The following is a 72,089-nucleotide window of genomic DNA, read 5'->3' on the forward strand; positions in this document are numbered from 1 at the left end:
CTAATTTGGTGGATGTGAGGAGAGGGGGCATTCCAGGCCAGAGGTAGGACATGGGCAGGGGTTGACGGCAGGACAGGCGAGAACGAGGCACATTGAGAACGTTAGTCCCAGAGGAGCAGAGTGTGTGGGCTGGGATGTAGAAGTTGAGAAGGGAGGTAAGGTAAGAAGGGGCAAGGTAATGGAAAGCTTTGAAACCAATAGTGAGGAGTTTTTGCTTGTTATGGAAGTTGATAGGCAACCACTGGAGATCTTTGAGGAGAAGGGCTGAGGGGGTGACAAAAAGATAATCCATGAAGCAGAGTGAGGTATACACTGAAGCGGAGAGAGAGAGCGGAGGTTGGGAGATCAGAAAGATCACTCCTGTGGGGAAAGGTGCAATTTCATTGCTTAGTAGCATTCGTCTGAGGGTTCTTAGCCAGATGCCTGTTGTTAGTATGTTTGGTTTTGTTCTCTGTCTCCCCCTTTTAGACTGTGAGCCCACTGTTGGGTAGGGACTGTCTCTTTATGTTGCCAATTTGTACTTCCCAAGCGCTTAGTACAGTGCTCTGCACATAGTAAGCGCTCAATAAATACGATTGATGATGATGATGAACCTCCTGTCAAGAAGAACTCTAGACAAGCCTCAGTCCCGGGATTGGTTTCTGACATACACCAGGGTGGAAGTCACATCAGAACGCCTTGTCAAAAGGGGTGACAAGAGACAGCCTTAAGAATAATTGCAATTTTTGTGAAGCACTTACTGTTTGTAAGTTCTAACCACTGGGGCAGATCCTAGATAATCAGATCAAACATGAGTGCACAGTCTAATATTCACTCTCCATTTTTCAGATGAGGAAACTAAGGCAAAGAGAAGCTGATTGACTTGCCCAGAGTCAACAGGAGGCGAGTGGCAGAGCCAGGATTACAACCAGGTTATCCTGATTCCAAGCCCTGTGGTCTATTCACTAGACACACTGCCTCTCAACTTCCAACCTTATAACTACACAAAGTGGGATTTTTGAACTCAGAACTTTTGAAATATGGCAATTTTGAGATGCACTAATCATCAGATTTATATTATCTTTTGAATGATATTTGATTATTCACTTTCCAGTGGCTTCTTTCCCATGGCTTTCAAGCATGGTCCTGTAGGCCTTATGCTTAAAAATAAAATAAAATAAAAAAGAACACTTGACCCAACGGCTCCCTCCAGTTATTGCCCCATCTCCCTCCTAACATTTCACTCTAACTTGACTGAGTCATCTACAACTGTTGGCTCCACTTCCTCTCCTCCAATTATCTCCTCGATCCCCTCCTATCTGGCTTCAGCCCCCTTTACTCCATAGAAACTACCCTTCTTAAGTCACCAATGATTTCCCTCTTCTGTCAAACCCAATGGCCCCTACTCCAACCTAATCCGCCTCGACCTCTCAGTTGCCCTCAACACTGTGGATCACCCCCTTCTCTTGAAATATTATCCAACCTTGGCTTGAATGACTCCTGTCCTCTCCTGCTTCTCCTCCTATCTCACTGACAACCCTTTGTCAGTCTCTTTTACAGATTCCTCCTCTGCTTCCCTCCTTCTCTAACTGTGGTTGTCCCTCAAGGGTAAGAGGTGGGTCCATTCCTTCCTTTGTACCTTATCAAAACCCTCACCCCCTCCCTTCTTCCCTTCCAACAGTCATTTTCAAGTGTTCACTCTCCATTGGCTTCTTCCCTACTGTTTTCAAACATGCCCGTGTCTCCCCATCCTAAAAAATCCCTCCTTTGACCCCACAGCACCTTCCAGTTATCACCTCATCTCCCTCCAACTAATCGTCTCCAAACTCCTTTAATGAGTTGTCTACACCTGCTGTCTCAAATTCCTCTCCTCCAATTCTCTCCTTGATCCCCTCCAATCCGGCTCTGGCCCCTTTAACTCCACAGAAACCGCCCTCTCAAAGTTCACCAATGATCTCCTTCTTGTCAAATCCAACGGCCTCTACTTCATCCTATCCCTCTTCAACCTCACAACTGCCTTCGACATCGTGGACCACCCCCTTCTCCTGGAAACATTATCCAAACTGAGCTTCGCTGATTCTGTTCTCCCCTGGTTCTCCTCTTATCTCTGGGGCCATTCATTCTCAGTCTCCTTCACGGGCTCCTCCTCTGACTCTCATCCCCTAAATGTGGGGGTTCCTCAAGGTTCAGTTCTGGGTCCCCTTCTATTCTATTCTACACTCACTACCTTGGAGAACTCATTCACTCCCATGGTTTCAACTACCACCTCTATGTGAACAATACCCAAATCTAGATCTCCAGCCCTGATCTCTCTCCCTCTCTCCAGGCTCGCACATCTCCTCCTGTCTTCAAGACATCTTTTCTTGGATGTCCTCCCATCACCTCAAATTTAACATGTCCAAAACAGAGCTCCTTATTTTCCCACGCAAACCCTGTCCTCCCTGTGACTTTCCCATCATTGTAAATGGCACCACCATCCCTCCAGTCTCACAAGCCGGTAACCTTGGTGTTACCCTTGACTCCTCTCTGTCATTGAACACTCACATTCAATCCTTCACGTTCAATCCTGTCAGTCCCACCTTCATGACTTAGCTAAAATCCGCCATCCAAGCTGCTACCACATTAATACAATCTCTCACTCTATTCCGCCTGGAATCCGAATCCTCGTTGATCTCCCAGCCCCCGTCTCTCCACCCTCCAGTCCATAATTCACTCTGTTGCCCTTATCATTTTTCTACCAAAATGTTCAGTACATGTCACCTCGCTCCTCAAAAAACTACAATGGTTGCCCATCCATCTCTGCAACAAAAAAAACACCTCACCATTAACTAACCATGAAGCAGTCCAGCACCTTGCCTCCTCCTACCTCACCTTGCTTCTCTCCTTCCGCAATCCAGCCCACACACTTCTCATAGTACAGTGGCTGGCACATAGTAAGCGCTTAACAAATGCCATTATTATTATTATTATTCTCCAGCACTAACTTTTTCACTGTGCCTCTGTCTTGCCTGTCTCGCCACCGACCCCTAGCTCATGTCCTGCCTCTTTTCTAGAACATCCTCCCTCCTCAAATTTGACAGACAATTCTCTCCCACTCTTCAAAGCCTTATTAAAGGCACATCTCCTCCAAGAGGCTTTCCCAGATTAAGCCCCACTTTTCCTCACCTCCCACTCCTTTCTGCATCGCCCTGACTTGCTCCCTTTGCTCTTCCCCCCTCCCAGCCCCATAGCATGTATGTACATATCTGTCATTTTGCTTATTTGTATTGATGTCTGTCTCTCCCACCCTAGACTATAAGCTCATTGTAGGCAGGGAATGTGACTGTTTATTATTGTATCGTACTCTCCCAAGCTCTTAGTACAGTGCTCTGCACACAGTAAGTGTTAAATAAGTAGGATTGAATGAGTGAATGAATGACAAAATGAATTAGCTCTCATGCTTTAACTAAGACCTCTATGTGGATGATTCCCAAATCTACCTCTCCAGCCCTGACCTTTCTCCTTCCCTGCAGTCTCACATTTCCTCATGCCTTCAGGATATCTCGACTTATTATTATTATTATTATTATGGCATTTGTTAAGCACTTACTATGTGCAGAGTATGGTTCTAAGTGCTGGAGGGGTGATCAAGGTGATCAAGTTGTCCCATTTGGGCTCACAGTCTTAATCCCCATTTTACAGATGAGGTAACTGAGGCTCAGAGAAGTTAAGTGACTTCCCCAAGGTCACACAGCAGACATGTGGCAGAGTCGGGATTCAAACCCATGACCTCTGACTCCAAAGCCCGTGCTCTTTCCACTGAGCCACGCTGTCCCACTAACACCTCAAACTTAACATGGCCAAAACAGAGCATGTCATCTTCCCACCCAAACCCTCTCCTTCTCATCTTCTCCATCACTGCAGACAACATCAATATCCTCCCTGTTTCACAATCCCATATCATTGGGATTATTCTCTCTCCTTCGGCCCACATATTAAATCTGTCACTAAGTTCAAGTTAACAACAAGGTTCCCTCTCAGTGTCACACCTGGAGAGTTTCCAGTACTCTACCAGTCATGACTATAGGAGGGAGAGTCAAGCAGATGCCTACCTATTCCATTCCTAGCTTGGGCAGTGGCTAATTAGGGGAAGGCCATCTGCTACAAGTCAAAACTTCCCTGTGCAGGGAAGCAGAGGCACAGGAGAGAGTCAAGGGAAGAGACTTGCTTACTGTGCAGAGGCAATGGTAAACCACTTCTGTATTTTTACTAAGAAAACTCTATGGATACACTACCAGAACGGTTGCAGATGGAAATGGGCATTCTGGGAGAGATGTGTCTATGGCGTCGCTATGTGTCGGACACAACTCGACAGTGTAAGAAAACAGCAACAACAAATCCTGTTGGTTCTACATCATGACGTCTTTAAAATCTGCCTTTTCCTCTACATCCCGTTACTACACCAATCCAAGCCCGTAGCATAGCCCACCTTAACTACTGCATCAGCTTCCTCACTGACCTCCCTGCCACCTGTTTCTCTCCAGTCCAATCGATGAATCAATAAATCATATTTATCAAGCCCTTCCTGCAGAACACTGTGCTAAGAGCTCGGGAGAGTAAAATATAACAGGTTTAGTAAACATATTCCCTGTCCACAAGGAGAGAAGCAGCATGGCCTAGTGGAGTTAATGAGTGAGTGTAGAGAAGCAGCGTGGCTCAGTAGGAAAGAGGCCGGGCTTTGGAGTCAGAGGTCATGGGTTCAAATCCCGGCTCCGCCAACTGTCAACTGTGTGACGCTGGGCAAGTCACTTTACTTCTCTGGGCCTCAGGTACCTCATCTGTAAAATGGGGATTAAGACTGTGAGCCCCACGAGGGACAACCTGATCACCTTGTAACCTGAACAGTGCTTTGCATGTAGTAAGCGCTTAATAAATGCCATCATTATGGAGAATAGGAGGGAACCAAAAACTGAGCCTCAAGGAGATTCCCACAGTTCAGAGGGTGGGAGGCAGAGGAGAAGTCTGCAGAGGAGACTGAGAAGGAGCAGGTAGAGAGATAAGTGGAAAACCAGGGGAGGATAGTGTTATTGAAGACAAATTTAGGCAATATTTTTTATAACGGCATTTGCGAAGCGCTTACTATGTTCCAGGCACCAAACTAAGTGCTGGAGTAGATACAAGCTAATCTGGTTGGACTCAGTCCACTTCCCACATGGGGCTTACACAGTCTTAATTCTCATTTTACAGATGAGGAAACTGAGGTACAGAGAAGGTAAGAGACGTGCCCAAGGTTACACAGCAGACAAGTGGTGGAGCTGGGATTAGAACCTTCTGACACCCAGGCCCATGGTGTCTATCCACTAGACCACCCTCTCTGACCTTCTTGTCCCCCTCCTCTTCACCTTTCTCTCCTTTTCTACCTCCTTTCTGCCTCCTTTCCACCTTTATTCATCATCAGTGGTATTTAATGAGGGCTTACTATGTGCAGAGCACTGTATTAAGTAGTTGGAAGAGTACAATACAACAGAGTCGGTAGACATGTTCCCCACCCACAAAGAGCTTACAGACCAGAGGAGGAGACAGTCATTGATATAAATACATAATTTATAATATATAATTTTAAAGATATGTACATAAGTGCTTTATTCCTCCCTCTGCCCCATCTCCCTTGCTCCAAGTGAAGAGTCCACGCCCTTAACCCAAAGCATACATTGAGCAGAGCATTGTACTAAGCGTTTAGGAAAATACAGTAGGCGATAATAGCCCCTACCCTCAAGGTGTTTGCAACTAAATTCACTCATTCAGTTGTATTTATTGAGCGCTTACTGTGTGCAGTAAGTTGGTGCTTGGGAAGTACAAGTTGGCAACATATAGAGATGGTCCCTACTCAGCAACGGGCTCACTGTCTAGAAGGGTGAGACAGACAACAAAACAAAACATGTAGACAGGTGTCAAGTCGTCAGAACAAATAGAATTAAAGCTAAATGTACATCATGAACGAAATCAATCAATCAATCGTATTTATTGAGTGCTTACTGTGTGCAGAACACTGTACTAAGCGCTTGGGAAGTACAAGTTGGCAACATATAGAGACAGTCCCTACCCAACAGTGGGCTCACAGTCTAGAAATAGAATAGTAAATATGTACCGGTAAAACCAAATGATGTTGATAGGCATGCATACATTCTTTGCAAATAATGGGAGCAGGAGGGAAAACAGAGATCAAACTAGGAGGAGCAGAATTATGGAAAGATGAATAAATGAATGTGAGTAGAGTCCAAGGTCCAGTATATATTTATATGGGCTACCAGTGACTTGTTGGAACAACATAATCTTAGGGTGGTGGGGTGGAAATCAATCAGGGAACGCTTCCAAGAGGGGTTGGAAATCCGAGAGGGTTCGGGAGATGGGGAGAACTGTAGTCTGACAGATTTGAAGAGAAGATTGTTGTGGGAAGAGAATGTATCTGTTTACTGTTATACTGCAGTCTCCCAAGTGCTTCGTACAGTGTTTTGCACGCAGTAAGTGCTCAATAAATATGACTGACTGACTTCCAGGAGGGGTAGGCCAGCGATACGCATTTGGACTGTATCCTCCATGGGCTGAGATAGCAGTGGCTCTCTGTCCTCCTGCTCCTGACCCCGTGGTGGCCCCAGCTCTAGCTGACAGTGAATTGCTGAATTGTACTTCCCAAGCGCTTAGTACAGTGCTCTGTACATGGTAAGCGCTCAATAAATGCAATTGTATTTGTTCAGAAACGCTCTGGGCATGTTACTCCCCTCCTCAAAAATCTCCAGTGGCTACCAATCAATCTGCGCATCGGGCAGAAACTCCTCACCCTGGGCTTCAAGGCTGTCCATCCCCTCACCCCCTCCTACCTCACCTCCCTTCTCTCCTTCTACAGCCCAGTCCGCACCCTCCGCTCCTCCACCGCTAATCTCCTCACCGTACCTCGCTCTCGCCTGTCCCACCATCGACCCCCGGCCCACGTCATCCCCCGGGCCTGGAATGCCCTCCCTCTGCCCCTCCGCCAAGCTAGCTCTCTTCCTCCCTTCAAGGCCCTGCTGAGAGCTCACCTCCTCCAGGAGGCCTTCCCAGACTGAGCCCCTTCCTTCCTCTCCCCCTCGTCCCCCTCTCCATCCCCCCATCTTACCTCCTTCCCTTCCCCACAACACCTGTATATATGTATATATGGTTGTACATATTTATTACTCTATTTATTTATTTATTTATTTTACTTGTACATTTCTATCCTATTTATTTTATTTTGTTGGTATGTTTGGTTCTGTTCTCTGTCTCCCCCTTTTAGACTGTGAGCCCACTGTTGGGTAGGGACTGTCTCAATATGTTGCCAATTTGTACTTCCCAAGCGCTTAGTACAGTGCTCTGCACATAGTAAGCGCTCAATAAATACGATTGATGATGATGATGATGATGTATGCAGAGCACTGTACTAAGCGCTTGGGAAGTACAAATCAGCAACATATAGAGATGGTCCCTACACAACAATGGGCTCAGTCTAGAAGGACTGTCCAGTGGGCGGTCTGCAGTCATTCATTCATTCATTCAATCGTATTTATTGAGTGCTTACTGTGTGCAGAGCACTGTACTAAGAACTTGGGAAGTCCAAGTTGGCAAAATATAGAGACGGTCCCTACCCAACAGTGGGCTCACAGTCTAGAAGGGGGAGACAGATGACAAAACATTACATATTAACAAAATAAAATAAATAGAATAGTAAATAGAGAAGCAGCGTGAATCAGTGGAAAGAGCACGAGCTTTGGAGTCCGAGGTCATGGGTTCAAATCCCGACTCTGCCACTTGTCAGCTGGGTGACCTTGGACAAGTCACTTCACTTCTCTGGGCCTCAGTGACCTCATCTGTAAAATGGGGACTAAGACTGTGAGCCCCACATGGGACAACCTGATCACCCTGCAACCTCCCCAGCACCTAGAACAGTGCCTTGCACATAGCAAGCACCCAATAAATGCCATTATTATTATTATTATTGTTATTATTATCTGTGCATCAGTTCCCTCATCTGTAAAATGGGGATGAAGACTGTGAGCTCCCCGTGGGACAACCTGATCACCCTGCAACCTCCCCAGCGCTTAGAACAGTGCTCTGCACATAGTAAGCGCTGAATAAATGTCATTATTATTATTATTAGTATAAATATGTACAAGAAGTGGGCGGGTAGGGCGCGCCAGTCTCCGCTGAGCAGGCAACGGTCTCACTGATACAGGACAAGCTGGCAACCCCTGGAAACATGCCTTGACCTAGAAGTGATTGGCACCACTACATTTACAAATCAAAGTTTAACGTGCTTTGTTTGAAAGATTAGCCAACCTAATCAATGATAAGCTAGTACTTTGGAGCCTAGGAATAGGTGTCCAGTTATTGGCTGGATTGCCCCTCCTCACATCTATGATGCAGTATAAAAACTCTCAATTGGAATTCCGGATTAAGTTGGTGATTCAAACGCATTTCTACCATGGCTCTCTTTGTAACCTCCACTCTCGCTCTGCTGGTTTGGTTCTCCTCTCTCCTCTTGATTTCAATATGGAAGACATTCTACAGAACTTGGAAACTTCCTCCGGGGCCTTTTCCTATTCCCATCTTTGGGAATCTTCTACAATTGGACGTGAGGAACATCCCTAAATCATTTGCCAAGGTAAGAAATCTCTTTTGATGTCTTTCTGGGAAAACAATAAGAGTAATAATGATTGTGGTATTTGTTTAGCACTTACTATGTGCCAGGCACTGTACTAAGCACTGAGGTGGATACAAGCAAATCAGGTTAGGCACAGTCCTTGTCCCACATGGGACTCACAGTCTCAATCCCCATTTTACAGATGAGGTAACTGAAGCGCAGAGATGTGAAGTCACACAAAAGACAAGTGGTGGAGTCAGGATTAGAACCCATGACCTTCTGACTTCCAGCCCTGTACTCTATTCACTTCCCAATGCTGCTTCCCCAATAGAGCTAGTTACAGTGTAATTCAAAGATGGCCAATTATGTAGGATGTTATTTCCACCTAAAGGCAACAATTCCAAATCTTGGTTATCCAAAAACTGGTTAGACAAATCTGGGCTTCTTGAGTTAGTTTCAACACCCCGATGAGTCTAAAACTTGAAAACCAAATTCGATTAGGTTCCATCCCAATAATCAATCAGTCCCACATGGGGCTCACAGTCTACATAGGAGGGAGAACAGGAAATGAATCCCCATTTTACAGTTGAGGAAACTGAGGCATGGAGAAGTGAAGTGACTTGCCCAAGGTCACACTGCTGACAAGTGGCAGAGCCAGAATTAGAATCCAGGTCCTTTTCACTTCCATGCCAATGCTCCATCTGCTAGGCCATGCTGCTTGTATCTACCTTAGTGCTTAGAACAGTGCTTGACACATAATAAGTGCTTAACAAATACCATAATGATTACAATTGAGTTTTCAACATTTGAAATTGGTTGCATTTGCCAGTAGGTTTTCCACTGACGTCAGCAGCAATTCTGGCAGTGTTTATCACTATTAATAATAGTAATGATAATAATGGTATTTGTTAAGTGCTTACTATGTGCCGAGCACTGTTCTAAGCGCTGGGGTAGATACAAGGTAATCAGGTTGTCCCACGTGGGACTCACAGTCTTAATCCCCTTATTGCAGATGAGGTAACTGAGGCACAGAGAAATTAAGTTGTTACGGTCATGGGTTCAAATGCCGACTCCTCCAATTGTCAGCAGAGTGACTTTGGGCAAGACATTAACTTCTCTGTGCTTCAGTTACCTCATCTGTAAAATGGGGATTAAGACTGTGAGGCCCCTGTGGGACAACCTGATTGCCTTGTAATCTCCCCAGCGCTTAGAACAGTGCTTTGCACATAGTAAGCGCTTAATAAATGCCATCATTATTATTATTATAAATGACTTGCCCAAGGTCATACAGCAGACAAGTGGCAGAGCCGGGAGTAGAACACACATCCTCTAACTCCCAAGCCCATGCTCTTTCCACTGAGCCCTGCTGCTTCTCTTAGAGCTGTTTCAACACACTATAACCACTTCTCAGTCATTTCACTGTCAGAGAATATGTTCCGTTTTTCCATCCAGTCCTATGCAAATTGCATAATGAAAACACTCATATATGATCAAAAGAGGTAAAAGGCAAATTGCTCTGCCCTCAAGGAGCTTACAACTGAATGGAGGAGACAAGGAGAAATAATTCACAATTAGTTGGCTGAACAGGGGTACAATTGTAGGGGAGGAAAGGAATATATGACCTCTTCTACCTCACTTAGCTTTTCTCCTTTTACAATCCAGCCCACATCCTTCGCTCCTCTAGTGCTAACCTTCTCACTAGGCCTTGATCTCTCCTGTCTCGCTGCCGACCGCTGGCCCACTTCCTGCCTCTGTCCTGGAATATCCGCCCTCCTCATTCAGAGCCTTATTGAAGACCCGTCTTCTCCAAGACGTCTTCCCAGACTAAGCCCCACTTTTCCTCATCTCCCACTCCCTTCTGCATCGCCCTGACTTGCTCCCTTTGCTCTCCGCCCTCCCTTCACAGCCCCGCAGCATTTATGTGTTTATCTGCAATTTTATCTTTTTATATTAATTTCTGCCTCCCCCCCTCTAGACCGTGAGCTCATTTTGGGCAGGGAATGTCACTGTTTATTATTGCAATGTACTTTCCCAAGCACTTAGTACATTGTTCTGCATACAGTAAGGGCTTAATAAATACAATTGAATGAATGAATGAAATGAACAAAAGAGAATCAACCAATCAGTCGATAGTATTGGAGTACTTTACGTGTGAACCGTACTGTACTAAGCACTCAGGAGAGTACAATGCAACGGAGAACTTCCTGCCCTGCTCCACCAGGCCCAATGAAGACAGTTCCATCTTTGGCCCTTTTCCACCTTTGAGGGACCGAGGCAGCCTAGCTACAGTGTCCATCTGGCCCCCCAAAATCTAGGGGCGGCTCACCTGAGCCACTTAGCCTCCTGCCTGGGGCTCCTCTGAGGTTTCTTTTGCCTGCTGTGTGACCTTAGGGCAAGCTACTCAATAACTCTGTGTATCAGTTTCCTCATCTGCATAGTGGGGATAAAATTCCTGTTCTCCCTCCTTCTTAGACTGTGAACTCCTTGTGGGATAGAGGCTGGGCCTAGTCTGATTTTCTTGAATCTACCCCAGCATTTGGGATAGTGCTTGGCACAAAGTAAGCACTTTGTGATATGATTATCATTATTATTATCAGAGGATGGGATGGGGCCAGGGTAACTTATCAGGTCAATCTTGGAACAGTCCTAATTCTGCTAGACTATATACTTATTGTGGACAGGGAATGTCTGCCAACTCTCTTATATTTTACTCTCCAAAGCACTTTTTACAAAGCTGTGTACACAGCAAGTACTCAATAAATACCATTGATTGATTGATTGAATGTCTAGATTCTCCCCCTCTTGCTTGCTTGCTTGCTTGCTGTGGGCAGGGAATATGTCTGTTTATTCTTTTATTGTACTCTCCAAGTGCTTAGTACAGTGCTCTGCATTTAGTAAGTGGTCAATAAATACAATTGATTGATTAATACTTCACTCTAGTGCCTGGATCACTTTTCTAAGAAACTGTTCTGCATTCTTTCCCTCACTCCGAAAAACCTCTGATGGTCACCCATTCTTCTATGCATCAAGCAGAAACTCCTCCATGCTGGCTTTAAGTCATACAATCATCTCTCCTATTTATTCATCCCCTCTTTTCTCCTAGTATATCCCAGTCAGTATGCTTCACACCTCTCAAACCAACCTACTCCCTCTGCCTTTCTCTTAATTATAATCATGGCATTTGTTTAGCACATGCCATGTGTCAGGCACTGTACTAAGCACTGAGGTGGATACAAACAAATTGGGTTAGACACAGTCCCTGTACGACGCGGGGCTCATAGTTTCAATCCCCATTTGACAGATGAGGGAACTGAGGCATAGAGAAGTGAAGTAATTTGCCCAAGGTCACACAGCAGACAAGTGGCGGAGCTGGGATTAGAACTCATGACCTTCCCAGGCCCGTGCTCTATCCATTACGCCATGCTGCTTACTCTTGTCTCTCCCACCACCAACCTCTTGCTCTCAGTTTTCCTTCTGCCTGGTACCCCCACCCACTTCATACCTGGCAGCCCACTGCTCTCCTCCTCTTCAAGACACAAATCACATCTCCTCCAGGGGGTCTTCCCTGATTAATCTCTCATCTCCCCACCCTGTCTCATATACCTCAATTTTGGTATTCCTGCACCACTTATTTCTCACACTCTCTCTTAGGACATTTGTACAGATACATATAGTCTATTACCTGTAATTTATTTTAGTGTCTGTCTCCTCCACTGGATTGTAAATTCCTGGAGGACAGAGACCATATCTATCTACTAATTTCATTGTTCTCTCCCAATACTCTTCTGGAAGAAAAATCTCATGAAACATTATTGATTGATTGCCCCAAACTACAGTAATAAATAATAATAATAATAATAATGGTATTTATTAAGCGCTTTCTATGTGCAAAGCACTGTTCGAAGCTCTGGGGAGGTTACAAGGTGATCAGGTTGTCCCACAGGGGGCTCACAGTCTTAATCCCCATTTTACAGTTGAGGTGACTGAGGTGCAGAGAAGTTAAGTGACCAGCCAAAATGCACACAGATGACAATTGGAGGAGCCAGGATTTGAACCCATGACCACTGATTCCAAAGCCCGTGCTCTTTCCACTGAGCCATGCTGCTTCCCATAATAATGGCATTTAAGCATTTACTATGTGCAAAGCACTGTTCTAAGCGCTGGGGAGGATACAAGGTGATCAGGTTGTCCCTTGTGGGGCTCTCAGTAGTAATCCCTATTTTACAGATGAGGTCACTGAGGCACAGAGAAGTCAAGTGACTTGCCCGTAGTCACATAGCTGACAAGTGGCAGAGCCGGGATTAGAACCCATGACCTCTGACTCCCAAACCCGGGCTCTTTCCACTATGCCACGCTGGATATGTAAAAGTACAAACATATTGAACGCTTGTGGATTACCTGACCAAACTGTTGGCACTTTTAAATTTAAACTGGTCGCCAATCCTGCCCAAGAGACAAAGATCTAACACCTGCATACAGCTGATTCCTGCAGCTTAAAGTTGCACCACACCGCCTCATTATTAATCAATTAATTAATAGCATATATTGAGCATTTTGCCCATATCTACCGGAAGCAGTGTGGCTTGTTGGAAAGAGTCCAGTCTGGGAGTCAGAGGCCCTGGGTTCTACTCCCGGCTCCACCATTAAACAGCTGTGTGACGTTGGGCAAATCACTTCACTTCTCTGTGCTTGCAAAATGAGGATTCAATTCCTGTGCTCCCCCTAGATTGTGAGCTCACTGTGCCACCTGATTGTCTAGTATCTACCTTGGCATGTGGTAAAACGCTTCACAAATACCTCAATTATTATTAATTATCCAGAGAACCCGATACCCATTATGAGATTCAGACATTATGAGACTTCTGGATTCTAATCATTTTTGCTCAAACTATTCATGTTTTCATTCAGTGGTATTTTTTGAGTACCTACTGAGTTTGAAGTCCTCTAATAAGATGGCATTTTTTGAGCATCTACTGAATACAAAACACCATACTAAGAGCTTGGAAGAGTTTGACAGTAGACCTATGGTCTCTGCCTTCAAGGAGTTTTCAGTCTAATGGAGGAGACAGATGAAAGGTTTTCCAGTAGCAGGAGGAAGAGGAAGTACCAGGAATTAGTACAAAGGTATCAGTAGGGGTGGTAGAAGATATGGGTGTTAAAAGCTTCCTTTGGTCCCTCAGATCACAAAGTCCAGCCAAACCAGACTGTAAGCTCACTGTAGGCAGGGAACGTGTCTGTTTATTGCTGTATTGTACACTCCCAAGAGCCTTAGCATAATGCTCCGCACACAGTAAGAGTTCAATAAATACAATTGAGTTGCATTGAAACTACTCATCACCAGATTTAACAATGACCGGGAGGTTGTCTTCATATTTTTTTTCCTCAGATGGCCAAGAAATACGGCCCCGTGTTTACGCTCTACCTCGGCTCTAAGCGAGCTGTAGTATTGTATGGCTACGAGGCAGTGAAGGAAGTTCTACTGGATCATAAAGAGGAGTTTGCCGGAAGAGCAGAGATACCAGTGTTTGAGGTTCACAAAAATTTTGGTAAGTCTCAGTTAGTGATATAAGTTGCACTGGGTAGAGGAAAATCAACTAAAAAGGCCAGTGAGGAAATGGCCAAGGAGACCCTAATGGAGCTGGGAGGGAGGTCTCCCCCTTTGTTCTCTGAACTGAAGCTTCCAACTCACCTGTGTTAGCGAAAGTAGTTAAAGGAGGTGGCTTCACTTTCTGGTTTCTGAAAGACTAATTCTAGCTATTTTACAAATTCCAAGATACGTTCCTGAAATATGTTCATAGATTGTGAGCCCCTTGAGGAACAGGGTCCGTGTTTAATTCTCACTTGAATACTTTTTCTCAGTGCTTAGTTCAGTGCTCTGCACACAGTAAGTGCTCAATAACTATGATTGAATGAATGAATTAATTAATTAATGAGCAGACAAGCTACTACCTTACTCCTCCTGCCTGAATGTAACAAAAAGTAGTGAAAGCACAGGCTATTGAAATGCAGTGTGGCTCTGTGAGAAGCAGCGTGGCTCAGTGGAAAGAGCACGGGCTTGGAAGTCAGAGCTCGTGGGTTCTAATCCTGACTCTGCCATTTGTCAGCTGTGTGACTGGGTAAATCACTTAACTTTACTGTGCCTCAGTTACCTCATCTGTAAAATGGGGGATGAAGACTGTCAGCCCCACGTGGGACAACCTGATCACCTTATATCCTCCCCAGTGCTTAGAACAGTGCCTTGCACATAGTAAGCGCTTGACAAATGCCATCATCATTATTATTATTATTGTATCCTCCCAGCGCTTAGAACAGTGCTTAACACATAGTAAGTGCTTAACAAATGATATTATTATTATTATTATTATTATTATCATCATTATTATTATTATGTATTTGTCAGACATCCTTGGGGGATAATCACAGATCTTTTTGAATTCTAACCCTAATCCTATGTAATCCTGTTCTTTTTGGTTCTGGGCAAAGGATACCCATGAGAAGCATTGTGCCTTATTGGGAAGAGCACGGGATTGGGAATCAGAGGAACTGGGTTCTAATCCTAGCTCCACCATATACCTGCTGTGTGACCTTGGGGAAGTCACTTAACTTCTCTGTGCGTCAGTTTCCTCAACTCTAAAATGGGGAATAAACACCTGATTGCCCTCCTACTTGGACTGTGAGCATCATGTGGGACAGGGACTGTATCCAACTCCACTAACTTGAATTTACCCCAGCACTGAGAACAGTGCTTGACTCATAATAAGTGTTTAACAAATATAATAATAACAACGATACTACCACTGCTACTACTACTAATTTTCCACTTTCACCACCCAGTTTGGTGTTATCAATATCATTCTAAATATCAAAACAAGCACACAGAAGCAGCGCAGCTTAGTGGCAAGAGCCTGGGCTTGGGAGTCACAGGTCATGGGTTCGAATGCCGCTTCACTGCTTGTCTGCTGTGTGACTTAGGGCAAGTCACTTCACTTCTCTGTGCCTCAGTTACCTCATCCGGAAAATGGGGATTAAAAGTATGAGCCCCACGTTAGACAAGCTGATTACCTTGTATCTACCCCAGCACTTAGAACAGTGCTTGGCACATAGTAAGCACTTAACAAATACCATCATACATCAGAGAATGGCCCTTCCAACTACACATTTAATGAGCATAACCAATATTTGTGTTCAGTACTAATGAAACCTTTCTTAACTTCATCTTCAGTAGGAGTAATAATGCTGGTATTAATTACAGAAACACTCTGGGCATGTCACTCCCCTCCTCAAAAACCTCCAATGGTTGCCTGTCAACCTACGAATCAAGCAAAAACTCCTCACCTCGACTTCAAGGCTGTCCATCCCCTCGCCCCCTCCTACCTCACCTCCCTTCTCTCCGTCTCCATCCCAGCCCACACCCTCCACTCCTCTGCCACCGCTAACCTCCTCACTGGGCCTCGTTCTCGCCTGTCCTGCCATCGACCCCTGGCCCACATCCTTCCCCTGGCCTGGAATACCCTACATCCGCCAAACTAGCTCACATCTGCCAAACTAGCTCTCTTCCTCCCTTCAAAGATTTACTGAGAGCTCACCTCTTCCATGAGGCCTTCCCAGACTGAGCCCCCATTTTCCTCTCCTCCTCCCCATCGCCTCCCTCCCTCTGCCCTACCTCCTTCCCCTCCCCACAGACTTGTATATATTTGTACAGATTTGTTACTCTATTTATTTTACTTGTACATACTTACTACTCTATTTTATTAATGATGTGCATATAGCTATAATTCTACTTATTCTGACAGTTTTGACACCTGTCTATATGTTTTGTTTTGTTGTCTGTCTCCCCCTTCTAGATTGTGAGCCCATTGTTGGGTAGGGACTGTCTCTATTCGTTGCTGACTTGTACTTCCCAAGTGCTTAGTACAGTGCTCTGCACACAGTAAGCACTCAATAAATATGATTGAATGAATGAATGAATTACTTAAGAGCTTACTCGGGGCAGAGAAATGTTCTAAGCACTGGGGAAAAAAAGCACGGGTGGAAGCTAGATCTGGTCCCGGGCCTTCAAGGGGCTCCCAGTCTAAAAATAAGAGAGGGAAAAATGGGGCTGGGTAACAAACGCAGCATGGCCTACTGAAGAGAGCACGGGTCTCGGGGTCAGAGGACCTAGGTTCTAATTCCGGTTCTGCCACTGATCTGCTGTGTGATTGTGGACATGTCTTGTAAACTTTTGGTGCCTCCGTTTCCTTGTCTGTAAAATAAGCATTAAAACTGTGAGCTCCACGTGGAACGTGGACTATGTCCAACCTGATTACTTTAATAATAATAATTGTGGTATTTGTTGGACACATGTCTAAGACTGAGCTCCTTATCTTCCCTCCCAAACCCCGTCCTCTCCCTGACTTCCCCGTCACTGTGGACGGCACTACCATCCTTCCCGTCTCACAAGCCCGCAACCTCGGTGTCATCCTCAACTCTGCTCTCTCATTCACCCCTCACATCCAATCCATCTCCAAAACCTGTCGGTCTCACCTTCACAACATCGCCAAGATCTGCCCTTTCCTCTCCATCCAAATCTAGTTGGTGGAGTCTCTCATCATATGCATCATATGAGAAGCAGCATGGCTTAATGGAAAGAACATGGGCTTGGGAGTCAGAGGTTATGGGTTCTAATCCTGGCTCCACCGCTTGTCAGCTGTGTGAGCTTGGGTTTAGCTTCTCTGGGCCCCAGTTACCTCATCTGTAAAATGAGGATGAAGACTGTGGGCCCCACGTGGGACATCCTGATTACCTTGTACCTACCCCAACACATAGAACAGTGCTTGGCACAAAGGAAGTGCTTAACAAATACCAACATTATTATTATTATTATATCCCAATTGGATTATCGCATCGGCCTCCTTCTGATCTCCCAACCTCCTGTCTCTCCCTGCTTCATTCTATACTTCACTCTGCTGCCTGGATTATCTTTCTACAGAAACGCTCTGGGCATGCTACCTCCCTTCTCAAAAATCTCCAGTGGTTGCCTATCAATCTTGGCATGAACCAAAACTCCTCACTATTTGACTTCAGAGCTCTCCATGCCCTTGCCCACTTCTACCTCACCTCCCTTCTCTCCTTCTCCAGCCCAGCCCACACACTCTGCTCCTTCGGTGCTGCTAACTTTCCCATCTCTGTTGACGGCACTACCATCCTTCCCGTCTCACAAGCCCGCAACCTTGGTGTCATCCTCGACTCCGCTCTCTCATTCACCCCTCACATCCAAGCCGTCACCAAAACCTGCCGGTCTCAGCTCCGCAACATTGCCAAGATCCGCCCTTTCCTCTCCATCCAAACTGCTACCCTGCTCATTCAAGCTCTCATCCTATCCCGTCTGGACTACTGCATCAGCCTTCTCTCTGATCTCCCATCCTCGTGTCTCTCTCCACTTCAATCCATACTTCATGCTGCTGCCCGGATTATCTTTGTCCAGAAACGCTCTGGGCATATTACTCCCCTCCTCAAAAATCTCCAGTGGCTACCAATCAATCTGCGCATCAGGCAGAAACTCCTCACCCTGGGCTTCAAGGCTCTCCATCACCTCGCCCCCTCCTACCTCACCTCCCTTCTCTCCTTCTACTGCCCAGCCCGCACCCTCCGCTCCTCCACCGCTAATCTCCTTACTGTACATCGTTCTCGCCTCTCCCGCCGTCGACCCCCGGCCCACGTCATCCCCCGGGCCTGGAATGCCCTCCCTCTGCCCCTCCACCAAGCTAGCTCTCTTCCTCCCTTCAAGGCCCTACTGAGAGCTCACCTCCTCCAGGAGGCCTTCCCAGACTGAGCCCCTTCCCTCCTCTCCCCCTCGTCCCCCTCTCCATCCCCCCATCTTACCTCCTTCCCTTCCCCACAGCACCTGTATATATGTATATATGGTTGTACATATTTATTACTCTATTTATTTATCTATTTTACTTGTACATTTCTATCCTATTTATTTTATTTTGTTGGTATGTTTGGTTCTGTTCTCTGTCTCCCCCTTTTAGACTGTGAGCCCACTGTTGGGTAGGGACTGTCTCTATGTGTTGCCAATTTGTACTTCCCAAGTGCTTAGTACAGTGCTCTGCACATAGTAAGCGCTCAATAAATACGATTGATTGATTGATTGATTGCTAACCTTCTCACTGTGCCTCATTCTCACCTGTCCCACCATCGACCCCCGGCCCACGTCCTCCTCCTGGCCTGGAGTGCCCTCCCTCCTCACATCTGTCAAAGTAGTTCTCTTCCCCACTTCAAAGCCCTACTGAGAGCTCACCTCCTCCAAGAGATCTTCCCAGACTGAGCCCCCCTTTTCCTCTGCTCCTCCTCCCCTCCCCATCACCCCTACTCCCTCTCTCTGTTCTACCCCCTTCCCTGCCCCACAACACTTGGGTATATTTGTCCATATTTAGTAATCTATTTTCATAATGATGTGCATATATCTATAATTCTATTTATCTGTTTTGATGGTATTGATGCCTGTCTACTTGTTTTATTTTGTTGTCTGTCTCCCCCTTCTAGACTGTGAGCCTGTTGTTGGGTAGGGGTTGTCTCTATCTGTTGCCGAATTGTACTTTCCAAGTGGTTAGTACAGTGCTCTGCACACAGTAAGCGCTCAATAAATATGATTGAATGAATGAATGAATGAACTTACTATGTGTCAGGCACTGTACTAAGGGCTGGGGCAGACACAAGCAAATCGGGTTGGACGCAGTCCCTGTCCCAAGTGGAGGTCACAGTCTCAATCCCCACTTGACAGATGAGGTGACCGAGGCCCAGAGAAGTGAAGTGACTCACCCAAGGTCACCCAGCAGACTTCCGACTGCCAGGCCCAGGCTCTCTCCACTATGCTATGTTGCTTCTATCTACCCCAGAACTTAGCACAGTGTCTGTCACTCTATCCACTAAGCCACAAAGCAACATGGCTTAGTGGAAAGAGAGCCTTGCTTGGGAGTCAGAGGTTGTGGGTTCTAATCCTGCCTCTGCCACTTGTCAGCTGTGTAACTTTGGACAAGTCACTTAATTTCTCTGGGCCTCAGTTACCACATCTGTAAAGTGGAGATGAAGCCTGTGAGCCCCACATGGGACAACCTGATTACCTTGTATCTACCCCGGCGCTTAGAACACTGCTTGGCATACAGTACAAATGCCACTATTATTATTAGTAGTAGTATTTTCAAATGCCACAATTATGATTAATATTATTTGGGGTGCCCCTGGGAGAAGGTTCAACACCTCACTGAATGTCCCTCCATTGTCTGTAACTGTATCTGGTACCTGCAGTGCCCAGGAGACTGCTCTAATTCCAAAGGGGGCTCAGCAAAAGTGAATTGAAAACAGTCAGGGTGTTGCCGCTGTTGGCCACTGACATCCGAGCATCTCTGTTCCAAAATCTCCAGCATCCTCCCGGCCTACCACTGTGACTTCATTCATTCATTCAGTTGAATTTATGGAGTGCTTACTGTGTGCAGAGCACCGTACAAAGCGCTTGGGAAGTACGAATAGGCAACATAGGCAATGGTCCCTACCCTACAATGGGCTCACAGTCTAGAAGGGGGAGACAGACAATAAAACAAAACAAGTAGACAGGTGTCAATGCCATCAAAATAGAATTATAGCTATATACACAAGGACTTGGAACCCCTGTTCTATTTCAGCTCCTCAGTGAAGGCCAACCCCCATGACAGTTTGTTTATGGTATTTGTTATAAACGCTTACTATGTGCCAGGCACTATACTAAGTGCTAGGGTAGATAAAAGACAATTGAGTTGAACACAGTTCATGTCCCTTAGCAGGCTACTAGTCTTAATCCTCATCTTACAGATGAGGTAATTGAGTCACAGAGAAGTTAAATGACTTGCCTAAGGTCACCGAGCAGGTAAGTGGCGGAAATGGGATTGGAACCCAGGTCCTCTGACTCCAGGTCTGTGCTCTTTAATAATAATAATAATAATGATGATGGCATTTGTTAAGCGCTTACTATGTGCAAAGCACTGTTCTAAGCACTGGGGAGGTTACAAGGTGATCAGGTTGTCCCACAGGGGGCTTACAGTCTTAATCCCAATTTTACAGATGAGGTAACTGAGGCACAGAGTAGTTAAGTGACTTGCCCAAAGTCACACAGCTGATAAGTGGTCGAGGCGGGATTTGAACCCATGACCTCTGACTCCAAAGCCCAGGCTCTTTCCACTGAGCCACGCTGCTTCTCTCTTTGCACCCAGTAAGTGATCAATAAATACAATTGAATGAATCAGGATGTGCTGCCATATCCATATCAGCAAGCACTTAGTACAGTGCTCTGCACACGGTAAGCGCTCAATAAATACCATTGAATGAATGAACGAATGAGATCCTGGGATAGATTGAATTGGAGCGGTCAAGATGGGGAGCATGTAGATTCTGGCATTTTTCCACCATCAATTCAAACTCCCCTTGAACTTCGATGCAGAAAGAGAGAAGGATTATGTCACTCAATTGAAAATCAGTGTGGCGTAGTGGATAAAGCACGGGCTTGGGAGTCAAAAGGTCATGGGTTCTAATCCCGGCTCTGCCGCCTTGCCTGTTTTCTGACCTTGGGCAAGTCACTTCACTTCTCTGGGCCTCAGTTACCTCATTTGTAAAATGGGGATTGAAACTGTGAGCCTCATATGGACTGTGAGCCCGTTGTTGGGTAGGGACCATCTCTATATGTTGCCAACTTGTACTTTCCAAGTGCTTTGTACAGTGCTCTGCACACAGTAAGCGCTCAATAAATACGATTCAATGAATGAATGAATGTGGAACAGGAACTGTGTCTAACCCGATTTGCTTGTATCCACTCCAGAGCTTAGTACAGTGCCTGGCACATAGTTAAGCGCTTAACAAATACCATAATAATAATAATGATAATAATAACTCAACAAAAGGTACTTGACCCTCCAAATTTCCTGCCTTTCACAATTAACTACCTGAGGTCGTTTCTTCTGTTGCCACTTCCTTTTCAAGGAATTATTTTCAACAATGGAAACTTGTGGAAGCAAACACGTCGATTTTCCCTCACGACCCTGCGGGACTGGGGGATGGGGAAGAAAGGCAATGAAGAGCGAATCCTAGAAGAAGCTAAGCATCTAGTAAAAGAACTGAGAAACACTAATGGTGGGTATCTATTTAACTCTGATCATTGAAATATTAAGCATCAAAATTATAGCCAGACCGTTATGAGGTTCTCTATATATTATGTTGCCAACTTGTACTTCCCAAGTGCTTAGTACAGTGCTCTGCACACAGTAAGCGCTCAATAAATACGATTGATTGATTGATGATGGCCGAGTTCTTGTCCACCAATACTTATTGAATGCTTACTGTGTACTATGTGCTTGGGAGAGTGGCTCAGTAGAAAGAGCCTGGGCTTGGTTGTCAGAGGACGTGGGTTCTAATCCCAGCTCCGCCACTTGTCTGCTGTGTGACCTCTGGGCAATTTACTTCACTCTCTGTGCCTCAGTTACCTCATCTGAAAAATGGGGATTAAGACTGTGAGCCCCAAGTGGGACAACCTGATTGCCTTGTATCTACCCCAGAGCTTTTGAACAGTGCTTGGCACATAGTAAGTGCTTAACAAATAGCATAATTATTAATAGTTATTATAGAGTGAGTAGACGTGATCTCTGCTCTCAGTCAGCCAGTTATATTTTTTGAGCGCTTACTGTACAAAGAGCACTGTACTAAACACTTGGGAGAGTATGATGCAATAATAACAATAATAATAATAACAACAATGATGGTATTTATGAAGTGCTTACTATGTGACAAGCACTGTTCTAAGCTCTGGGGTAGATACAAGGTAATTAGGTTTAAACCCCAGGTTTTAAGCCCCATTTTACAGATGAGGTAACTGAGGCCCAGAGAAGTGAAGTGACTGGCCCAAAGTCACACAGCTGATAAGTGGCAGAGCTAGGATTAGAACCCATGACCTCTGACTCCCAAACCTGTGGTCTCTCATATACCCTGCCCATAATCAAGCATATTTACTGAGTGCTTACTGTGTTCAGAGCACTGTTCAGGACAGTGCTCTGCAGTAAGCACTTAGGAGAGTACAATATAACAATATAACAGACATTCCTTCAAAGTGCTTACAGTCTATTGTGTGGGCAGGGACCTGTACTAAGCACTTGGGAGAGTACAATAAAATACATGGACATAATCCCTGCCCTCAAAGAATTTATGACCTAAGGGGGCAAGATGAAAGATCAGACCAGAGGCAGGATGAGTCATTCATTCATTCATTCAATCGTATTTATTGAACGCTTACTGTATGCAGAGCACTGTACTAAGCACTTGGAAAGTACAATTCAGCAATAAATAGAGACAATCCCTGCCCACACCAGGCTTAGAGTCTAGAGGAGAGGAGACAGACATCAAAACAAGTAAACAGGCATCAATAGGCGATACATAATGCAGAATCAGCATGGCTCAGTGGAAAGAGCACGGGCTTTGGAGTCAGAGGTAATGGGTTCAAATCCTGGCTCCACCAATTGTCAGCTGTGACTTTGGGCAAGTCACTTCACTTCTCTGGGCCTCAGTTACCTCATCTGGAAAATGGGGATTAAGACTGTGAACCCCCCGTGGGACAAACTGATCATCTTGTAACCTCCCCAGAGCTTAGAACAGTGCTTTGCACATAGTAAGCGCTCAACAAATGCCATAATCATTATTATTATTATTATTATTAAATGCTTTGGTGGTGTAAAATTCTGAATCTAATGCCAACAGAGAAGCATTAGCCATTTTGGTTTCTTCTTTCTCTGAAGGAACACTTCTAAGAGAAAACTTCCAGAATGGCAGTGTGGCTAGAAACCCAAATTTAGCTGCAGATCTCCTATCTCAGGGCCAGTAATTAGCACCACTCTTGTCTCTTGGTATATTCTTATGCAATAGCCCTGCCCGTGGACCCCACCTTCATCCTGAGCTCTGGCCCCAGCAACGTAATCTCCAGGATTCTCTTCCAGAAACGCTATGACTATAAGGATAAGGAATTTCTGAGAATACTGCACATGTTCAATGAAAACTTCTACCTATTAAGCTCGCCCTGGATTCAGGTGAGACCAGGATTTCCCTCCTCCTTGGGGGAAAAGGGTTGGCAGGTCTAAGGGGCAAAAAGAGCCCTAACTGTTAGTTCAGTAATTTTAAAATGCAGAGAAGCAGCTTGGCTCAATGGAAAGAGCCCGGGTTTGGGAGTCAGAGGTCATGGGTTCAAATCCCAGCTCCACCAATTGTCAGCTGTGTGACTTTGGGCAAGTCACTTAACTTCTCTATGCCTCAGTTACCTCATCTGTAAAATGGGGATGAAGACTGGGAGCCCCATGTGGGACAATCTGATCACCTTGTACCCTTCCCAGCATTTAGAACAGTGCTTTGCACATAGTAAGCGCTTAACAAATGCTATTATTATTATTATTATTAAGTGTGAGGGACGGAGAGGGTGGAGTGTGTGCATAGGCAATTGGGTCATGGTTTCCATTAAATTTCCAAGCGGATAATCCAAGTTTGGTGTTCTTCGCCTTTCTTAAGATTTACCAGGTTTACCCAACTTACCTTCATTACTTACCTGGGACTCACCATAAGTTAATAAGTAACATAGCAGAAGTGAAAAAGTTTGTGTCTGAGCAAGTGAAGGAGCACCAGGAGTCCCTGGATCCCAACCACCCTCGAGACTTAACTGACTGCCTACTCATCGAAGACAAAAAGGTAAGGTAGAGAAGCCACATGGAGCGCTTAGTACAGTGCTCTGCACACAGTAAGCACTCAATAAATACAATTGAATGAATGAATGAATCTGGTGCCTCATAATGCCAAGTGTCCCGGTAATAATAATAATACTAATATTAATAATAATAATTGTGGCATTTATCAAGCACTTACTTTGTGCCAGGCACTGCATTATCGCCCAGGTGGTTACAAGCAAAGTGGGTAGGACACAATCACCATCCCACATAGGGCTCACAGTCTTAATCCCCATTTTACAGATGATGCAACTGAGGCCCAGAGAAGTGAAGTGACTTGCCCAAGGCCACATAGCAGACAAGTGGTGGAGTCGGGATTAGAACCCATGACCTTCTGATTCCCAGGCTCATGCTGTAACCACTGGGCTATTTTGCTTCTCTCAGGCCTGACAGTACAGGCCCAAACAGTCAGTCCCAGCCTCTAGAGAGACTAAGTGTGAAACACAATGTCCTGCCTACAGTAGGTGCTCATTAGATGCTATTAACTGTTTTCCTCTGCTTCAAACCTGAATGAACCCTTCTTGCAACCTAGTCACTCGATCATTCGTTTTTATTGAGAGCTTACCGTGGAAGTCCCGAGAGACGTGGAGGTCGCTGCCCAAAAGAGGCAGCCGGGAGGCAGAGAACTGGAGGAAGAGCCCCTTTCTCCATGTCTCCCCTTGTCCTCCCTCCATGGTGGCCACTAGCCCACAGTGACCCCTTCTGAGCTACTTCCTGGAGGTTGCCGCTCTGGCAGCTGTGGACTGTGGTTTGGGAGTCAGTCCCGCCATGGGGCAGCCTGACAGAGAAAACCCAACCTCCACTCCCAGGGCATTACAGGCCTCACTGCCACTCTCCAGGACCAAGGCACACATTGCCACACTCCAGGAGACAGAGATCTGTCTTTCCATTCCTGGCTCCTCCTTTTCTTCTTTCCCCTTTTTTCCCTTTCCTGGCTTTCTTTTCCTCCACTCTCTTTTCCTCCTCCCTCTGTTCCTTTTTCCTTTTTTTTCAGTTTCCCTTCATTCTTTCTTCCTTTCTCTTAGACTTTCTCTCCCAATCCCATATTTCCTTATTTCTCTTTCTCTCTCATTCTCTCCTTCACTCTACTTCTCCTTTTGTCTTTACACTTTGTCTTCCTCTCTCATTCTCTTAACTCCCCTTCTCCCCTCCTTAACTTCCATCTTCAACCGCTCACTCTCCACTGGTTCCTTCCCCTCTGCCTTTAAACATGCCCATGTCTCTCCCATCCTATAAAACCCTCTCTTGACCCCACCTCACCTTCTAGTTATCGTCCCATATCCCTCCTACCATTCCTTTCCAAACTCCTTGAACGAGTTGTCTACACGCGCTGCCTAGAATTCCTCAACAACAACTCTCTCCTCGACCCCCTCCAGTCTGGCTTCCGTCCCCTTCATTCCACGGAAACTGCCCTCTCAAAGGTCACCAATGACCTCCTGCTTGCCAAATCCAACGGCTCATATTCTGTCCTAATCCTCCTCGACCTCTCAGCTGCCTTTGACACTGTGGACCACCCCCTTCTCCTCAACACGCTATCTGACCTTGGCTTCACAGACTCCGTCCTCTCCTGGTTCTCCTCTTATCTCTCCGGTCGTTCTTTCTCAGTCTCTTTTGCAGGCTCCTCCTCCCCCTCCCATCCTCTTACTGTGGGGGTTCCCCAAGGTTCAGTGCTTGGTCCCCTTCTGTTCTCAATCTACACTCACTCCCTTGGTGACCTCATTCGCTCCCACGGCTTCAACTATCATCTCTACGCTGATGACACCCAGATCTACATCTCTGCCCCTGCTCTCTCCCCCTCTCTCCAGGCTCGCATCTCCTCCTGCCTTCAGGACATCTCCATCTGGATATCCGCCCGCCACCTAAAGCTCAACATGTCGAAGACTGAGCTCCTTGTCTTCCCTCCCAAACCTTGTCCTCTCCCTGACTTTCCCATCTCTGTTGACGGCACTACCATCCTTCCCGTCTCACAAGCCCGCAACCTTGGTGTCATCCTCGACTCCGCTCTCTCGTTCACCCCTCACATCCAAGCCGTCACCAAAACCTGCCGATCTCAGCTCCGCAACATTGCCAAGATCCGCCCTTTCCTCTCCATCCAAACTGCTACCCTGCTCATTCAAGCTCTCATCCTATCCCGTCTGGACTACTGCACCAGCCTTCTCTCTGATCTCCCATCCTCGAGTCTCTCTCCACTTCAATCCATACTTCATGCTGCTGCCCGGATTATCTTTGTCCAGAAATGCTCTGGGCATATCACTCCCCTCCTCAAAAATCTCCAGTGGCTACCAATCAATCTGCGCATCAGGCAGAAACTCCTCACCCTGGGCTTCAAGGCTCTCCATCACCTCGCCCCCTCCTACCTCACCTCCCTTCTCTCCTTCTACTGCCCAGCCCGCAACCTCCGCTCCTCCACCGCTAATCTCCTCACTGTACCTTGTTCTCGCCTGTCCCGCCGTCGACCCCCGGCCCACGTCATCCCCCGGGCCTGGAATGCCCTCCCTCTGCCCCTCCGCCAAGCTAGCTCTCTTCCTCCCTTCAAGGCCCTACTGAGAGCTCACCTCCTCCAGGAGGCCTTCCCAGACTGAGCCCCTTCCTTCCTCTCCCCCTCGTCCCCCTCTCCATCCCCCCATCTTACCTCCTTCCCTTCCCCACAGCACCTGTATATATGTATATATGGTTGTACATATTTATTACTCTATTTATTTATTTATTTATTTATTTATTTATTTATTTTACTTGTACATTTCTATCCTACTTATTTTATTTTGTTGGTATGTTTGGTTCTGTTCTCTGTCTCCCCCTTTTAGACTGTGAGCCCACTGTTGGGTAGGGACTGTCTCTATGTGTTGCCAATTTGTACTTCCCAAGCACTTAGTACAGTGCTCTGCACATAGTAAGCACTCAATAAATATGATTGATTGATTGATTGATTGATTAACTCTCCCTCTCCCTCTATACTTCTTTATTTGGCTTTCTTTCTCTATCTCATTCTCTCCTTTACTCTCTCTTCCTCTCCTGCTTTTACGCTTCCTTTCTTCCTCTCTCATTCTCTCTTAACTCTCCCTCTCTACTTCCTTTCTTCTCTTTTTTTCTCTCTCATTCTCTCTTTTACTCTTCCTCTTTGCTTCCTTTATTCTTTCTCATTCTCTCCATTATTCTCTTTCCCTTTCCTTTTCTATTTCCTTTCTTCTCTTTCTTTCTCATTCTCTCCTTCACTCTCTCCTTTTATACTTCCTTTCTTCTCTCTCTCTCTCCCTTTCTCTCATTCTCCCTTTACTTCTTTCTCCTTATTTCTCCCACCACCCTTGTCACTTCCCTTTACCCTGTGGGACCACCCCTGCCCCACCCAGGGTGACAGGATTCTGGTCACATGAGTTTTGGACTACTTTTGAGCGGGTGCTGTAGAGCCCAAGTAGAACCAAGCGGTTCAGTGGCTTCCAGGAAGACAATTGGGAAAGACCGGGAGAGGAGAACAGATGCTGGAATGTCTAGCTGCAGTAAAATATTAAGTTGGGTATATGTAGGTCAGAGCGAAGCAGTGGGTTGAACAATTACCTGGAGATTGCAGTTTCAGCTTGGTCAATCAGAGCAGAGTCCAGAAAGTGAATTTAGAAAGTAACATTTCGGGGTCCTGAATTCTCAAGATCGGCAAGCCACACTGCCTGAAGACTTCAAATAACCATCCAACACCCTGATCCACTTTGGCTGAGCATACACAGAAGTATTTTGACCACCAGACAAATGAGTCGGACTGTATCACTTCTCCTCTCCCAGCCAAATTGATGCTCAGGGACAACCAGGAGAACCTCTGTATTATATCTGGGTCAATACATTACTTGTCAACTCAGGTCACTAATCAGAGATTTATCTCAACACCATCCAGAACCCACAGAACGGATTTGGCATGGAAAACACCACGGTCACTGTAACTGACTTACTTTTCGCGGGCACCGAAACAACCAGCACCACCATGAGATATGGACTTCTCATGCTCCTGAAATACCCAGAGATAGAAGGTACTGTGAATATTAGACAATAATCAAAAACACACCCAGGATGTATTAATATAGCAGAGGGTTGAAGATATCAATCAATCATTCATATTTATTTAGCCTTTACTGTGTGCAGAGCACTGTACTAAGCATTTTGGAGAGTGTAATATCACCATACTGGAAGACCTATTCACTGCCCACAGTGAGCTTATAGTCTGGGGGGGGACAGACAATTATATAAATTACAGCTATGTACATTTTGGGTCTGAGGATGGGAAGAATAAACCGTACAAATCCAAGCACAGGGGCGATGTAGAAGGGAGAAGGAGTAGGGGAAATGTAGGCTGAATCTGGGGAGGCCTCTTGGAGGAGAAATTATACTAATAAGGCTTTGAAGGTGGGGAGAGGGATGTGTCTGTTGGATAGGAAGGGGTGGGAGTTCCAGGCCAGAGGCCAGATGTGGGCCGGTCGTGGGTTCTAATCCCGGCTCCGCCACTTGTCAGCTGTGTGACTTGGGGCAAGTCACTTAACTTCTCTGTGCCTCACTTACCTCATCTGTATAACGGCGATTAAGACTGTGAGCCCTACGTCGGACAACCTGATAACCTTGTATCTACCCCAGTGCTTAGAACAGTGCTTGGCCCATAGTAAGTGCTTAACAAAAACCATTGTAATTATTATTATAATTATAAATGAGATTGAGGTACAATGACTAGAGGAGCAAAGTGAGTGTGCTGGATTGTAGTAGGAAAGTAGCGAGAAAAGATAGGAGGAGGCAAAGTGATTGACTGTTTCATGAAGTTTTTCCTGGATATAGCAGTTGCAGGGCAATGAGTGGAGGTTCTTGAGAAGTGGGGAAACATGGACTAAATGGGTTTTTTTTTTTAGAAGAATGCTCTGGGCAGCCCTCTACTATGAAATAATATCATATTATTATTATATTCATTCATTCATTCAATCATATTTATTGAGTGCTTACTGTGCACAGAGCACTGTACTAAGCGCTTGGGAAGTACAAGTTGGCAACATATAGAGACGGTCCCTACCCAACAACAGGCTCACAGTCTAGAAGGGGGAGACAGACAACAAAACAAAACATGTGGACAGGTGATTTGTTAAGCACTTCCTATGTGCCAGGCACTGTACTAAGCACTGGGGTGGATACAAGCTAATCGTATTGGACCCAGTCACTGTCCACGTGGGGCTCACCATCTCAATCCCCATTTTACAGGTGAGGCAACGGAGGCTTAGAGAAGTGGAGTATCTTGCTCAAAGTCACACAGCAGACAACTGGTGGAGGTGGGATTAGAATTCATGACCTTCTGATGCCCAGGCCCATGCTCTGTAGTGAGTAGAGATTAGGAGGCAGGGAGGTCAACAAGGAGGCTGATGCAGTAGTCAAGGCAGGATATGGATCAGCGTGGTAGCAGTTTGGATGGACAGGAAAGGGCAGATTTTAGCATTGTTGTGACAGGATTTGAGTGTGGATTGAATATGTGAGTTGAATGAGATGGATGAGTAAAGGATAATGCTAAGGGTATGGCCTTGTGAGACAAGAGGATGGCAAAGGAGGATAGCGATATTGTCTACAGTGATGGGAAAGTCACGTGGAGGACAGGTTTTGGGAGGGAAGTTAAGGAGTTCTGTTGTGGACATATTTCATTCATTCAATCATATTTATTGAGCGCTTATGTTTTGAGGTGTCAGTGAGACATCCAAGTACAGATGTACTGAAGGCAGGAGGAAATAGAAAACTAAAGAGAAGGAGAAACATCAGGGCTGGAGATGTAGATTTGGGTATCATCTGCCTGCTCTGCTCATAGTAAACATTCAATAATAATAATAATAATGGCATTTATTAAGTGCTTACTATGTGCAAAGCACTGTTCTAAGCATTGGGGAGGTTACAAGGTGACCAGGTTGTCCCATGGGGGGCTCACAGTCTTAATCCCCATTTTCCAGATGAGGTAACTGAGGCCCAGAGAAGCTAAGTGACTTGCCCAAAGTCACACAGCTGACAATTGGTGGAGCCAGGATTTGAAGCCCTGACCTCTGACTCCAAAGCCCATGCTCTTTCCACTGAGCCCCACTGCTTCTCCACTGATTGATAGAGATGGTAATTGAAGCCATGGGACTGAATTAGGGAGGGGGTGTGGATGGAGAATTCGTGGGGGACCCAGAACTGAGGATTGAGGGACCACCCCAAAACCGGGCCCTCCCTCGACTGCCAGAGGATGGAAGAGGAACCTGCGAAAGGCCCTGAGAAGGAGCTGCCAGAGAGGTAGGGGGAGAACCAGGAGAGGACAGTGTCAGTTAAGCAGAGGTTGGATAATGTTTCCAGGAGAAGGGGGTGGTCCACAATGTTGAAAGCAGCTGAGAGCTGAGGTTGTTACCCCATTCCCTCCTGGAACCCTAATTCTAATATTTTAATTAGCAATAATAATAATAATGATAGTAGTAATAATTGTGGTATTCATTAAGTGCTTATTATGGGCCAAGCGCCGTGTTAAGCACCGGGGTAGATACAAGATAGTCAGGCTTCTCACGGGGCTCACAGTCTAAGGAGGAGGGAGAAGAGGTAGCGAACCCCCATTTTACAGATGAGGGAACTGAGGGCCAGAAAAGTTAAGTGACTTGTCCAAGATCACCCAGCAGGGGCATGCAGAGTCTGGATTCCAACCCAGGTCCTTCTAACTCCAAGGATGGAGTAGAGGCCAGTGGATTTGGAAAGAAGGAGATCATTGGTGACGTGAGAGGTTAGTTTCTCTGGAGTAATGGGGGCAGAAGTCAGATTGGAAGGGGTCAAGAAGATAATTGGAGGAGAGAAACTTGAGACAACGGATGTAGATAACTCACTCAAGACATTTGGAGAGGTATGGAGGTAAGAGGGAGTTAGGACAATAACTGGAGGGAACCGCGGGGTCACGGGAGGGTTTGTTGTGTTTTTTAAGATAGGGGAGACACAAGCACATTTGAAAGTAGTGAGGGAAAAGCCATTGGAGAGTGAAGAGTTGAAGATGGCGGTCAGGGAGGGAAGAAGAGAAAAGAAAAGTGGGTGGATTTTGAGATCTCCTTTACTACTTCATTCGTAGCTAAGGGTAATAATAATTGTGACATTTCCTAAGTGCATACTATGTATTGAGTACTGTACTAAGCACAGGGGTAGGTTTAAGACAATTGGTTTGGACACAGTCCCTGTCCCACATAGGGCTCGCAGCCTAAGGGGGAGGAAGACTAGGCATTGATTCCCCATTTTATAGATGAGGAAACCGTGGCACAGGGAAGCTAAGAGACCTGTCCAAGTTCACCCAGCAGGCAACTGGCAGAGGCAGATTTAGTGCTCAAGGCCTCTAATCTCAAGGGCCACAAGCAGACCACTTTGCAAATAACAGCCATGCGGTCCCAAACCGGAAAGTCAGGACACAGCAATTGATTCATTTCCCTTCTAAATTAAAGCGACTTCATATTTTGCCAGAGAGAATTCACCAGGAAATAGACAACGTGATTGGCTCCCACCGAATGCCTTCCATGAAGGACAGAAATGAGATGCCGTACACAGAGGCAGTCATCCACGAGATACAGAGATTCACTAATCTGATCCCCCTTAACATTCCCCACACGACTGACCGGGATACCAAGCTGAGAGACTTCATCATACCCAAGGTGGGTTTTGTTTCTGGAAGGAACCCTACGGTCTTAAGAGACACCCCATTCCCTCCTGGGACCTCAATTCTATTGATTAGCAGTAATAATAATAATAACAATAGTAATAATTATGGTACTCATTAATTACTTACTCTGGGCCAAGCACTGTGCTAAGCACTGGGGCAGATACAAGATAGTCAGGCTTCTCACAGGGCTCACAGTCTAAGGAGGAGGGGGAACAGGTAGCAAATCCCCATTTTACAGATGCGGGAACTGAGGCCCAGAAAGGTTAAGTGACTTGTCCAAGATCACACAGCAGGGGCATGGCAGAATGTGGATTTGAACCCAGGTCCTTCTGACTCCCAAGCCCGTGCTCGTTCCACTAGGCCATGCTGCTTCTAATTCTGGTTATTATTATTGCTATTAATATTAATAATAATGAGAGGGTTTTTTTCTTAAGCATTATGTGCCAAGCACCGTAGTAAGCACTGGGGTAAATGGAAGATCATCAGGTCCCAAACAGGGCTTACAATCAAAAGATGAGAGAGAACAGGTATTGAATCCAAATTTTACAGATGAGGAAATTGAGACACAGGGAAGGTAAGTGACTTGCCCAATAAAAATAATAATAACAATAATGGCATTTATTAAGTGCTTACTACATGCAAAGCACTGTTCTAAGCACTGGGGAGGTTACAAGGTGATCAGGTTGTCCCACGAGGGGCTCACAGTCTTCATCCCCATTTTACAGATGAGATAACTGAGGCACAGAGAAGTTAAGTGACTTGCCCAAAGTCACATAGCTGACAATTGGCAGGGCTGGGATTTGAACCCATGACCTCTGACTCCAAAGCCCGTGCTCTTTCCACTGAGCCACGCTGCTTCTCATATCACATTACAGGCAAGTAGCAGTAGACTGTGAGCCCACTATTGGGTAGGGACCGTCTCTATATGTTGCCAACTTGTACTTCCCAAGCGCTTAGTGCAGTGCTCTGCACACAGTAAGCGCTCAATAAATACGATTAAATGAATGAATGAAGTAGCAGAGCCTGGATTAGCGTGGTTTAGTGGCAAGAGCCCGGGCTTGGGAGTCAGAGGCCGTGGGTTCTAATCCCGACTCTGCCACTTGTCTGCTGTGTGACCCTGGGCAAGTCACTTCACTTCTCTGAGCTTCAGTTCCCTCATCTGTAAAATAAGGATTAAGACTGTGAGCCCCACGTGGGACAACCTGATCACCTTGTATCTACCTCAGCGCTCAGAACAGTGCTTGGCATATAGTAAGCGCTTAACAAATATGATCATTATTATTATTATTATTATTAGAACCAGACTCCCTGTCTCCCAAGCCCATGCCCTACACTAACATCTACTGTCAGATGGAAAATGGCTCTCAGAGATCTCTTACTCTATTCACTGAAAATTAGGAAGGGGAATTTGCAGAAGCAGCGTGGCTCAATGGAAAGAGTATGGGCTTTGGAGTCAGAGGTCATGAGTTCAAATTCTGGCTCTGTCAGCTGTGTGACTTTCGGCAAGTCACTTAACTTCTCTGTGCCTCAGTTCCCTCATCTGTAAAATGGGGATTAAGACTGTGAGCCCCACGTAGGACAACCTAATAACCTTGTATCCCCCCAGCGCTTAGAACAGTGCTTTACACATAGTAAGTGCTTAACAAATACCATTATTATTATCTTCTACCACCCAGGAGCTCAGGCGTATTGTTCTATGCAACCCCCTCTGAGGGCAGGGCATGGACCATGCCTTTCACCACTATTATACTTCCCAGTCATTCAGTAATAAGAATAATTGTGGAACGTAAGCACTCACTATATACCAAGCACTGTACTAAGCGCTGGGGCAGATACAAGATTACCACCAGGTTGGACACAGTCCATGTCCCAAAAAGGGTTCAGTCTAAAACTGGAAGGGGAGCTGAGAGTGAATCCCCACTTTGCAGATGAGGAAAGTGAGGCACAGGGAAGTTAAATAATAATAATAATGGCATTTATTAAGCGCTTACTATGTTCAAAGCACTGTTCTAAGCACTGGGGAGGTTACAAGGTGATCAGGTTGTCCCACAGGGTGTTCACAGTCAATCTTCATTTTACAGATGAGGTAACTGAAGTGCAGAGAAGTTAAGTGACTTGCCCAAAGTCTCACAGCTGACAATTGGCGGAGTCGGGATTTGAACCCATGACCACTGACTCCAAAGCCCGGGCTCTTTCCACTGAGCCATGCTGCTTCTCTGACTTGCCCAGAGTCACCCAACAGGCAAATGGAGGGTTATAACCAACGTCCTGTGAGTCCCAGGCCCTTGCTCTTTCCCCTTCGCCACGCTGTTTCCCCTACTTCCCAGAATTTAGACTCTTTGATTAATGGATATACTCCTCTTTATCCACTCTAGGGCACTACTGTGTACCCGACACTGGATTCTCTCTTGTACGACAGCAAAGAATTTCCCAGCCCTGAACAATTTGACCCAGAACACTTTTTGGATAAAAATGGAAAATTTAAGAAGAGTGATTATTTCAAACCTTTTTCTGCAGGTGAGAAAACTACAGTTATATTCATTACTACATTTTCCTCAGAGAAACACATTACCTTGTTTACATTGCTATTAAATTTTCCTCAGCGCTGTAATTTACCATTACACAGAAATATTTCAGTAAACTTTAGTGGCTTAGTGGAAAGCTAGGAGGCTGATGCAGTAATCAAGGAAAGAGAGGATATGTGATGGGATTTAACACGGTAGCATTTTGGATGGTGAGGACAGGGCGGCTTTTAGCAATGTTGTGGAGGTTGAACCAACAGGATCTAGTGATAGATTGAACACAGATTGAAAAACAAAAAAGAAAAATAAGCAATTCTACAATAACAGTGATAAAATGCCATCCCCTCTTCAGATAATCTGGTGATGATAATAATAATAATTGAGAAGCAGCGTGGCTCAGTGGAAAAGAGCCCGGGCTTTGGAGTCAGAGGTCATGGGTTCAAATCCCAGCTCTGCCAGCTGTGTGACTTTGGGCAAGTCACTTTACTTCTCTGGGCCTCAGTTCCCTCATCTGTAAAATGGGGATGAAGACTGTGAGCCCCCCCGTGGGACAACCTGATCACCTTGTAACCTCCCCAGCGCTTAGAACAGTGCTTTGCACATAGTAAGTGCTTAATATATGCCATTATCATTATTAATAATTGTAGTATTTGTTAAGCACTTACTATGTGCCAGGCACCATACTAAGCGGTGGGACAGACTAGATACACAGCATCACTTTTGGGATCACATCTTCATCCATCCACCAATCAATAGTATTTATTGGCAGTTTACTGTGTGCAGAGCACTATACTAAGTGCTTGGGAGAGTACAACACAATAGTGTTGGTAGACACATCCCCTACCCACGAGGAGTTCAGAAGCGAAGACAGACATTTATATAAATAAATAAATTATGGGTCTTCACATAAGTGCTGTGGGGCTGAGGGTGGCAGGAATACCAAGTGCTAAAAGGGTAGAGATTCACGTGCAAGAGGTGATGCAGAATGGATAGGGAGTTGGGGAAAAGAGGGTTGAATCAGGGAACGTCCCATAAAGAATATATTGACATTTGAAACATGACTCTCATGATGACATTTCCCCCAAATATTCTCTTCCCCATCTAAACACTCCTCCTACTTAGCTATCCTCCCCAATACTGGCATATTATATCATTCAGCAGACAAGTGGCGGAGCCAGAATTGGAACCCAGGTCCTTTAACTCCCAGGCCAGAGCTCTATCCAATAGGCAGCTGCTCTCTCAAATCCCCTCTAGATTGTAAGCTCGTTGTGGGCAAGGAATGTGTCTGTTTATTGTTATGTTGTACTCTCCCAAGCGCTCAGTACAGTGCTCTGCACACAGTAAAGCATTCAATAAATATGATTAATTGGATGAATGAATGGATGAGTCATTTTAACATGCCTGGAATTTTGGGTCAATGTTAATGGGGAAGAAGCGTGGCTCAATGGAAAGAACATGGGCTTTGGATGAAGACTGTGAGCCCCTCGTGGGACAACCTGATCACCTTGTAACCTCCCCGGAGCTTAGAACAGTGCTTTGCACATAGTAAGTGCTTAATAAATGCCATTATTATTGTGATTATTATTATTGATGTTTAATAAATCTGTTTTTTCCTTTCAGGGAAACGGATATGTGTTGGAGAGGGTCTGGCTCGAATGGAATTATTTTTATTCATAACCAGCATCTTACAGAATTTTTCTTTGAAATCTCTTGTTGATCCGGAAAAGATAGACTTAAGTCCCACAGCAATTGGCTTTGGCAATGTACCACGTTCTTACCAAATCTGCTTTCTTCCTCAGTAAGGAATGTGCAGTAAGCATATTTTTTACACAAATAAGCTGGATGGTATTCTCACAGAAAACAATATTTCTTCTCCCTTTGGAACGCTAAGTTACCTGAGGGCAGAATCAATTCTTTTTCATGTACATTTATATGTGTGTATATAATAATAATAATGGCATTTATTGAGCACTTACTATAGTAATAATAATAATAATGGCATTTATTAAGCGCTTACTATGTGCAAAGCACTGTTCTAAGCGCTGGGGAGGTTACAAGGTAATCAGGTTGTCCCACGGGTGGGTTCGCAGTCTTCATCCCCATTTTACAGATGAGGGAACTGAGGCACAGAGAAGTGAAGTGACTTGACCAAAGCCACACGGCTGATAATTGGCAGAGCCAGGTTTTGAATCCCTGACCTCTGACTCCAAAGCCTGGGCTCTTTCTACTGTGTCACGCTGCTTCCCCATGTATATGTGTCTTATGCCATTGAGTCATTTCTGACCCATAGAGACACCACGGACACATCTCTCCCAGAACAATCAATCAATCAATCAATCAATCAATCGTATTTATTGAGCGCTTACTGTGTGCAGAGCACTGGACCAAGCGCTTGGGAAGTACAAGTTGGCAACATATAGAGACAGTCCCTACCCAACAGTGGGCTCACAGTCTAGAAGGGGGAGGAGAACACCCTACTCTCCATCTGCAATCATTCTGATAGTGTATCTGTAGAGTTTTCTTGATAAAAATCTGGAAGTGATTTACCATCACCACCTTTGGCACAGTAAACTTGAGTCTCCACCCTTGAGTCTCTCCCCTGACACTGCTGCCCAACACGGGTGAGTTTTGATTTGTAGTAGATTGCCTTCCACTCACTAGTCACTGGCCAAGCTAGGAATGGAATGGGTAGGCATCTACTTGACATTCCCTCCCATATCCAAGACTGGTAGAGTACTGGAAACTCACCAGGGATGACCCTGAGAGGGTGTGTGTGTGTATAATAATCTAAAATGGTATGATGAAATATATGGATCAATCCATCAGTGGTATTTATTAAGTGCATAGCATGTGTAGAGCACTGTACTAAACACTTGAGAGAGTACAATATAGCAGAATTGGTAGACACATTCCCTGCCCATCAGGAGCTTTGAGTCTAGAGGAGGAGACAGACATTAGTATAAATAATTAAATCGCAGATATGTAAGTATAGGGGCCTGAGGATGAGGTGAATACCAAGTGCTTAAGGGGTGCAGACCCAATGATATAGGAAATGCAGAAGGGAGAGGGATTAGGGAAAGTGAGGAGATGTGATTTTAATAAGAGTTTGAAGGTGGGGAGAACGGTGTTTTATTGGATATGAAGTGGGATAGAGTTCCAGGCCAAAGGGAGGACATGAATAATGGTTAGTGTAAGAAGAGTGAAGTATGTGGGCAGGGCTGTAGCAGATAAAGGAGGGTGAGAACTGACTGAGTGCTTTAAAGCTGATGGTAAGGAGTTTCTGTTTGATGCGGAAGTGGGTGGGCAATGACTGGAGGTTCTTGAGGAGCAGGACGACGTAGACTGAATTTATTTATTTTTTTTAGAAAAATGATCCGGGCAGCAGAGCAAAATAAGAACTGGAGTGTGGAGAGTAAAGAGGCAAGGGAGGTCAGCAAGAAGGCTGATGCAGTCAGGGTGGGATAGGATAAGTGCTATTTGGGACAGGGACTGGGTCCAACCTGATTGCCTTGCATCCACCCCACACTTGGAACAGTGCTTGGCACATAGTAAGCACTTAATAAATACTATCATTATTATTACCTTGAGAGGAATTACGCACCTCTTTCATCTCTGGGGGGGTCAGGGTCCTCTGAGTGGTCAGTGGTGGATCTTGTCACCACAGTAGAATCACTAATGATGCTTACATAGCTCCAATCATCCTTAGCACATATGTATCAAGTGATTGATAATAATAATAACAATAATGGCATTTATTAAGCGCTTACTATGTGCAAAGCACTGTTCTAAGTGCTGGGGAGGTTACAAGATGATCAGGTTGTCCCAAGGGGGCTCACAGTCTTAATCCCCATTTTACAAATGAGGTAACTGAGGCCCAGAGAAGTTAAAAGGGACTTACCCAAAGTTACACAGCTGACATGGGGCGAAGCCAGGATTAGACCCCATGACCTCTGACTCCGAAATCTGTGCTTTTTCCATTGAGCCATGCTGTGCTCCACTCAATAATCACTTCCTTATCGCTCAATGATATTCTCCCAAATGCTCAGTACAGTGTTCTGCACCCAGGAAGCACTCAAAACTACTGTGATTAATTACTTATTCATGCGTTGCCCTGACTTGCTCCCTTTGCTCACCCCGCCCTTCCCAGCCCCACAGCACTTGTGTATATATCTGTCATTTTATGTATCTGTACTGATGTCTGTCTCCTCTCCTGTAGACTGTGAGCTCATTGTGGGCAGGAATTGTCACTGTTTATTGTGTATAGAGAAGCAGCGTGGCTCAGTGGAAACAGCAAAGGCTTGGGAGTCCGAGGTCATGGGTTCTAATCCCTGCTCCACCACTGATCAGCTGTGTGACTTTGGGCAAGTCACAACTTCTCTGTGCCTCAGTCACCCCACCTGAAAAGGGGATTTAAGACTGTGAGCCCCATGTGGGACAACCTGATTACCTTGTATCTCCCCCAGAGCTTAGAACAATGCTTGGCACAAAGTAAGCACTTAACCAATACCAAAATTATTGTTATTATTACTGTACTTTCCCAAGTTCCTAGTACAGTGCTCTGCACACAGAAGCACTTAATAAGTACGATTGAATGAATGAATGACTTTCTCTCTCCAAACCTTCACCACTACCAGTTAAATCGGTTTCTTCTTCCAGTTCCCACTATTCATGTATAAATTTTGTGTCTATCCGTCTCCCCATTAGATTGTAAGCACTTTAAAGCAAGGATCCTGTCTTTACCTCTATGTACTCCCTTGAGTGTGTAAAACAGTGCTCTGCATACACTTAGTGCTCAATCATTACTACTGTTGATTGAAATGATGATCTGTTCTCCACTAAGGGCAGAGCCAAGAAAGAGTTTTGATGAACTTTTGATGAACTTTTGATGAGTTTTATTACAGGCCTACCAATAAAATACTTATTTTCAATTGTCGAGTCAAGATAACACACTTTTATTTGATCGGGTTTTTTTTACATACTTGTTAAGTGAGAAGCAGCTTGGCCTCGTGGATAGAACATAGGTCTGGGATTCAGAAGGACCTGGGTTCTAATCCTGGCTCTTCCACTTGCCTGCTGTGTGACCTTGGGCAAGTCAGTTAACAACTCTGTACCTCAGTTACCTCATCTGTAAAATGGGGATCGAGACTGCGAGTCCCATGTGGGACAGGGACTGTGTCCAACCTGATAAGCTTATCTCTACCCCAGAGCTTACAGCAGTGCCTGGCACTTAGTACGAGCTTCAAATACCATATAAAAGAAAGCAGGAGAGCTGCGTGGCTCAGTGAAAGAGCAAGGGCTTGGGAGTTAGTGGTCATGGGTTCTAATCCCAGCTCCGCCACTTATCAGTTGTGTGACTTTGGGCAAGCCACTTCACTTCTCTGTGCCTCAGTTACCTCATCTGGAAAATGGGGATTAAGACTACCTGATTACCTTGTATCTCCTCCAGCGCTTAGAACAGTGCTCGGCACATAGTAAGCACTTAACAAATACCAAAATTATTATTATTATTAAAAGGGTTTTCTAACCCCAGTTCTGCCACTTGTCTGCTGGGAGACCTTGGGTAAGTCACTTATTAAGAGCTTAACAAATACCATGAAAAAGTGCTTACTGTGTGTCAAAGCTCTGGGGCGGATGCAAGATAATCAGGTTGGACGCAGTCCCTGTCCACCATGGACTGCACAGTCTAAGAGGGAGGAGGATTTAATCTCCATTTTACAGATGAGGTAACTGAGGCACAGAGAAGCCAAGTGACTTTCCCATGGTCACACAGCAGGCAAGTGGCCCGACTGAGATTCGAACCCAGGTCTTCTGATGCCTAGACTTGTGCTGCTTATACTACTACTAATAAATAATAATGGCATTTCTTAAGCACTTACTATGTGCAAAGCACTGTTCTAAGTGCTGGAGAGATACAAAGTGATCAGGTTGTCCCACGTGGGGCTCACAGTCTTAATCCCCATTTTACAGATGAGGGAACTGAGGCCCAGAGAAGTTAAGTGACATGCCCATAGTCATACAGCTGACAATTGGCGGAGCCGTGATTTGAACCCATGACCTCTGATTCCAAAGCCCGTGCTCTTTCCACTGAGCTATGCTGCTTATACTCCAGATGACACACTGAATAAGAAAAACACGGCTAGCAATCGCTTCAAGACACTGATATCCGTGGATCAGTCTTCAAGGAGAAAGGTTGGCTCTGAAGATCTAGACTGTGCCCAAGGTCAGGGTGTATATGCCCCGCTGAGGAATCTGGGGTTCTAAATATCCAATTGCTGAGGAACAAGTCCCAGGACGATGGGCTGTCTGTCAAGTTTGAGAGGGTTTCCTAGGAAAACCTTCAAGGCATCTGGAATCAATCAATCGATTGATTGATTAGAAACTTCAAGGTATCTAGAAACAAGTCTTTGCACACATTAGCCTCATCATTTTTCTAAATAAGAGATGAAAGTTAAATTCCTACTGTTTGGCCCTCTGAGGGCAAGCATAACTACTAGTGGAACTATTTATTGAAACTAAGGAGTGTTATTTTCTTTGCCGTTTCACTATTAGAAGGAAAATAAGGAAACACCTAAATCATTCACTTAGATGACATCCCCATATTCTGCGTGAATTGAAATGCACCACTCTAGGTATTTGAAATTCCACGTTGAGCTAATGAAGCCTCCGAATTTATGGAAAATCTCTTGTAGGGTAATTTTGACAGGGCTGATTTATTTCTTCTGTCATTTGTTAGAGGTGCCAGTTACAGGCATGAAGGCATTAATTTTGTCCCAACATTTAGCGTAAAGAATCTCTAAGACTACACGGAGGCCTATTTTATTCATAAGTTAATTTTTACCCATTTTGCATTTGTATTTTTGTCATTTAAGGTTTTTTGACCTGCTTGGAAGAAACTGGTCGCTTCATTTAATTAGGGGTTTTAAACAGCATGTCCCATTGAACGATACCGTGCCAGCATTTAATACAGTGCTCCGCACGTAGAACAGTGCTTGCACATAGTAAACGCTTAACAAATACCATCATTATTAATAAGCACTCACTAAATACCATCGATGATGATGACGATGATGATGATGAATATGTCAGATTGATCACAGGATGGGAAAAGATATCTGGAAGCTGAGGTGTAGGGTGTGGGGGTCGGGAGAGGAAATAGGACATTTCCCAGCTTCCTGGGAATGAAGAGAATGCACAGGGTTAACAAACAAAAGCAAATATCGTTTCAAAAGTCCCTCACAAGTACTGGAATAATCTTCCAAGCGTGGAAGTTCGGTTGGCTTTCCAGTGGGATTTTCTTTTCATTAATCCTTTTGGGAAAACCATTTGGGATTTTGAACGCTGCGTGACTGAATCCTGCTGGTCCTCGGCAGAGAAAGTGAGGGTGAATTGGGAGTGACAATATTTTGTTTGGCTCTGGGTTCCTGCTGTCTCCATTCATTGACTATTTATTTATTTTATTACTCTATTTTATTTGTACATATTTACTCTATTTTATTTTGTTAATATGTTTTGTTTTGTTCTCTGTCTACCCCTTCTAGACTGTGAGCCCACTGTTGGGTAGGGACCATTTCTATATGTTGCCAACTTGTACTTTCCAAGCATAGGGACCGTCTCTATATGTTGCCAACTTGTACTTCCCAAGTGCTTAGTACAGTGCTCTGCACACAGTAAGCGCTCAATAAATACGATTGATTGAATGCCTGAATGAATGAATGACTACAGGGTGGCAAGCTGTGGGTAACCCCACAGGGAGGATCTATTCCCCTCCACATAGAGCAGAATTATTTCTGTTATTATTATAATGGCATTTATTAAGTGCTTTCTATGTGCAAAGCACTGTTCTAAACGCTATGGAGATTACAAGGTGATCAGGTTGTCCCACGGGGGGCTCACAGTCTTAATCCCCAGTTTACAGATGAGGTCACTGAGGCCCAGAGAAGTGAAGTGACTTGCCCAAAGTCACACAGCTGACAAGCGGCGGAGCCGGAGTTCGAACCCATGACCTCTGACTCCAAAGCCCGTGCTCTTTCCACAGAGCCATGCCGCTTCTCATGCTGAGGAGCAGAAGCTCCTCATTATCGGCTTTGAGGCAGTCGATTCGCTTTCTCGCCCGCTTATCTCACTTCGCTCCACTCGCACTCCAACCCAGTCCGCACACTCTGCTCCTTCAACACCAACCTACTCACTCTACCTAGAGCTTATCTCTCTTGCTGCCAACCTCTTGTTTACATCCTCCCTCCTGCCTCTCTCTCTCCCTCCTGCCTTCATGTCTAATTCCACCACTTGCCTACCACAAGCAGTTCTTCCTATTACCATTTACTACAACCACCTCTTCTTCCTACTCCAGAAAAGCAGCGTGGCTCTGTGGAAAGAGCCCGGGCTTTGGAGTCAGAGGTCATGGGTTCAAATCCCGGCTCTGCCACTTGTCAGCTGGGTGACTTTGGGCAAGTCACTTCACTTCTCTGGGCCTCAGTTACCTCATCTGTAAAATGGGGATTAAGACTGTGAGCCCCACATGGGACAACCTGATCACCTTGTAACCTCCCCAGTGCTTAGAACAGTGCTTTGCATATAGTAAGCGCTTAATAAATGCCATCATTATCATTACTATCTACTACAGCCAGTACTTCTTACTCCTACCGCTTACTACAATCGACACATCTTACAACCCACTAGAACCCAGCATACCAACATACTCACTGTGTCTCCATCTCATTTATCTCACTGCCGACACCTCGCCCACAACCTGAAACTCCATCCCCTTTCATAGCAAACAGATCACCACACTCCGAACCTTCAAAGCCTCATTAAGATCACATCTCCTCCAAGAAGTCTTCCCTGACTGAGCCCTCATTTCCTCTAATACCTTACAACCTGCATTTGTGCCCTTTATCCACCCAACACTCAGCCCTTCAGCATTTATGCGCATATCCGTAATTAATTTTAATGTCTGTCTCTCCCTCTAGACTGTAAGCTCCTTGTAGGTGGCGAATGTGTCTACCAGCTATATTGCATTATAATAATAATAATAATAATAATAATAATAATAATAATGGCTTTTGTTAAGCACTTACAATGTGCAGAGCACTGTTCCAAGTGCTTAGTATGGTGCTCTGCACAAAATAAGTGCTCAGTCAATACCATTGGTTGGCTGATCTTGGATAAGTCACTCAACTTCTCAGTTCCTCAGTTTCCTCATCTGCAAAATGATATGAGTATTCCCTTCTCATTACACGAGCCCTTAGATAATAATAATATTGATGGCATTTGTTAAGCGCTTACTATGTGCCAGGCACTGTTCTAAGCACTGCGGGTGGGGGGGATACAAGGTAATCAGGTTGCCCCACATGGAGCTCACAGTCTTAATCCCCATTTTCCAGATGAGGTAACTGAGGCACAGAGAAGTTAAGTGACTTGCCTAAAGTCACACAGCCGACAAGTGGCGGAGCCGGGATTAGAACCCATGATCTCTGAGTCCCAAGCCCAGGCTCTTTCTACTGAGCAACGCTGCTTCTCTAATGGGACAAGGACCATGCCCTACCTGATTATCTTACATCTACTCCAGTGATTAGTATAGTGCTTGGCAGTTTTTATTATTATTATCATCCTGCAGACCACTACTCTCTCCATCTTCAAAATCCTTCTGAAGTCACATCTCCTTCAATTGGGCTTCCCCGATCAATCTCTCATCTCCTCCTCTTATTTCCCCACTTACTACCTCTTCAGCACTTCCCTGTCGCCTCTTCCTCTGCTTCTCCCCACCCACCCACAGGGTAGGTACTTAGCTACTCTCCCAAACCCTTCCCCACTCAACCCTTATGTACATATCTTTAAAGTCTGTTTCTCCCCATCCCCCAATCCCCACAGTGTTTATTTCAGTGTGTGTCTCCCCTGCCAGATCAAAAGTTCCCTTTAGGGCAGGAATCTTGTCCCATTTTTTTTTTTTTGTATTTGTTAAGCACTTACTCTGTGCCAGGCACTGTACTAAGCACTGGGGTGGGTACAAGCAAGCACGTCCCTGTCCCACATGGGGCTCACAGTCTCAATCCCTATTTTACACAGAGAAGGCACAGAGAAGTGAAGTGACTTTCCTGAGGTCACACAGCAGGCAAGTGACGGAGCTGGGATCAGAACCCATGACCTTCTGACTCCCCCAGGACCGTGCTCTATCCACTATGCCATACTGCCTCTCTTGACCTCTACTGCACTCTCCCAAGCTAGTCAGCCAGTCAATCATATTTTTAGACTGTGAGCCCACTGTTGGGTAGGGACTGTCTCTAAATGTTGCCAACTTGTACTTCCCAAGCGCTTAGTACAGTGCTCTGCACACAGTAAGCGCTCAATAAATACGACTGATTGATTGATTGATTGATTAAGTGCTTACTGTATTCAAAGCACTTGGGAGAGCACCATATAACAGACACATTTCCCGCCTAGCACAGTGCTCCGCACAGAGTAGGCACTTAATCAATTCTGTTGTCTGATTGATCAATCGATTAACAGAGACCTGTTTGGAAGGATCAATAATAATAATAATAATAATAATGGCATTTATTAAGTGCTTACTATGTGCAAAGCACTGTTCTAAGCGCTGGGGAGGCTACAAGGTGATCAGGTTGTCCCACGTGGGGCTCACAGTCTTAATCCCCATTTTCCAGATGAGGTAACTGAGGCACAGAGAAGTGAAGTGACTTGCCCAAAGTCACACAGCTGACAATTGGCGGAGCTGGGATTTGAACCCATGACCTCTGACTCCAAAGCCTGTGCTCTTTCCACTGAGCCACACTACTTCTCATGGTATAGTGGATAGAGCATGGGCCTGGAATCAATCAATCAATCAATCGTATTTATTGAGCGCTTACTGTGTGCAGAGCACTGTACTAAGCACTTAGGAAGTACACCTTGGGAACATATAGAGACAGTCCCTACCCAATAGTGGGCTCACAGTCTAGAAAGTCATGGGTTCTAATGCCGGCTCCACTCTTTGTCTGCTGTGTGACCTTGGGCAAGTTACTTCACTTCTCTGTGCCTCAGTTACCTCATCTGTAAAATGGGGTTTGAGATTGTGAGCCCAATGTGGGACAGGGTCTGTGTCCACCCCATTTGCTTGTATCTGCCCAGCACTTAGAACAGTGTCTGGCACAAAGTAAGAGCTTAACGAATACCATTATTATTATTTTTATTAAGACTATAGGTCAGAAGCAACAGCTTTAAAGGAAAATAATCATTATTATTATTTTTAATGGTATTTGTTTACTCTGTTTCCAGCACTGTCCTAAGCGCTGGGGTGGATACAAGTTAATCAGGACAGATACAGTCCCCATCCCAAATGGGGTCCACAGTCGAAGTAAGAGGGAGAACACATATTGAATCCCCATTTGGCAGAGGAGGCAACTGAGGCAGGGAGCATGTGCCAGGCACTGCACTAAGCACTGGGATCGATACAAGCAAATCAGGTTGGACTGAGTCTATCCATTAGACCACGCTGCCCTGGGGGCCGGAGCAGGTGAGAATGGCACATCGGATAGGTCACGGGTTCTAATTCTGGCTCTACCACTTCTCTGCAGTGTGACCTTGAGCAAGTAATAATAATGATAGCATTTATTAAGCGCTTACTATGTGCAAAGCACTGTTTTAAGCGCGGGGGCGGTTAACAAGGTGATCAGGTTGTCCCACGGGGGGCTCACAGTCTTCATCCTCATTTTACAGATGAGGTAACTGAGGCACAGAGAAGTGAAGTGACTTGCCCAAAGTCACCCAGCTGATAAGTGGTGGAGCTGGGATTTGAACCCATGACCTCTGACTCCAAAGCCCGGGCTCTTTCCACTGAGCCACGCTGCTTCTCCAAGTCACTTCACTTCTTTGCACCTCAGTCACCTCATCTATAAAATGGGGCTTGAGACTGTGAGCCCCACAGGGGACAGGGGCAGTGTCCAACCAGATTTGCTTTTATCTACCTCAGCACTTAGTACAGTGCCTGGCACATAGTAAGCACTTAACAAATACCATAATTACTATTATTATCGCTGTGGCATCATCACAAGGAGTTCCAGGGCAGCTATGGAGACCTCGGCAGCTTCAGTTTCCGCTCTCGGCAGGATCAGCGGTGGAAACGTGGAGACGGTCTGGACCGGAGCATCCTCAAGGTCCGCGGTGGTTGGACCCAACAGACAATTCTGCTCTGGGCCCAGAAACTTGACAAATACTTCTTTTTTCCACCCCCTGCAACAAACCCTGATCTTGGCAGCCACTTCAGAAAGACTTCAGCTCTTTCAACAGCACCAAAAGTTCAAACAATGATCAAAGGGATGGGACCTATTTCATAATTAACCCATAGGACACCATGTGATGTTCCCAATATAAGGGCGGCTTCGGCCCGCTCTCTTTAGGTGCCGAGATTGACATCTCTCTGGGGAAGCGGAACAGAGGAGTGGATAGAGTGCGGCCTGGGAGCCAGAGATCATGAGTTCTAATCCAGGCTCTGACCCTTGTCCACTGTGTGACTTCTCTGGGACTCGGTGACCTCATCTGTAAAATGGGGATTGAGACTGTGAGCCCCATGTGGGACAGGGACTGTGTCTAACCTGATTTGATTGCATCCACCCCAGCATTTAGTATATAGCCTGGCACGTAGCCCGGCACTTTGCCTGGCTCAGCAAATACCACAATTATTATTATTATTATATCTTTGGATGTTGAATTTGATGACCGTTTATCACTGCCGGCACTTATCTCAGACTTTGGTTTTTAATGAGTACCATAATTGATGATGATGGACTGAGCCCCTTTCTTCCTCTCCCCCTCTCCATCCCCCCATCTTACCTCCTTCCCTTCCCCACAGCACCTGTATATATGGATATATGTTTGCACATATTTATTACTCTATTTATTTATTTATTTATTTTACTTGTACATATCTATTCTATTTATTTTATTTTGTTAGTATGTTTGGTTTTGTTCTCTGTCTCCCCCTTTTAGACTGTGAGCCCACTGTTGGGTAGGGACTGTCTCTATATGTTGCCAACTTGTACTTCCCAAGCGCTTAGTACAGTGCTCTGCACACAGTAAGTGCTCAATAAATACAATTGATTGATTGATTGATTGATGATGATGATGGCATTTATTAAGCACATACTACGTGCAAAGCACTGTTCTAAGTGCTGAGGAGATTACAAGGTGATCAGGTTGTCCCACAGGGGGCTCATAGTCTTAATCCCCATTTTACAGATGAGGTAACTGAAGCACAAGGAAGTTAATTGGCTTGCCCAAGGTCACACAGCTGACAAGTGGCAGAGCCGGGATTTGAACCCATGACCTCTGACTCCAAAGCCCATGCTCTTTCCACTGAGCCACGCTGCTTCTCTAATACATAATTATTAATACATACCGTAACTATTACTGTAGATGAGAAGCCAAAGAGCCAAAAGAACTCATTTGAAAAAAAAAAAGGCCTGATTTTAGCCAACATGTTTATCAACCAAAACTCAGAACAAATGAAATACTGAATTATTTAGTGGAACAGGTTCTGGGCCCCCAGTGGATCTTGTCTGGGGAAGCAGCATGGCCTGGTAAGAAGAGCTTAGGCCTGGGAACCAGAGGCTTCTAATCCCAGCTCCACCATTTACCTGCTGGGTGACCTTGGCCAAGTCACTTAACTTCTCTGTGCCTCAGTTGCCACATCTGCAAAATGGGGCAAACACAAAACGTGTGCTCCCTCCTGCTTAAAATGTGAGTCCTGTGTGGAACCTGATTATCTTGTACATTGAACAATATTTGCATTTGCTTGTATTTCCCCCAGGCGTTTAGCACAGTGTCTGCCATATAAGTGCTTAACAAATTCCACAATTATTATTATAGCTTAGTACACGGATAGCACTTAACAAATACCACAATTATTAAAACTTTCCCTTCCTTCTGTGCAAACCAGGGAAGGGGAAATATCCCATCCCTTTGAGGCAACCTCTTCTTCCCTTCTCCATTCAAACAGGGAAGGTAATTTATGAATGATTTCACTGGCTTTTTTCCTTCATTTGGAAAGGCCGCTTTAATAATCATAATGATAATGACATTTATTAAGCGCTTACTATGTGCAAAGCACTGTTCTAAGTTCTGGGGAGGTTACAAGGTTATCAAGTTGTCCCATGGGGGACTCACAGTCTTAATCCCCCATTTTACAGATGAGGTAACTGAGGCTCAGAGAAGAGAAGTGACTTGCCCAAAATCACACAGCTGACAACCGGAGGAGTCGGGATTTGAACCCATGGCCTCTGACTCCAAAGCCTGGGCTCTTTCCACTGAGCCACGCTGTTTCTCGAGTAGAGGAGGGTTTACTGGAAAACCTTCCTACCTTCAGGGGGAGTTTTCACTGCACATAATAATTACGGTATTTCTCAAGTGCTTACTATGTGCCAGGCACTTATACTAAGCGCTCATCCTAGAAGGGCATTAGTTCAAAAAAGTTAGCTAAGCCCCTAGAGCTAGCCCTGCATCTAGACATGGTTACTCTGCACCCAAAATTAAACAAGCAGATGAAATTATTTGCTTTCCTAGCTAATTGTTTCTTGGGGCAAATTCAATTTATTAGTCTTAATCCACAAAGCTCTGGCTTTGAATTTCAATCATTCAGTCAATCAAATCCTCCCAGCCCACAGCACTTATGTACATAAACATGATTTATTTATTTATACCAATGTCTGTCTCCCCCTCTAGACTGTAGGCTTGCTGTGGGCAGGGAATGTATCCATTATATTATTATACTGTACTCTCCCGAGCCCTTAGTACAGTGCTCTGCACACAGTAATCGCTCAGTAATTACGATTGATTGATTGACTGGTTGATGAGCCCCTACTATGTGCAGAGCCCTGTACTCTCCCGAGCCCTTAGTACAGTGCTCTGTACTCAGTAAATGCTCAGTAATTACAATTAATTGACTGACTGATTGATGACACTAGCCAACCTTGGCTTCACATACTCTGTCCTATCCTGGTTCTCCTCTTATCTCTCTGGCGGTTCATTCTCAGTCTCTTTCACAGGCTCCTCCTCCCCCTCCCATCCCCTTACTGTGGGGGTTCCCCAAGGTTCAGTTCTTGGTCCCCTTCTGTTCTCTATCTACACACACTCCCTTGGTGAACTCATTTGCTCCCAGAGCTTCAACTATCATCTCTATGCTGATGACACCCAAATCTACATCTCTGCCCCTGCTATCTCTCCCTCCCTCCAGGCTCGCATCTCCTCCTGCCTTCAGGACATCTCCATCTGGATGTATCCCCGCTATCTAAAACTCAACATGTCCAAGACTGAACTCCTTATCTTCCCTCCCAAACCCTGCCCTCTCCCTGACTTTCCCATCGCTGTTGACAGCACTACCATCCTTCCCGTCTCACAAGCCCGCAACCTTGGTGTCATTCTCGACTCTGCTCTCTCATTCACCCCTCACATCCAATCCATCACCAAAACCTGCCAGTCTCACCTCCGCAACATTGCCAAGATCTGCCCTTTCCTCTCCATCCAAACCGCTACCCTGCTCGTTCAAGCTCTCATCCTATCCCGACTGGATTACTGCATCAGCCTCCTCTCCCATCTTCCATCCTCCTGTATCTCCCCATTTCAATCCATACTTCACGCCACTGCCCGGATCGTCTTTGTGCAGAAGCACTCTGGGCATGTTACTCCCCTCCTCAAAAATCTCCAGTGGCTACCGATCAACCTACGCATCAGGCAGAAACTCCTCACCCTCGGCTATAAGGCTGTCCATCACCTCGCCCCCTCCTACCTCACCTCCCTTCTCTCCTTCTCCAGCCCAGCCCGCACCCTCTGCTCCTCTGCCACTATTCTCCTCACTGTGCCTCGTTCTCGCCTGTCCCGCTGTCGACCCCCAGCCCACGTCCTCCCCCTGGCCTGGAATGCCCTCCCTCCGCACATCCACCAAGCTAGCTCTCTTCCTCCCTTCAAAGCCCTACTGAGAGTTCACCTCCTCCAGGAGGCCTTCCCAGACTGATCCCCCTCCTTCCTCTCTTCCCCTCCTCATCCCCCCCACCTTACCTCCTTCCCCTCCCCACTGCACCCGTATATATGTACATATGTTTGTATGTATTTCTTACTCTATTTTATTTGTACATATTTATTCTATTTATTTTATTTTGTTAATATGTCATTTTGCTGTCTGTCTCCCCCTTCTAGACTGTGAGCCCGCTGTTGGGTAGGGACCGTCTCTATATGTTGCCAACTTGTACTTCCCAAGCGCTTAGTACAGTGCTCTGCACACAGTGAGCGCTCAATAAATACGAATGAATGAATGAATGAATGAATGATGATGAGCCCCTACTATGTGTAGAGCCCTGTACTAAGTGCATGGGAGAGTACAATACAACAGTTTGTAGGTGAGTTCCCTATCTGCAAGGAATTTACAGTCTAGAAGAAAGAGAGAGATTAAAATAAATTACAGATATGGGTATAAGAGCTGTTGGGCTAGAGGAAGAAAGAGAAATTAAAATAAATCACAGATATGGGTGTAAGAGCTGTGGGACAAAGAGTGGGGTGAATAAAGGGTACAAAAGCAAGCCGCAATGGTGACGCGGAAGGGAGAGGAAGTAGGGGAAATGCATTCAGTAGCATTTATTGAGTACTTACTGTGAGCAATGCACTGTGCTAAGCGTTTGGGAAATGAGAAGTTAGTCGGGGAAGGGCTTTTGAGGACATGTGATTTGGAACTATTGACCCTGGTGAGGCCTGTGAAAGTAGGAAGAACATACTTGTACTGAGCAAAAGTTATAGAGCCAAGCAAGTAGCATAACAGGCTGTGTAAACATGAAGTTAATAATTTCTGCAGACACAAGGTTAGTCACTAGTTTTTATCACATATTCGCTGACTGCAGATCCCAGTGGAAAGTTGTACTTATTTTAGGCTTATGGTTTGCAAGGTATTGTACTAAGCCCCTGGGAGAGGGATAAGAGTTATCAGGCAAAGATCATTGCCTTCAAGGAGTTTGTAGTCCAGGGAAGGTGTCTATCTGCTCTGTTGCATTGTATTCTCTAAAGCGCTTAGTACAATGCTCTGCGCATGGTAAGCGCTCAGTAAATAAGATTGATTGATTCATAGAAAGGGAGACTTGAGAAGCAGCATGGTAATAATAATGATGGCATTTGTTAAGTGTTTACTATGTGCAAAACACTGTTCTAAGTGCTGGGGGGGGGGGGGATACAAGGTGATCGGGTTGTCCCACAGGGGGCTCACAGTCTTCATCCCCATTTTACAGATGAGGGAACTGAGGCACAGAGAATTCAAGTGATTTGCCCAAAGTCACACAGCTGAAAATTGGCAGAGCTGGGATTTGAACCCTTGACTTCTGACTCCAAAGCCTGTGCTCTTTTCCACTGAGCCACACTGCTTCTCTAATCCCAGCTCCACCACTTGTCAGCTTTGTGACTTCAGGCAAGTCACTTGACTTCTCTTTGCCTCAGTTACCTCATCTGTATAATGGGGATTATGACTGTGAGCCCCCCATGGGATAACCTGATTACCTAGCATCTTCCCCAGTGCTTAGAATGGTGCTTAGCACATAGTAAGCACTTAACAAATGCCATCATTATTCCAGCACTTAGAATGGCGCTTGGCACAAAGTAAGTGCTTAACAAATGCCATCATTATTCATTCATTCATTCATTCATTCATTCATTCATTCAATCATATTTATTGAGCACTTACTGTGTGCAGAGCACTGTACTAATCGCTTGGGAAGTACAAGTTGGCAACATATAGAGACAGTCCCTACCCAACAACGGGCTCACAGTCTAGAAGGGGGAGACAGACAACAAAGCTAAACAAAATGAATAGAATAGTAAATATGTGCAAGTAAAATAAATAGAGTAATAAATCTCTACAAACATATATACAGGTGCTGTGGGGAGGGGAAGGAGGTAGGGTGGGGGGGATGGGGAGGGGGAGAGGAAGGAGGAGGCTCAGTCTGGGAAGGCCTCATCCTCATTATTATTATTATTATTATTAGAAAAGCAGCATGTATAGTGGCTAGAGCACGGGCTTGGGAGTCAGCAGGTCAGGAGTTCTAATCTTGGCTTGTCTGCTGTGTGATTTTGGGGAAGTCACTTCACTTCTCTGGGTCTCAGTTACCTCATCTGTAAAATGGGGATTAAGACTGTGAGCCCCACATGGTACAGGGACTGTGTCCAACCCGATTTGCTTGTATCCACCCCAGTGCTTAGTACAGCCACTTGTCAGCTGTGTGACTTTGGGCAAGTCACTTAACTTCTCTGTGCCTCAGTTACCTCATCTGTAAAATGGGGATGAAGACTGTGAGCCCCAAGTGGAACAACCTGATCACCTTGTAACCTCCCCAGCGCTTACAACAGTGTTGTGCACATAGTAAGCGCTTAATAAATGCCATTATTATTATTATTATTATTTTTATTGAAATGTGTTGTTTCAACTTTCACAGCAATGCTAAAATCCATGCCTTCCTCTCCAACCAAACTGCTACTATGCTGATCCAAGCACTTATCCTATCCCGCCTTGATTACTTCATCAGCCCCCTTGCTGATCTCCTGCCTCCCATCTCTCCCCACGTCAGTTCATATTTCACTCTGCTGCACAGATCATTTTTCTACCCAACTGTTCAGTCCATGTTTCCGCATCCTCAAGAACCCTCAGGGGTATATCCACCTCCGTATTAAATAGAAACTCCTTACCATCAGGTTTAAAGCACTCAATCAGCTTGCCTCCTCCTACCTTTCCTCGCTGATTTCCTACTACAGAACCAGGTTGTACTTTTCATTCCTCTAAGTGCCAGCTTGCTTCTCTGTGCCTCCGCCTTGTCTAGCTCACCTCCTACCCCTCTCCCACATTCTTCCTTTGACCTGGAACTCCCTCCCCTTCCATATATGCCAGACCACCACTCTCTCCACCTTCAAAGCCTTATTAAAATCAAATTTCCTCCAAGAGGCCTTCCCTCACTAAACCCTTTCCCCCCTCCTACTCTCTCTCCTTTCTGCATCACCTGTACACATAGATCTTCCCCCTTGAAGCACTTGATAGTCACCTTATTCTCAGCCCTTTAGCACTTAGGTATTTATTCGTAATTTATTTATTTATTTAAATGTCTGTCTGTCCCTCTAGACTGTGAGCTCGTTGTGGGCAGCGAAAAATGTCTATCAGCTCTTTTGCACTGTAATAATAATAATAATAATAATTAAGCGCTTACTATGTGTATAGCACTGTTCTAAGCACTGGGGGGATACAAGGTGATCAGGTTGTCCCACGGGGGGCTCACAGTCAATCCCCATTTTACAGATGAGGTAACTGAGGCACAGAGAAGTTAAGTGACTTGCTCAAGGTCACACAGCTGTACGCTCCTAAGCACTAGAGAAGCAGCATGGCTTCGTGAAAGAGCCCGGCCTTGGGAGCCATAGGATGACGGTTCTAATTCCAGCTCTGCCGCTTGACTGCTATGTGACCTTGGGCAGGCCACTTAACTTCTCTAGGCCTCAGTTACCTCATCTGTAAAATGGAGATTAAGACTGTGAGCCCCACCTGGGACAAGCTGATTGCCTTGTATCTACCCCAGCGCTTAGAACAGTGCTTGACACATAGTAAGCACTTAAAACAAACACCATAATCATGATTATCATTATATAATTAATAAATACAATTCATTCATTCAATCATATTTATTGAGCATTAACTGTGTGCAGGGCACTGTACTAAGCGCTTGTGAAGTACAAGTCGGCAACATATAGAGACGGTCCCTACCCAACAACGGGCTCATAGTCTAGAAGGGGAAGGCCGACAACAAAACAAAACATGTGGACAGGTGTCAAGTCGTCAGAACAAATAGAATTAAAGCTAGATGCACATTGTGGATTGATTGAGAACAGTGAGTAAAATTTTATTCAGCCTGGGTTGGCGGCCCCTGCTCTGTAAATTCCCTGCTATAGGGCCCATTCCATCACATGTCCCTCTCCATTCTCCTCTCCCGGAACTCACTGGTAGCAGATGAGGTCGTCATGGCGTTGGAGGAGTTTCATTTAAACCACCATTTATGCCACAAGGGCTGTGGATTCTGCTTCTCCTCCATCTTGGTTTGTGAAATACAAATCTCGTATACCGGTTCTGACCTCGCTGATGTGATGGTCTCGTATTGGTGATCTTCGTCCACCGGGGTTAAGGTTTTCTCATCAAATTGGAACCTACAGTGACTCTTGAAAGAACAAAAGGGCTCAATTTGGCCATGTCCTAACAAAGGTCGCAGCTATGTGTTTCTGCTCTTCCCATTGCAGACAGGGAACACATTCACCAACTCTGTTGTATTATAGTCTCCCAAATGCTTAATACAGTGCTCTGTCCACAGTAAGTGCTCAATAAATAATAATAATAATGATGGTATTTGTTAAGTGCTTACTATGTGCCAAGCACTGTTCTAAGCACTGGAGTAAATACAGGGTAATCAGGTTGTCCCACATGGGGCTCACAGTTTTAATCCCCATTATACAGATGAGGGAATTGAGGCACAGAGAAGTTAAGTGACTTGCCCAAGGTCACACAGCCAATAAGTGACGGAGCCGGGATTAGAACTCACCATCTCTGACTCCTAAGCCCGGGCTCTTTCCACTGAGCCATGCTGCTTCTTCAGCAATCAATAAATACCATTGATTGATTGATTCTCTTCCCGACTATTCCTCCCCTTGCCATCCTACTAGCAAAGTGCAACAACAGCTCAAACACGTGCGTGGTATAGCCATGAACCTAATCATAAGGATAATAATGATAGTAATTGTCATATTTTTAAATGCTTTCCACAAGCCAAGCACTGGGCTAGAAACACCATCAGATTGAACACACTCTGTGTCTCACATAGTGTTCAATCGTTCAATCTAAGGAGATGGGAAAACAGATATTTTCCATTTTACAGGTGAGGAAACTGAGGCTCAGAGAAGGCAGGTGACTTGGCCAAGGGCACACAGCAGGCAAGTGGCAGATCTGGGTTTAGAACCCAGGTCTCCTAACTCCTAGTCTTGTTCCCCTATTTATTTATTTTACTTCTACCTATCTATTCTATTTATTTTATTTTGTTAGTATGTTTGGTTTTGTTCTCTGTCTCCCCCTTCTAGACTGTGAGCCCACTGTTGGGGAGGAACTGTCTCTATATGTTGTCAGCTTGTACTTCCCAAGCGCTTAGTGCAGTGCTCTGCACACAGTAAGCGCTCAATAAATACGATTGATTGATTGATTGATTCCCCTGGTTCTAGTCCTCCTCTTTTTCCCCTTCATCGGTCCTTAGGCCTGAGCCCCACAGTAGCAGTGAGATCCTAAGAGGGAAGATCGTGGAAACTCACATCCGACAGAAATGCCAATGAAACCTGAATTCAAATGATTGGCAGATCCAGCCATTTTTCCGGCCCACACCTGCTTGGCTCTTTGAGAATGGAAACCAGCTTCCAGCCAGGTAGCTGACAGAAAGAACCTGGCTTTGGCCAAAGATGAGTGGATGATAGATTACACCCTCCAGCTCGTTATGGGTGGGGAATGTGACTAATAATATTAATAATGATTGTGGTAGTTGTTAAGCACTTACTTTGCTCCAGGCACTGTAGTAAGCACTGGGATGGATGCAGGCAAATTGGGTTGGACACAGCCCCTGTCCCACATGGGGCTCCCAGTCTCAGTCCCCTTTTCACAGGTGAGGTAATTGAGGCCCAGAGAAGTGAAGTGATTTTCCCAAGGTCACATAGCAGACAAGTGCTAGAGCCAAGATTAGAATCCATGACCTTCTGACTCTCAGGCCCTTGCTCTATCCAGCACACCGTGCTACCAACTTGGTTATATTGTACTCTCCCAAGTGCTTAAATACAGTGCTTAATAAATACAATTAATAATAATAATGGCATTTATTAAGCGCTTACTATGTGCAAAGCACCGTTCTAAGCGCTGGGGAGGTTACAAGGTGATGAGGTTGTCCCACGGGGGGCCCACAGTCTTAATCCCCATTTTACAGATGAGGGAACTGAGGCCCAGAGAAGTTAAGTGACTTGCCCAAAGTCACACAGCTGACAATTGGCAGAGCCGGGATTTGAACCCATGACCTCTGACTCCAAAGCCCGTGCTCTTTTTCACTAGCCATGCTGCTTCTCTGATTGTTTAGTCCTGCTGTGTGAAAGTCCCTTGTGAGTCTTCTCTTTCTGGCCTTTCTGGGCTTTCTAACCAGGGCTCTGACCCACCTCATACAAGGTGATGGAGTCTCTCCCTGAAAACAGTGGATCAATTTCAGTCCAAGCCCACAGGGTTTGGTACCCAAGACCTGTGGGAATTGATCTTTAAATTCAGTTTTTTTCCCCTCCCTGCGAATTATTTCAGTGGCTGCTCTCCCAGTAGAGTGTTAACTTCTTTAGGGCAGGGGTCAAGTCTATTGTGCTCTTCCTAGTGCTCAGGGCTCTGCATAGAGTAAGTGCTCAGTAAATAGGATTGATTGATTACAGTGCTGATGGCTCACCCAGCATCATTCACACTCTCTCTTCCCTGCCAGTCACAGCACTCGTATGTCAAGGAAGAACAGTGTGGCCTAGTGGAAAAAGCCTGAGAGTCAGAGGATCTGAGCCCTAATCTTGGCTCCACCACTGGCCGGCTGGCTGATCTCGAGCAAGTCAATTAACTTCTCTGGCCTCAGTTTCCTCATCTACAAAATACCTGTCCTCTCCCTTAGACTGAGAACCCCGTGTGGGATAGGGACGCTCACTCTCCACTGGTTCCTTCCCATCTGCCTTCAAACCTGCCCATGTCTCTCCCATCCTAAAAAAAACCCTCTCTTGACCCCACCTCACCTTCTAGTTATCGTCCCATATCCCTCCTACCATTCCTTTCCAAACTCCTTGAACGAGTTGTCTACACGCGCTGCCTAGAATTCCTCAACAACAACTCTCTCCTCGACCCCCTCCAGTCTGGCTTCCGTCCCCTTCATTCCACGGAAACTGCACTCTCAAAGGTCACCAATGACCTCCTGCTTGCCAAATCCAACGGCTCATACTCTGTCCTAATCGTCCTCGACCTCTCAGCTGCCTTTGACACTGTGGACCACCCCCTTCTCCTCAACACGCTATCTGACCTTGGCTTCACAGACTCCGTCCTCTCCTGGTTCTCCTCTTATCTCTCCGGTCGTTCTTTCTCAGTCTCTTTTGCAGGCTCCTCCTCCCCCTCCCATCCTCTTACTGTGGGGATGCCCCAAGGTTCAGTGCTTGGTCCCCTTCTGTTCTCAATCTACACTCACTCCCTTGGTGACCTCATTCGCTCCCACGGCTTCAACTATCATCTCTACGCTGATCACACCCAGATCTCCATCTCTGCCCCTGCTCTCTCCCCCTCCCTCCAGGCTCGCATCTCCTCCTGCCTTCAGGACATCTCCATCTGGATGTCTGCCCGCCACCTAAAGCTCAACATGTCCAAGACTGAGCTCCTTGTCTTCCCTCCCAAACCTTGTCCTCTCCCTGACTTTCCCATCTCTGTTGACGGCACTACCATCCTTCCCGTCTCACAAGCCCGCAACCTTGGTGTCATCCTCGACTCCGCTCTCTCGTTCACCCCTCACATCCAAGCCGTCACCAAAACCTGCCGGTCTCAGCTCCGCAACATTGCCAAGATCCGCCCTTTCCTCTCCATCCAAACTGCTACCCTGCTCATTCAAGCTCTCATCCTAGCCCGTCTGGACTACTGCACCAGCCTTCTCTCTGATCTCCCATCCTCGTGTATCTCTCCACTTCAATCCATACTTCATGCTGCTGCCCGGATTATCTTTGTCCAGAAACGCTCTGGGCATATTACTCCCCTCCTCAAAAATCTCCAGTGGCTACCAATCAATCTGCACATCAGGCAGAAACTCCTCACCCTGGGCTTCAAGGCTGTCCATCACCTCGCCCCCTCCTACCTCACCTCCCTTCTCTCCTTCTACTGCCCAGCCCGCAACCTCCGCTCCTCCACCGCTAATCTCCTCACTGTACCTCGTTCTCACCTGTCCCGCCGTCGACCCCCAGCCCACGTCATCCTCCGGGCCTGGAATGCCCTCCCTCTGCCCCTCCGCCAAGCTAGCTCTCTTCCACCCTTCAAGGCCCTGCTGAGAGCTCACCTCCTCCAGGAGGCCTTCCCAGACTGAGCCCCTTCCCTCCTCTCCCCCTCGTCCCCCTCTCCATCCCCTCATCTTACCTCCTTCCCTTCCCCACAGCACCTGTATATATGTATATATGGTTGTACATATTTCTTACTCTATTTATTTATTTATTTATTTATCTTACTTGTACATTTCTATCCTATTTATTTTATTTTGTTGGTATGTTTGGTTCTGTTCTCTGTCTCCCCCTTTTAGACTGTAAGCCCACTGTTGGGTAGGGACTGTCTCTATGTGTTGCCAATTTGTACTTCCCAAGCGCTTAGTACAGTGCTCTGCACATAGTAAGCGCTCAATAAATACGATTGATTGATTGATTGATTGACTGTGTCTGACCGGATTATTGTGCAATCCATAGATCAATCAGTCAATCAGTTGTGCCTATTGGGTGCCTACTGTGAGCCACACTCTAGACTGTGAGCCCACTGTTGGGTAGGGACCGTCTCTGTATGTTTCCGACTTGTACTTCCCAAGTGCTTAGTACAGTGTTTTGCACACAGTAAGCGCTCAATAATACGAATGAATGAATGAATGAATACTGTGTATACTAAGCAGTTGGGAAGTACACTGCAACACCGTTGGTAGACATGTTCTCTGCCTACAACAAGCTTACTCCAGAGAGGGAGACAAACATGAATATAAATAAATAAATTACGGCTATTTACGTAAGGTGCATAAGAGATGCATCCACTGCAGGGTTTGGGATAATGCTTGTCACATAGTAAGTGCTCAGTAAATACTACAATTTTTATTACTAAGTAACAACCCTTCGGTGCTAGAGACACTACTAAAAAAGTCACTGTCATTGTGGGCAGGTAATGTGTCTACCAATTCTGTCATATTGTACTCTCTCAAGTGCTGACTACTGTGGACTGCACTCAGTAAGTGCTCAAATACGATTGACTGATTGATTGTCAGAGAGTTCTGCAATAAATCCTCCTATAAAAATACTCCCGACTTGATTAAACCACCACCTTTCCAGACATTTCACACTCCATAACCACCTAAGCACTCTTCTTATTTGTTCTGAATTTGTTTATTCACTTATGTTTATCATTTATATCTTCTTTCACACATAATCCAATTGGATACTTTGTGTGTGCTTATTGCCCCATGATCAATAAGTTCCTCAAGGGTAAGGATCACAAGTTTTCATTTTTTGGGGTTCCCCAAGCACCAGGGGAACTCAGTACGCACCCAATAAATACTTTAGTTGATGATGATGATGATAATACTAAGAATTCTTACCTGGGATGAGGCTTCAGGAATGTTATAAACATGGTAGCATTGACTTTGGCTTATCTGAATCAAGACAAAAAATAAAGAGTGTGAAGACACAGTTTTTGACAACAATTTAATTGCCTTTGAGAAAGATAACTGGACACGTGAAGATGAAATGGCTCTAGAATGCTAAACCCACATGGGATTTCTGGATTATATAGTCACATCAATTTGGAGTCTCTGGATTACTGTGAATACTCTTATTCTAATCAATCAATCAGACAGTCGGTGATACTTATTGAGTGCTTTACTGTGTGCAGAGCTCTAAATTAAGCACCTGGGAGAGGAACAACTAAATTGGTAAACATGATCTCTTGTCTTCTAGAATTTACAATCCCTTCCAGACTGGAAAACTGTGATAAATTTATTTTGGAACTGGCCCTCACTGTCACGCCTTCATGCCTGGAAGGCAGCTGTCAACCTAAAGACTGTAGATTGCAAAACCTCTAGACTGTAAGCTCCTTCTGGTCAGAAAACTTGTCTACCAACTCTGTTGCATTGTATTCTCCCACGTGCTTGACCCCCAGTGAGCGCTCAATAAATTATGTAATAATAATATCATTAACTGATTGATTACGGGGCCTCCTACAAAGTAAAGATGGTGCTCAATAAATCCTACTAATGGTCTGACTGATTATCCTCTCCCCAAGGAAGAAACGAAGGCCTAGAAAGGTATTTTATTTTGTTAGTATGTTTGGTTTTGTTCTCTGTCTCCCCCTTTTAGACTGTGAGCCCACTGTTGGGTAGGGACTGTCTCTATATGTTGCCAACTTGTACTTCCCAAGCGCTTAGTACAGTGCTCTGCACACAGTAAGCACTCAATAAATATGATTGATGATGATGATGATGATAATGATAGGATGATTTTTTTCAGGTTCCAATAATGAGAGAAGATGAACACCCCATCCCTACCCACCACCTACTAACAGGCCCTTTTGTAATTTTGATGGAGAGTTCCTGGTCAAACCACCAGCTGTGTAGATATAGGAGAAGCATTTTGGCCTAAGAGACAAAATGTGGCCCTGAGAGCCAGAGGACCCAGGTTCTAATCCCGGCTCCTCCACTCGTCTGCGTATGACTTTGGGAAAGTCACTTCACTACCTCTATGCCTCAGTTACCTGATCTGTAAAATGAGGATTCAATACCTGTCATCCCTCCTACTCAATCAATCAATCGTATTGATTGAGTACACTCCTTACACTCCTACTCCTACTCCTACTCCACTCCTACTCAGTGTGTAAGCCCCACGTGGGACAAGGGCTGTGCCCAATCTGATTAACTTATTTCCACCCCAGCACTTAGAACAATGCTTGATTAAGCGCTCAACAAATTCCATAATAAAAAAAAGAGAGAGAGGCTTACCTGGGAGTGTCTGTTGCTTCTCCTTTTCTGCACACAGACCACTATCACAACCACAGCCAGGGCCAAGGCCACAGCACTTGGGATACCTGCTCCCAGGGCGAGAGCCAGGGTACAGTTCTAAAGCAGAAAGGAAGAGCATTTAATAATCGATTATTGTGCTTTTTGTTAAATGCTTCCTGGGTGCCAAGCACTGTGCTGAGTTCTGGAGTAGATGCAATGTTTTTGGACACTGTGCCTGTCCCAGATGGGGCTCACGTTCTGAGGGAGAACAGATATTTAATCCCCATTTTATAGATGAGCGAACTGAAAGCAAAGTGACTTGCCTAAGATCACACAACAGGCACGTGGGGAACTCGGGGTGGAAACCGAGGTCTTCAAGAATTCCGTGGCGCGTGATGTAGTGGAATTTAAATGCTGGCTGAGAAAGAGGCTTGCATTTCCAGGGAGTTTTTCATCCCAGTGAATCCCCAATTTCCTTTCCAATGGTATAATCATTTTTTGATACTTATAGAGCCTTCCACCCCAGAAAAAATGGGGATCAGGAGGCCACTGAATGCTGCCCCTGAGAGGAGAGGGAAAAGCCACCCTGGCCATGGCCTAGTGGATAGAGCACAGGTTTGGGAGTCAGAATGAACTGAGTTCTAATCCTGGCTCCTCCACTCATCTGCTGCATGACCTTGGGAAAGTCATTTCACTTTGCTGGGTGTCAGTTACCTCATCTGTAAAATGGGGATTAAGTCCGTGAGCCCCATGTAGGATGGGGACTGTGTCCAACCTGATTAGTTTATATCTACCCCAGCACTTAGAATAGGACCTGGCACATAGTAAGCTCTTAATAAATACCATAAAAAAAAATCAGCGAGAGCAGAACTACAGCTTTGTCCCCAGCCCCACTAGATCTCCCCTCACGCCCTCCACCTACATCCTCTACACCTCAGGGAAGTAGGATTCCCAGTGCCACTTCTACCTTTCCCTAGGGATGACACTCAGTGGATCCTGACCGCAGGCCCCGCTTTGTCAGGGAACCGGGATTTTCCTTACAAATTTTCCAAGGGATTTGGGTAAAAACAGTAGCCGTCAGGCTCACAGTCCCGGATCGTAGGGCTTAATAATAATAATAATAGTATTTGTTAAGTGCTTACTATGTGCAAAGCACTGTTCTAAGAACTGGGGGGATAAAAGGTGATCAGGTTGGCCCAAGTGGGGCTCAGAGTTTTAATCCTCATTTTACAGATGAGGGAACTGAGGCACAGAGAAGTTAAGTGATTTGCCCGAAGTCACACAGCTGACAGTGACGGAGCTGGGATTTGAACCCATGACCTCTGACTCCAAAGTCCATGCTCTTTCCACTGAGCCATGCTGCTTCTTTGTGGCTTATGACCACAGTTGAGAGTAAACTTCACTACAATCATTCACTCGCTCTGAATGTGGTCCACCACTCTGCCCACCTTCATAGCCTTATTAAGGTTACTTGGAGCCAGGATTAGAACCCAGGGCCTCTGACTCCCAAGCCCAGTCTCTTTCCTCTAGGCCATGTTGTTTTCCAGATTGTGGCAGTGAGGTCAAGCCTGTTTGGGGTTGGGTGTCGGTCGGGGTGGAAAAGGGTTGCCGATTTTTAGTGACAACTCACTTTATACTGTTCAATTAGCTATTTCTGAAATTTTTAAATGAAAAAATCGTACATCAATCAGATGATCAAAACTATTTATTGAGCTCTTACTGTGTGGAGAACACTGTACTAAGCATTTGGGAGAGTACAATACAAGAGAGTTGGCTTAAAGATTCAAATCTCTGTAGCCTGAGTCAATTCGGCTGGAGTCAGGAGAGCTACAAAGGAAACCATAGAGACAGAATTCAGACTTTGTCCTACCAAAGCACAATTGCAATCGGTCTCATGATGACTGGACAGACATGGAATCTGGCCATCCGTGGTTTCAGGAATGACTTGTGCCATTCCCCAGTTCAGTGCTTCACTGAACTGTTTTCCACTCTTCTCTGAAGTCAGTCAGTCAGTTCTGTTTATCGAGCACTGACTGAGTGCAGAGCACTGTACTAAACGCTTGAGAGAAAACAATGTAACAATAAACAGATATTCCCTGCCCTCAACCAGCTTACAGTCTACAGAGGGAGGCAGACATTAATATAAATAAGTGACACTCTCTCCCCTCTCAGGTTCGCACCTGGAGAGTTTCCAGTCCTCTACCAGTCTCGACTATGGGAGGGAGAGTCAGATAGCGTTATATAATAATAATAATAATGGCATTTATTAAGTGCTTACTATGTGCAAAGCACTGTTCTAAGTGCTTGTTGGTTACAAGGTGATCAGGTTGTCCCCCGTGGGGCTCACAGTCAATCCCCATTTTACCGATGAGGTAACTGAGGCACAGAGAAGTTAAGTGACTTGCCCAAGGTCACACAGCTGACAATTAGTGGAGGCGAGATCCATTCCATTCCTAGCTTGGGCAGTGATTAGTGAGTGGAAGGCAATCTCCTACAAGTCAAAACTCACCTGTGCTGGGCAGCAGCAGCATGGGAGAGAATCGAGGGCTGAGACTCACATTTACTGTGTGGAAGGAGGCAATGAGGAAGGAGGGGTTTTTTTAACCAAGAAAACTCTGTGGATACACTACCAGAATGATTGCTGATGGAGGTGGTGAGTTCTGGGAAAGATGTTCCATGATGTCGCAAAGGATCGGTGATGACTTGATAGCACAAGATAAGACAATTCACTGCTCACAGTAAGCACTCAATAAATACAATCAAATGAATGAATGAAAGAATGAATGAATGGCTATCTTCAGTAAAATTCTGGGAGATCCTTCGGTTCTGAGCTAGCTCTGAGCTCCTAGGTGCCCTGGCCACTGTGAAAGTGGACAACCACTCTTGAGGAGACCCACCCCAGGCCCCAAAGATGTCCTGGTTCAGGAAGCACTGTGACCTAGGGGAAACAGCACAGGAATGGGAATCAGGAGAAAGTCAGTCAGTCGTATTTATCGAGAGCTTACTGCATGCAGAGCACTGTACTAAGCACTTGGGAGAGTTCAATAAAACAATAAACACATTCCCTGCCCATGATGAGCTTACAGTCTAGAGGGGGAGAAAGACATTAATATAAATAAATAAATGACAGATATGGACATAAGTGCTGAGGAGCTGAAAGAGGGGATAAATAAAGGGAGCAAGTTAGGGCAGCGCAGAAGCGAGTGGGAGAAGAGGAAAGGGGGGCCTAGTCAGGGAAGGCCTCTTGGAGAAGATATGCCTTCAGTAAGGCTTTGAAGGACGGGGAAAGTAATTGTCTGTCGAAGGTTCTAATCCCAGCTTCGCCGTTTACCTGTTGTGTGACTTTGGGTAAATCACTTAACTCTCTTTGTGTCTCAGTTTCTTCGTCTGTAAAATGGGGATTAAATACCTGTTCTCCCTCCTCCCTGGACAGTGAGCCTGATGTGAGACAGCCTGTCCAATCTGCTTATATCATCCGTCAGATAATAATAATAATAATGATGGCATTTTTTAAGCACTTACTATGTGCAAAGCACTGTTCTAAGCGCTGAAGGAGCTACAAGGTGATCAGGTTGTCCAACGTGGGGCTCACAGTCTTCATCCCCATTTTACAAATTAGGGAACTGAGGCTCAGAGAAGTGAAGTGACTTGCCCAAGGTCACACAGCAGACATGCGGCGGAGCTGGGATTAGAACCCACAACCTCTGACTCCCAAGCCCGGGCTATTTCCACTGAGCCACACTGCTTCTCTATGACCTCAGTTATAATCCCGACTCTGCCACATTCCTCCTTTGTCACCTTGAGCAAGTGGCTTAAACTCTCTGTGCCTCACTTCCCTCATCTGTATAATGGGGATTTAACACACATTCTCCTTCCTACTTAGATTGTGAGCCCAGTGAGGAACAGGAACTGTTCCTGAAATGATTATCTTGTATCTTCCTCAGTGCTGATTCTCAGTATCTGACACATAGTAATTGCTTAACAAATACCACAATTATATTATATCTACCCTAGGGCTGAATGCAGTTCTTGGCACAGAGTAAGTGTTTAACGAAGATCTCAATTATCAACATCATTCCTGTGTTCCTGTAGATGGGCATGTTGTTTCTAAGGCTACTTCCAAGGTGTCTGTTTGTTGTTGCGTTGTACTCTCCCAAGTGCTTTGCACACAGTAAGTGTTCAATAAATATGATTGAATGCATGAATGAATATCAGTCCTTGTTTCTGATTATATGGCAAAGTAGCCCCTAATTCACTCCAATGAGTGCCTGAAAGATGTTAGATAAATTCATGGTGAAATCCTGGGTTTTTCACACTTTCCCAACAGAAATTTCAACTTCTACTTGTTCAATCGAATCATCAGAGATGCTTGAGTCAAAATCACTAGATCAGTGGTCATTTTAGAAACTATTAGAGGTGATTTGAATTGATCTTCAACTCCTAGTGCTACAGCAGAAGGTAAGCCCTGTCCTTTGGAGACCAATAGAATGACTGTGGCATTGGCGTGCCTCTTACCTCACTAAGAAAACAAGGTTGGCAGTTCATGCTGCTGCTGCTGCTCAGAGAACTCTAAAAACAACAAAGGAGTCATGTTAAAAGCAGCAACGTATTTCATACTAGGTAGAAAATCTGACTAACTGTGCAGATCATTTTTCCTTTATTCGCATCTGGTCAGCAATCTCAGGGTTTATATAATAAGAAAGAGAAGCAGAGCAGCCTAATTGAGAGAGCTTGGGCCTAGGAGTCAGACGATCTGAATTGTAATTCTGGTTCTGCTAATTGCTTGCTGGGTGACCTTGGAGAGGTCACTTAACTTCTCTGTGCTTCAGTTACCTCATCTGTAAATGAGGATTAAATCCTCCTCCCTCCAATTTCGACTGAGCTCCTTGTGGGATAGGAACAGTGGGAAGCAGCATGGTTTAGTGGAAAGAGCACGGGCTTGGGAATCAGAGGATGTGGGTTCTAATGCCGGCTCCACCACTTGTCTGCTGTGTGACCTTGGGCAAGCCATTTAACTTCTCTGGGCCTCAGTTACCTCATCTGTAAAATGGGGATTAAGACTGTGAGTCCCACGTGAGACAACCTGATTACCTCATATCTACTCCAGCACTTAAAACAGTGCTTGGCACATAGTAAGTACTTAACAAATACCATAATTATCATTATTATTATTAACCTGACAGGCTTGCATCTACTCTAGCAGAATATAGTAATCACTTAACGAATATCATAAAATAATAATTATAATAACAATAATAATTGTGGTATTTGTTAAGCACTTATTAGGTACCAAGCACTGTATTAAACATTGGGATTGATACAAGATTATCAGGTCGGACACGGGACCTGTCCCATATGGGGCTCATAATCTAAAGGGGAGGAAGAACAGGTATTGCATCCTCATTTTACACCTGAAGAAACTTAAACACAGAGAAGTTAAGTGACTTGCCAAGCTCACACAGCAAGCAACAGGTGGAACGGGAATTATTAGTAATAATAATGGCAACTATGATATTTGTTAAACGATTACTATGCTAGGCACTGTACTAAGTGCTGGGGTAGATACAAGGCATTGATTTGGACACAGTCGCTGTCACCATCTTTATCGCCATTTTCCAGCTGTGTGGCAGCTAGAAGTGACAAATGACAAGTGACAAGTGTCAGAGCTGGGATTAGAACCTAGGCTTTCTGACTTCTGGGCCCATTCTTTTTCCCCAAGGCCATGCTGCTTCTCCATGTCCACCTATGTTCTTCTGCGGCTCATCTGCAGCCTCCATCTACATTCCCACCAGTGGCTAGTCCCACCTTAAAGAGCTTTCCATCATTTATCCCACCGGGATCCCCCAAGACCTGGGATGGCTATTCTGGGAAGAACAGGCATCACAACTCCTATGTCCTCTAGATTGGAGCAGGAAAAGCAATATTACAGCCACTGGACAAGTGTCACAGAGCAATAGATCAATTAATAATCAATGGTATTGACTGAGCACCTATTGAGACCGAAGCATCATATGTCAGGCTTTTACAGGAGACAACAGAATCAATATACAAGGAGTTTACACTCCAACAAGGGGAGGAAGATGGGCAAAATGAATTACAAACAATAATCAGCCGGTCAGTCTTATTTATTTACAGTCTTACTGTGTGCAGAGTCACTCTGGGCTTGTCAGAAACAAAGGTTGTAGGCTGGAAGCCTGGGTGGCTCAGAGAACTGGGGTCATGGCCTAGTAGTGACCACCCCCCACATCTGCAAGTCACTTAACTTCTCCATCCAAACCACTACCTTGCTGGTTCAATTTCTCATCCTATCCCGACTAGATTACTGCATCAGCCTCCTTTCTGATCTCCCATCCTTCTGTCTCTACCCGCTTCAATCTATACTTCACTCTGCTGCCCGGATTATCTCCGTACAGAAATGCTCTGGGCATGTCACTCCCCTCCTCAAAAATCAACCTTCGAATCAAGCCAAAACTCCTCACACTTGGCTTCAAAGCTGTCCATCACCTCGCCCCCTCCTACCTCACCTCCCTTCTCTCCTTCTCCAGCCTAGCCCGAGCCCTCTGCTTCTCTGCCACCGCTAACCTCCTCAGTGGGCCTCATTCTCGTCTGTCCTGCCGTCGATCCCCGGCCCATGTTCTACCTCTGGCCTGGAATGCCCTCCCTCCACACATCCGCCAAACTAGCTCTCTACCCTCTTTCAAAGCCCTACTGAGAGCTCACCTCCTCTAGTAGGCCTTCCCAGACTGAGTCCCCCCATTTCCTCTCCTCCTCCTCCTCCCCTCCCCATCGCCCCCACTCCATCTGCCCTACCTCCTTCCCCTCCCCACAGCACTTGTGCATATTTGTATATATTTGCGTATATTTGTACATATTTATTACTCTATTTTATTAATGATGTGTATATAGCTATAATTTTATTTATTCTGATGGTATTGACACCTGTTTACTTGTTTTGTTTTGTTGTCTGTCTCCCCCTTCTAGACTGTGAGCCCATTGTTGGGTAGGGACCATCTCTATACGTTGACAATTTGTACTTCCCCCGTGCTCAGTACAGTGCTCTGCACACAGTAAGTGCTCAATAAATACGATTGAACTGAATTGAATTGAATTATCTGTGCCTCAGTTACCTCATCTGTAAAATGGTGAGTGAGACTGTGAGCTCCAGGTGGGACAGGGACTTCATTGAACCCAATTGCTTGTATCCTCCCCAGCTCTTAGTAAGGTGTCTAGCACATATAAAGCACTAAACAAATACCTACCCCAGCCCTACCTCCTTCCCCTCCCCATAGCACTTGTATATATTTGTACAGATTTATTACTCTATTTATTTTATTTGTAAATAGTTACTATTCTATTTATTTTGCTAGTGATGTACATATAGCTATAATTCTATTTGTTCCAACAATTTTGACACCTGTCTACATGTTTTGTTTTGTTTTGTTGTCTGTCTCCCCCTTCTAGACCGTGAGCCCGCTGTTGGGTTGGGACCATCTCTATATGTTGCCAACTTGTACTCCCAAGCGCTTAGTACATTGCTCTGCACACAGTAAGCACTCAATAAATACGATTGAATGAATGAAATACCATTATTATTACTAAGAAGAAGAAGCAGTGTGGCCAAATGGGTAGAGCAGGGGCCTGAGAATCAGAGGAACTGGGTTCTAATGTACTGTACTCTCCCAAGCACTTAGTACATTGCTTTGTACACAGTAAGTGCTCAATAAATGCAATTATTATTATTATTATTATTATCAATGCCATTTATCTGTTGGGTGACCTTGGGCAAGTCACATCTCTGTTCCTCAGCTCCCTCATCTGGAAAATGGGGTGAAGACAGTGAGCCCCATGTGGGACAGAGATGGTATCCAACCCAATTTCCTCGTATCCACCCCAGCGCTTAGTACAGTGCCTGGCATATAGCAAGCACTTAGCAAAATTATAATTAGTATTATTAAGGTATAACAATATAATAGACACATCCCCTGCCCACACCAAGCTGATCAGCCTAGAGGATCGTAGGATAATAGGATCAGAAGCAAGACTGGAGATAGAGTGGGAAGTAGTATGGATTTATTAGGATGAAATAACTGACGAAATGATTGAATACACCATCATAAGTATGGCAAGTGGTTAAGAAAAACTGTGAACTCCTGGTACAGCAATAAAAATCAGAACAGTGTTGATTCTGCTAGCCCTTTTAATTAAAGCATCTCTAGACTGTGCACTGGGGGTAGTGGTCATATTTACCTACTCTGTTGAAATGGACTTTTCCTAGCATTAGTACATTGCTCTGCACACAATAAACACTCAATAAATCCCACTGATTGACTGATCTGTCTCAAGGACTGAATCTGAACAAACTGATAATACCATAACTGTATGCCAAGAACTGGGCTAAACAGTGAGGTAAATGCACCTGATCAATTCACAAACAGTCCCCAGCTCATGACCTAAGTGGGGAAGGTGGATCCAAAACAATAACTAATGTATTAATATTAATAATAACATAATTTATTATTGACACAATTATTATTTCCACTATTGAGTGGCTCATCTTAACAATAGACTGTGAGCTCGTTGTGGGCAAGGGAACGTTTCTATCAACTCTGTTATATCGTACACTCCCAATCACTTAGTACAGTAATCTGCACACAGTAAGCACTTGATAAATATTGATTGACTGATTAAAATCAACCTTGAAAGTGTTTTAAAAATCCAAGTCCTATTGTCATTACCATGATGAAATGAGACTGAGTGATAGATCTGGGTTGGAACTGGATCCGTTTCTTCTCCCTCAAACACCCCTTCATTTTTGTTTGTTTTCACCCACTAGAGTGTAATAATTATTTTTATTATTATAATAACATTTCTTAAGTGCTTAATACGTGCCAGGCACTGTACTAAGTGCTAGGGTAGATCCAATCAAAGCAAGTGTAAATTCCTTGTGGGTGGCGAAAGTGGCTTTGGCTTCTCTTGTACTTTTCCAAACTCTTGGTACAGTGCACTGTACTCGAGACACTTAATAAATACTATTGCTACTACTGCTTCTACTATTACTAATTCACCTCATTCCTCTTCTCTCCTCCAGATGGAAAATTGATCTTTCAGTGAAAAAACTAAACATATTTCCCATGAATTCCAAAAGAAAAGGAAATGAGGGGATCCTCTCTAAATTTACAGTATGTTCCCCTGCTCTTGAAGACTTCAAGAGTAATTAGCATTATCCTAAATTGATTCATTCTAATAGAATACTTGTAATTGTTGAGTGTTCATTCCACTCCAAGCACTGTACTCTGCACAGAGCATATACTAAACAGTCCAGTGCTCTGCACACAGTAAGAGCTCAATAAATATGATTGAATGAATTAGGGAGGCTATAATGGAATAATATAACAGACACGTTCCCTACCCTCAATTAGTTTACAAACTAGCAGAGGAGTGTTCACCTAGCTGACAGTTCCAGAGGAAATTCTCTGTTGAACAGAGTATTTCATAATTACCATTACACAAGGGAGTAGAATTTTTGGAATTAAATTAAGAGAGAAGAAAGGCATCGTCATAATATAAATTTCCCAAGTAAGTTCTGACTCACTTTAGACACAAGGCTTGGATTTGTTAATGTGAAAATGTGTTGAATTAAAGTTGTCTCAATTAAAATTTAGAAAGACAGTCAGATTGATACTTGCTTTTAAAATTAAAATGAAAGTCTTATTATTGTGGGGGTTTGTTAAGACCATAGGCTTATTATGGGAGGGAACATTTCTGCTAATTCTACTGTATTGTACTCTCCCTAGCACTTAGGGCAGTGTTCTGCCCGTAGTAAGTGCTCAATAAATACAAGTGATTGATAGGTTGATTTACTGAACAAGAGTTGATGGCTCCAGGAATTCTAAGGAAGAAACTGCAAGAGAGCCTTGATCATTACCTTCAGGAAACAGATCACAAATAGTGCATTGGTACCCTTGTTCGTTCCTTGTGGGCAAGGAGCATGTCTACTAACTCTGTTAAACTGGACTGTCCCAAGCATTTAATACAGTGCTCCGCACAAGGTAAGCGTTCAACAATACAATTAATTGACTGACTATGTTCTAACCCCAGCTCTGACACTTGTCTGCTGTGTGACACTGGACAAGTCATTTAACTTCTTTTTGCCTCAGTTTTCTCACCTGTAAGGTATCTGTTCTCTCTCTTACTTAGACCCAACAATTAATCAATAGTATTTATTGAGCACTGGCTATGTGCAGAGCACTGTACTAAGCACTTTGGAGCACACAATGCAACAGAATAAGTAGACCTATTCCCTGCCCATAATGAGCTTACATACCCGTGTGGGACAGGGACTGTATCTGATCTGATTGTCTTGTATCTACCCCACTGCTTAGTACAGTGCTTGGGACATAGTAAGTGCTTAACGAATACTATAAAAATACCATATTTTATTTTGTTAATATGTTTTGTTTTGTTCTCTGTCTCCCCCTTCTAGACTGTGAGCCCACTGTTGGGTAGGAACCATCTCTATATGTTGCCAACTTGTACTTCCCAAGCGCTTAGTACAGTGCACACAGTAAGCTCTCAATAAATATGATTGAATGAATGAATAACTCTTATTGTTATACTAATAATTATTAAATAGACATAGTAAATGTAAACATTAATTTAACGGGAAGGAAGTAAGAGTCATAAATAGGATGATGGGAGGGGTTAAAATGGAGTCAGAAAGTAATGAGT

General features: G+C 45.0%; 1 protein-coding gene and 2 non-coding genes across 3 annotated transcripts; 2 read left to right on the forward strand and 1 right to left on the reverse strand.

The window, feature by feature from the left end:
* Positions 1 to 3,989: 3,989 nt before the first annotated feature.
* Positions 3,990 to 4,127, forward strand: LOC119926278. Its single transcript, XR_005450166.1, has one exon. It is a non-coding gene; the product is annotated as a small nucleolar RNA SNORA7 (small nucleolar RNA).
* Positions 4,128 to 8,432: 4,305 nt separating this feature from the next.
* LOC119925511 (cytochrome P450 2E1) lies at positions 8,433 to 36,551 on the forward strand. Its single transcript, XM_038743721.1, has 9 exons — positions 8,433 to 8,632; positions 13,998 to 14,157; positions 21,602 to 21,751; positions 23,531 to 23,691; positions 24,164 to 24,340; positions 28,256 to 28,388; positions 31,840 to 32,027; positions 34,411 to 34,552; positions 36,178 to 36,551. The coding sequence occupies exons 1-9, from the start codon at positions 8,453 to 8,455 to the stop codon at positions 36,357 to 36,359; spliced, it is 1,473 nt and encodes a 490-aa protein (XP_038599649.1). The 5' UTR covers positions 8,433 to 8,452; the 3' UTR covers positions 36,360 to 36,551.
* A 637-nt stretch (positions 36,552 to 37,188) lies between these two features.
* On the reverse strand, positions 37,189 to 37,326 carry LOC119926008. The gene has a single exon (XR_005449927.1). It is a non-coding gene; the product is annotated as a small nucleolar RNA SNORA7 (small nucleolar RNA).
* Positions 37,327 to 72,089: the final 34,763 nt, after the last annotated feature.

Source organism: Tachyglossus aculeatus, chromosome 3, assembly GCF_015852505.1.
Source record: "Tachyglossus aculeatus isolate mTacAcu1 chromosome 3, mTacAcu1.pri, whole genome shotgun sequence".
NCBI classification, from domain to species: Eukaryota; Metazoa; Chordata; class Mammalia; order Monotremata; family Tachyglossidae; genus Tachyglossus; species Tachyglossus aculeatus.

Bases quoted from the DNA above. Each gene is read 5' to 3' on its own strand.
- LOC119925511 (XM_038743721.1), top strand. From the start codon at position 8,453: ATGGCTCTCTTTGTAACCTCCACTCTCGCTCTGCTGGTTTGGTTCTCC. The intron at 24,341-28,255 runs GTAAGGTAGAGA...AACACCATCCAG, and splicing joins TACTCATCGAAGACAAAAAG to AACCCACAGAACGGATTTGG. The intron at 32,028-34,410 runs GTGGGTTTTGTT...TATCCACTCTAG, and splicing joins GAGACTTCATCATACCCAAG to GGCACTACTGTGTACCCGAC.